The sequence below is a fragment of the Denticeps clupeoides genome, chromosome 10 (genome assembly GCF_900700375.1).
Source record: "Denticeps clupeoides chromosome 10, fDenClu1.1, whole genome shotgun sequence".
NCBI lineage: Eukaryota > Metazoa > Chordata > Actinopteri > Clupeiformes > Denticipitidae > Denticeps > Denticeps clupeoides.
The window spans coordinates 10,444,880-10,514,882 of NC_041716.1; the positions used below are offsets into that span (position 1 = coordinate 10,444,880).

A 70,003-nucleotide genomic window follows, 5' to 3' on the forward strand; every position below is an offset into this window, starting at 1 on the left:
AGAGTCTAGGTCTTGATTGATATTTAATGACATCTCATTTCTCATTTGAAACAGCGGGATCAGCTGTTACCCGCCAGGACAAAAAGGGGGAAAAGCGCAGCCATTCGGAGATGGGGAGGAAATGAGCACACTGTGTCTTTGTGTATCCAGAATGACACCGGGCTCAGATCACCTCCGGCAAACAAATCAATCCATTTAACTGACATCCTAAGGTACACTATCTTCCAGCCGCGAGGCATATCCTCTACTTAATCTCGAACCCAATTTCCACCCGCAAAACAAGACAAATCGCTGTGTGCGCGCGCAAACCGTAAAGCCGGGCTTTGGGGATCGGGTGCAGGCAGTGATCTGTTCTGTCACAATTAGGGTCGCGTAGAGCCCGACAGAACGTGGCCGCCGTTCGCAGTGCATTTCTCAGCTCTGGCCATTATGCGCCATTGTGACAGACACGCACGGGACTGCCTGTGCTCTAATGTTTCATTCCATTTGAGTTAAAAAAAAAAAAAAAAAAAAAAATATGTATCAAACCCGCATCTAAAGCTGCTTTGAAAATCCCGGTTTTAAAGGGGGTTGACATGCTTGTGTGTCTTTTGATGAGTGCGCCACTGATTACAGGGAGGATGACTGATGCCTTTGTGTTTTTTTTTTTATGTTAAGAAGAGGAAAAAAAATGAAATAAAAACAGCTAATGGTTTGTCCTTTATCACATGGGGGAGTTGCATTTCTTTCTGCACTGTTTGAAGCCCACTGTATCGACAGACTCTCTGCGGTTTTGATACCGCATCTCTAAGCCAGTTGACCTTCCAAGGCACTAAAGATTTTTTCCAATCATTAACAGAGGATTAACAGAAATGATTATATGCAGAATGTTTTTTTTTTGTGTGTGTGGGGGGGGGTGGACAGTTGCTGTCATCTTTTTGTGTGCCAAACCAGTCAGCCTGGATTGGGTAAGATAAGGCGGTTGCTTTGGCCATAACAGAGGTGTTTTGGTCTTTGCTACAAAGAAGGCGATGAAAAAGGATGCGTCAGTAACCAGCCTGAAGGGCAGGAGAATTACAGCTGCGTGGACGCAGGGTGGATCAGGCTAACTGATGATCAATCCGGCCGGACAGGGCCCGTCACACCTCCATTCCCAGATGGCATTTTCACCAGGAGAATCTTAAAGAGCTTTTCTCTGTCTAGTCTTTGAGGCCGACGCAGGTGTTTGGACTTGGCTCGATAAGACGATTCGAGGGAAGTGCTTTATTAGGACCCACCTGACATCAATTCTCAGGAAAGCAGGGGAGGATGAAAGCTCTGTTATGAGCCTCACAATGCTCCGAAGATGTTTGAATACATCCCAAATTAATTTGCATTAAGTCATAATGGTGATAAGAAATGCCTAACTGCAGCGGTCGAGATGCAATTTATGAAAGAAAAGAGAATGCAGAGTCCTCGTCTCCTCCAGCTCCATGGGTGGCCAAGCACTCGCTGCATGGCCACCCTCTCCATCCCCCAACACCCCCTCTCCACCCACGCCTTCCGCCTGCCAAAAATAGAGCGAGTGACCGCCTGAAATGGAGCAGACGAGCAGCTGAATGTAACGTCTGCACATTAGTACGCCAGCCACTAGCTGCAGGCTACGGGGCAGATACGACGCGGCGAGAGGTGGGAAGAGAGGAAGTGTGTGCCAGTGTGTGCCAGATCTGAAGAATCTGGCCTAAAAGGCTGCACGTATCAGCCAAAAAAAAAAAAAAAAAAAAACGTTTTCACAAAACACACACAAACTGAGATTAAACAGGGATGGTTGGAGCCAGTCTACTTCATTAATTAAAACTACAAGTCAGACGATGGCTGGAATTCTTTGTATCATGTTGAAGAAGAAGAAGAAAAAAAAAGGTCGAAGAATGTGTAAGAAGTCTACAGGCCTGCTCAACGGAACGAAACCAGGATATTTTAGGCATTAGCTAGATATTCACCAACCTTGGCCGGGTAAGAGACGTGCTATTGAATTTAACGAACCTTTAATTAAGCACATTTCCCACCGAGACTTACTGAGCCATAGCCAGAACATACATTTCACACAGAGACAGTCGTTTAAAAAGATAGAAGCTGACAGACCTCGCAGACGGGTCTTAAATTCACTCAAAAGTGACAGGCTCCTCGACTCCTTCATTTATGAGCTGACTTCTTTCCAGACAGCAGGATGATAGAAAAGAGAGAAACTCCCAGACTTCCCCCTTCTCTGGGCTCTGTGTGGGCTTGTGAAATAGTAAGGGAACCATAATCAAGTGAGTGTAGACAGTAATTATTTTTACTTTGATGAATAAGTTAAACAGTTTGGCAGGGACTTCCATCAATAAGGCATTATTGCTAGAATTAATAAGCTAATCTACATAAGTCCAGGATAGGCCAACAGGCTTCTTCAGGCAAGATGCGGTGTTGAGTTATATCTTTTGACAAAAAAATGTAACGACTACGGCAATAGCTATGTTCATGCATGATTTAAAAGAGAATGAAAGATGGCGGAAATTGGGTTTTAACGATTGCTATTTTAAATTGGTTTTAAAAAACCCAAATTAATTACCCCGAAACTGAGTCTAGTTTAAAACCCTATGAAAGAGTGAAAGAGCATTGACAATTTACATATGGTAAATGTGTGTGTATTAATGTTTTTACCTCATATCATCAATCATTTATCTGAAATGTGTGCGCAACTACAAATTAAGACATTGCAAAAGACAACAAAATTCCAATTTGCTCAAAATTAAGTTCTAGTCAATCTCTTCATCACTGTGCATGAATTTTATGTATTGATATCTGCTGCAAAACTGTCTTCGAAATACTTTCTGTACCATGAAAGAGCAGGTTAAAACCACCCAGAATGAAACATCCAGGTGGATTTTGTAAAATCCCTCCATTCAATTCCATGGTTGAGAAAACAGCTGATATATAACAGGAACCTTTTAAGTTATGGATAATTTGCGGAAAGTGCTTATATGTTAAAAACAACAACAACAACAACAAAAAAGCTTAGCTAGGCAGCACTACTGCAACCGTTATTAGCACTATAATTACAATTAATATAATAACAAATTACGTTAAACAAATTGCCCACTGGCATGTTAACATTGTTACCATTCATGTGTTGGGAAACACAGGAATGATTTAAAAAAAAAAAAAACTAACCACTGTAACCATACCATAGTTTGTGCAAGCAATTTGCAATAATGATCTTCTTGGAAGATCAACTCCATGAACAATTCCACTGATACAATTGATCAGATTGTTGCCTTCTCAAAATGTTATCATTTGTGTATGTGTGATTATAAAACTAACACAGCACCACCACAAAATGAACAAAAAAATTGCAGTGTTTGGGAATTATAATGATTGTGGTGCCACAACAGTCACATAGGTTCCACATTTTCTAGAGTCATCCCTGCTCAAAAGCAACGCACTCAAATGAAAGCCTGGTGAGGCAGAGGCAAGGAGAGGCAGAGGAACTGTGTTGAAGGTGGATGTTCAGTTTGGCGAGATGCAATGTAAAAACGACCATCAGCGGCAGCGATAGTGGCAGCGAGGACACTGCCATATTTGTTGGCAGAAGGCCTTCACTTTAATCATTTTAATCTGCGAACCCAAGCAGCCCCGGGAAAAGAATAAGCACAGGTGCGCGCTCAAGGAGCACAAATCATTGTGACAATTTAGTTGCCAAGTGCGGGTACAAGAGTGCTAGAGCACCCGACAGTCGTTCTTACGGTCCCCGGCAACAGTTCCTGAAAGGAAAGAGGCGAGTGGGCGCAACCTTGTAAGGAGGACCGAAGGTGGTTCGCTGGCCATAGCAACGTTTAATTTGTCGGAAATCAGCTTTGAAAGTGATTCAGGAAGTGGAACCGCCGTCCCCTCCTCCTCGCCCCCTTCTCTGAAACGCTATGAGACTGATTAAACTTCAACAACAGAATAAAAAAAAAAAAGTGTAAGTGAAAAAGTAAGGAATAAAAAAAAAAAAGAACAGGATTCTAGCGGATTAGTTTCCACGAGGGAGAAGGATTTACCAAATAGAATGTGACTGTGTTTCTTAGATTGATGTAGGAGGATTTTTAAAGCGGAGCGAGCACAAAACTGCACCTGAGCCACTGGACCTCGGCCCACAGCCACCCTCAATTTCACAAATAATATTCTTAACGCATCTCAAATGCGAGGCATCATTATAAATCATTTAAGGCCGTTCAACCCTCTGGTCTTTTCAGACATGTGCCTGTAACTGAATTTCATTAAGCAGGGGTATGAGTGCGTGTCTGTGTGTGGTAGCTACGTTTGATGGTTATTAAGGCTTTTGGCAATAACAGCCTATGCCACATTTTATTATGCTGTGTTTACGCTGCCGTCCTGTGATTTGATGGAGCTTAATAAGATCTTAATAAGATTGGGACGACTCAAGAGAGGAAAAAAAAGACTGCATTTGCATGAAATCTATCCTTTGGAGGACGACCCCCTCCCGGCGCTTACAACGGTGACAAGCGTCTGACACACAACACGTATCAAGTCAGACAAGGCCTGTTTCAGATGAAACGGGAAGATGCAGTAATTAGAAGACTTGAGCTGCACTCCCCTTTTTATTCTTTCTCTTTCTCAGCCCCCTCCTTCTCTCCCTCTCTGTCATGCAGTAGGGTAGTGGTGCATGTCTCAGGGAGACCCAGTGAATAGTAATGAACTGAGCTGGTGTGTCTATTTGCAGGACAGAGGGAGGGAGGGAGGGAGGGACGGATGGCTGGAGGGTGGGGGTGGCGGGTTTCTTTAAGTGCCGTTGATGCGGTGAAGGGCTGTGTGAACCGGAGACACGCAGAGAGGAGCGCAGAGGGATGCAGAGAGAAAGGATTCAGTAAAAAAAAAAAAATCTCCACCCTCTTCACATTCTTATTTTCTTCCGCCTTTTTTCATCGACCTTGTCCCCCCACCATCCCTCTCCTTCTCTGCCTTTCTCTGTTTCTCACCACGCATGGGGGGGAATCTGGGCTGTGGTATCTTCACTCCTTTAATTTTCATGTCCCAGTTGTATCCCTTGCTTGGGTTTTTTTCTCTAGTTCTGCCGGATTTCTGAGGTACGTTTGTGACTCTGTGTGTGTAAATTAATGTGTGTGTGTGTGCACATGCATTTCAGAGAGGCTGAATAGATGGCTAAAAGCTGCAGAAGGAAAAGAAACTAATCTGAATGTATCCCAGAGAAAGGAAGAGCACCTGCTGTCTTCATCCTTCAACCCAACATGAGGCTCTCTCTCTCTCTCTCACTCGTGGATTATAATGTAAAACAACAAAGACAAAGGTAACAGAATAATACATTCAATTGATTTTTGTCCATTGATCCTGTTACAATAGAATCCTTAGTGGAGCATTTTGTATACACACACAAAGAAAAAGAGAGCACGGAGTAAAAATCCAAACTGTCAGAAAAATTAGTGGTACATCTAAAGTTCAGATGTACAGACAAGAAAAAAAGTGAAACACAAGAAGTTGTTTAAAAAAAAAAAAAAAAAACTTGCTTGAATACCAAAAAACATCACGTCCAGTAACTGACTAGGAAGATCAGCTGGAGTGCCAGGGTTGAAAGGAAGGGGACTCACACAATAGACCCCCCTACTTTTGGGAGGAAAAAAAAAAAAAATTCTCCTTATCCAAGCAGCAAGGGCTCAATGCCAAGCCTGGAGTACAAGGACTCATTCAAAAAAGTAAGAAAGGGGTTTGGTTAAAACCAAGGGCCGTTCTTGTGCTCCTCGCTCACCTTACAAAAAGAAAAAGCAACTAAAAAAACTTCCTTCAGGTAAAAGTAAAATAAAAAATGAACTTGAAGCTATTTTTGTTCATTTGAGCTGAATGGCATTTTACCTACCTGCTGAACTCTTTTACCTCTTCCTCCCTCCCTCCGTCCCTCCCTCCCTATCCTCTCCCCCCTCCCGCCTCTCCCCTCATCCCTCCCTCTGCCTGGCGTACTCGTTAACTCACTCCCCTCTACCTATTGTCTCACCATACAGCGCCAGAGCGCAGGGATGCGGAGCTCTCCGGCACGCGGGCGGACGGAAGGGATGAGACTGCGGAGGTAAGTGCGAGATTTGGCCGGTACGCCGGTTCTCGGCCGCCGGAGTATGCCGCGCCACCACGCCGAATTGAAATTCAGAATTTGACAGTGTGGGCTGTGGGAGCGGGGCTCCAACTGTTTGCCGTAGTCTGCTGCCGGGGGGGCGGCTGCACAAAAGAGGACACACAGGGCGAGATGTACTCCAAGGCTGCCTGGTTTTACTGTCTTCGTAAGAAATTACACATTCAGCATCTTTTTGAAGCATAAAAAAAAAAAGAAAAAAAGTGAAATTAGCATAAAATATACTTTAGACAATTATGAACAAAGGAAAGTCAGAGAGCCCTGATATCAGCAGGGTACAGTAACTTATAGATTATTGGAAAATAATACCTGGTAATTGATCATCCCTTTTCTCTCTCTCTCTCGCTTTCTCCTGCTCATACATACACATGCACATGAACATCTGGTATGTGACAATTACTCAAATTGGCTCCCAGTGGAGCTGAGACACAGAGGAAGTTGGGGATTAAACCTAATCTTCCCCGCGCCCGAGATTCACCCCATTGTACGGACAAAGTGCAAAATTCCCGCCCTCATAATTTATGCCTGGACATGCATGAGCAGGATCCCAGGGGCTGAGGGATCAGCAACGGGAGTGCTTGTCTTCCTGGCTGAGTTTGCAATGTGGACGGAGGACTTAATGAGGCGGGGAGGGGGCTGCTTGCCTCTTTCAGCTACAGAGTAATCCTCACTCTTGGGGAAAGAAAAAAAAAAAAAAAGTGGCCATTCCACAGCCAAAATCTGTCTTCATGTTCCTAGAACTGGAAAGGTCCCGAGATGGGAGTCTGAACCAAAGAAGGATGGGAGGAACCTTGAAGGGTACCAGTCCCTTCTAGTGTTTTTCTGATAAACCCTTTATAGTACTTCAGGTGCTATTTGGCTGTTTAACAATGAACAGTCCATTTCCTGCTCAGGATACAGAATACAGAAGTTATAAGATCATTCTGGCTATGGCCCATGGCAGTGATTATCGTAAACCCCTACTAATTGTAACGGCATCTTTTCTTATTACATGCACTTCGGTTCAAGGCTAGAACATCTCTAGACATAAGGTCACATGGTGAAATCCTCCAGGTATTGCTGTTGAAGCCCTCAGTAAATGTTGCTGCACGCTCTCCCACATCCTCTCTCCCAGTAAATCAAATACAGCCGAGCAAACACGCAATAACAGCAGGCGAAAATGTCAGCTTATCCAGAGATACATTCTCTCTGGGCTCACCCTTCCCCACATGTTATTGTGTCTGTTAGATAAATCAATACTCTGCGCTCTCCGAGTCCAGTGCTGTCTAAGACGATGGGTGCGGTTGTGTACCACCGTAAAGCTGTTGTGATGCTTTTTGACAGCTGGTCGATGGACAAACACCTGCTTTCTTTTTTTTTGCTTTTTACCTGCGTTGAAAGTCTTTTTTTGCCAAGACAGAACCAGCAGGTGAATCCTGGATTTGAGAAAAATGCTGTTTAAAATATACAAAAAGAAAAAAAAAAGGTGAATATCAATCAAAATCATGCATAATGGGGTCAGCCCTCAAGCAATTTCACCTTGTGCTGAGCTTTTTCAGCATCCATCGGGCCAAAGTGAATATTAATATTCATGCATATTTAATTAACAGATAAATATGGATGTCTGGTGGCAAGTACAAATTTGTTTTTTTTTTATAAGACGTCCACTTCTGATAAAAAGATGGATGAGCAGCCACATGCTTGACCATACGTATTTCCAGGTAGACTCCTGTGGACCCAAGAGTATTACATGGCTCGGGTTTTAGACATAGACTGCATTTCAATAGCCAAAAAAAAAAAAAAAAAAAAGAGATTGCACGGCTCTAAAAAGCCTTCATATCCTGTTATCTCGCTTGACAAGGGCAATACTACAGTAAGGTGTGAACACCAGAATGGCTTTCACCTCGATTTTACAAACGTCCAATACCTTGACACTGAAGTTTAACAATGGTGGCAGCTGGAAATCACTCTCAGGGACTCATCGCTGTGCTCTGCCGCAGCCTTTGTGCTTCTTCTCTGAATTGAAAAGAAAAGAAAAGAAAAAAAAAGAGAAAGAAAGAAAGGAATCTCATTTCAATGGGTTTTTTCTTCCAAAGCCTGGGTTGTGGAAAGCACCAGAGTGCTGACAAACACCTGCCCCTTTCCCCCCTCTCCCACCCTCACCTCTCAGCTATGTGCGGGATACAGTCAACAAATGAAGCCTCTGTCCTTCTCACTTGGAATCTCGTCGCTCTAGGTAGGCGAGGGAGCCGAGCTGCTTCACCTGCGGACATGGGAAACCATGATGCTATTAAGGCCACTCACGAAACAAGCCCCCAGGGCAGACAATGGATATAAAAATTGCACATATACCCTGTAAAAATGCCAGGTTTTGAGATGTCAAAGAATGAGGGCAGAATAAATCATTTGAAAAATGGTCCCACCTTTAATAATAATAAAAAAAGAGCAATTAGCTGCTTGCATATGTGTGCACACCCTTAATTGGTTTAAGTGTTGAAGCATCTTTTGATTTAATTATAGGGTTCTGTTCTCTGCAAGGCACATTTTGACTTGGCAATTTTTGCCCACTCTTCCCTGCAAAAGTGTTCCAAATCTGTCAAATTGTGACAGCATCTCCTGTGCAGAGCCCTCATCAGGTCACCAACAGATTTCCCATTTCATTTAGGTCTGGGCTTTTGCTGGGCCATTTCCCAACTTTTCTCATGGTGAAGCCATTCTTTTGTTGATTTGGATCTATGCCAGGGGTTATTGTCATACTGAACGGTGACATTTCTTCTTCATCTTCAGCATTATAGCAAAAATAGAGTGGTATTTATAATCCCACCATGCTTCTTTTAGTGTTCTTTTGGTAAGGTAATGTTGCTTCTGTCGCGTAGCCCTACCCCACAGCCCAGGCTCATTAGATAGAAGCATATTTCTGTATACCTTCATCTTGGTAAACATTGGTTGACATAGTTTATCCACATGACAAAATTATCTATCTATATATATATATATATATACACACACACACACATATATATATAAAATAGTTTCATGCTGGATATGGTCAAATAATTCATTTTTTGATCTCTTTTCTTTTATTCATGGACCCGGGGCAGGATTTTCCTGCTTGGATTTTTAATCCGCTGGACAGACAAAGGTCTACGCATTTGAGTCCCTGTGATCCTGTTTTCTGGAGGTCAGCCTTGAAACGCTCGCCTTTATCTGGTTTGAGCAGAGATTCGGCTAATTGCCTAAATCTGCCCAGTTTCCTGGCCACTCGTAAAGATTACTCAGGTCACTCTCGAATCAGAAAGTCAGAAGGAGGCGCGGCCGTGAATAGGGACGAATGTGTACGTAATCCCTCAAGCATTCGCCAGCCATGGCAACTCCGAGCTCCTTTTGATTAGTGTGGTACCTTGTTCTGTGGCATAGCTACCCATGTTTCATCAAAGACTACTTTCCCCTGCCCTCTGGGACTGAATGGCTCACAGACACATCTTGTGAGTGAAGAACTGAATAGAGCTCAGAGTTGGTTCAGGGTGTGTGAGAAAAGAAATTCTCGTCCTCCGAGGAGTTACTTAAAAAAGAATAATGAGATCCAAACGCTTTTATTCCTCCCAGGCTTGAAAAAGCTGAATAATACTCATTCTTTTTGTTTAATTATTCATTCCGAAGTGAGTTTTTATCTTCTGCGCCGCCTGCAACTTTGCCCAAATGCTTCTAATTCTTCGTGACTTTGGTAAAGATAGCAGACGATCAGGAAACCCAAATAGGGATGCCATTTGGATGGGTTGTTGTGTTTTGGCATCTCTCCTGTGTTCTATGGCTTTCTATTCCTATGTGACGTTTTCCAGTATCTCATGTAGGGTTTAAAGCCATTGGATACTGAGTGAATAATCAGCTGGGGATGGTGACGGGTGGCAGATAGAAAAGACGTGCACAGAGAAAATTGAATGCTCTTCACTGCAGTGCCCTGCTGTAGATAAATGGGTACAACATACCTGGTTAAAAGGCAGAAAGGAGGCTGTCAGAAATGCCAGATTGGTACAATTATCTATGGGATTGTTAAATACAATTATTAGAGAATCCAGGAGGAGGATGGAACTGTGAAAAGTGGCCGACTGTCAACCCACAGGGCTCCCACTGATTTCCGTGATGAGAGTCTCTTTCATTCCAATCCAATAATCCACATAGGAGACTAAACATAAAAACTATTTAAAAAAAAAGTCAAGCTGTGAGGATGTTTCATTTTTTCAGTGCTTGTTCCTAATCGTAATTGTGTAGCATTGTGACAAATTAGGAGTAACGGCCAATTATGTGACTCATTATGTACAAACACTGTGAAAAGCGAGGCATCTGTTTTTAGAAAGACGGAGAAAAAAAAAAAAAAAAAAAAAAGATCTATCAACCGTGTTTGTACCCACCCCCCATATGGACCGAATATAGCCCCAGTTTCACGTTATCCACTCAGACCACTTGTGCCTCAAGGGCAGAGTGTTAATTAGGTTGGTAACATTGTAATCTGTTGACACAATGCTGAAGAAGCCTCGATATTGTCTTGCACGATAAGCGCTGTCAGAAGAATGGACAAGTGTCTTGTTCTTAATGAGCTGTCTCACCCCACACCCCACCCCCCCACATTAGCCTCCTTGTGTCAAGAGGGCACAATCGGGTCCGGCTGATAGTCTATATGCGGCAGTGGGAACAGAAACGTTCCCTTAAAATAGGGAACGCCATCACGAATAGACTGCTCCAGACTACAGGAGGCCTGTGTACACACGGTCCTTAATGACAGCTTTACAAATGCATCCCCCAGCACCCCCCATCCAATCAATTATTTTCTCTTTATTGAGGTTCTGAAAATTCTGTGTGTACAAAGCAGCAAAATGGCCAATAAAAATACCATTCGGACGTGTGCCGGTGTCGTGTCAGTGCCGGATGGTACTCCGCCTCATCCTTTTTCAACTGGTCTCCATTTGATGTTCAGCTTCCTCCTCTGAGGGAAGAAAAAAAAAAAAAAAAAAAAAGTTTACCCTTGTTTTGCATCTCACTTTCCACAGTTTTAGTCAACATGAAAAGAAGAAAAGGGGTGGAAAAAAAAAGAAGATTAAGATGAAGAGAAGACTGCCTGGGTTCGTGTTCGGTATATGCATATTGATGAGCGAACAAGAGGCACGCTAATCTGGGCAGCTAGTGAAGCATTTCAAGAACGGTGCTTGGAACAAATCAGTTTGCATTCACTTGGGATGCGCACTAGAGAAGAAAAGCCTTTACAAAGCAGAATAAACAAGCAGAACATGTGGAGCGTTTGTGCCGGCAGTGAGACTATGCCGCTGCTGGAGAACATCAAGGAGATAGTGCTGTGTTATGTGCGGCACGTTTCTACTGGGCAATTCCTTCTGGACTGGAAAACCTTATTAGAGCCACTGGATAATCCTTTCACCCAAGCACCAGACTCCATCAACAAGCGCTACTGGTTCATCACAGTCGCTGTGAAAATGTGTGATTGGGGAGAAAAAAAAAAAAATTCTAAATCAAATGTGGCAGAATACAAGTCTACGCCTGCAGAATGAAGAATCATTGTTATTGTTCCATTTTAATGAAATGAATGGAAATAAAGCAAATAGATAGAACTTTGAAAGGGCATATCTGGAGCGTTCAGTGAAAGCAAGGTTGTTCTAGTAAGATAAGAGAAGGGGTTTAAGAGACATTTAAAAAGGAATTAAAGAGAAGGAAAAAGCCTTTTGAATCACTGTATGTAATGTAATCATTGTCTTACTGAACTTTTATTTTGTCGAATTTAAAAACAACTATTATATATTCTAGTATAGTAACCAGCATATATTGCCCACCATGGCTCTGGTTGTGGTTGGCCTAGCGGGTAAGGAAACTGACCAGTTTGAATTCTCAGCAGCCAAGGTGCCACTGAGCAACATCCCCACACACTATGCGGACGCCTGTCACTAAGGTGATGGTTAAATGCAGAGGACACATTCCGTTGTGTGAACCATGTGCTGTGCTGCAGTGTTTCGCAATGACTAAAATTGAGGTCTGATACACGCCCCCATTGATTGACATGCTTTATTTACATAAATCATGCTCAGACCAGCTTCATGCAAATCATGAAATTCTTCCCTCAAAATAAATGAACCACATTTCAGGATTTCTAAATGCTCAATTTCCCCATTACTCTTAGTCAGATAAGATTAAGAGGTATAATTACTGGTGTTTCTGCTTACAAGTGGGCAGGGTGGTACATGTGACTTGGCTGTTGACAGATTCCAGGGTGTGGAGGAATCGGGGATAGCTAGCCACATTACAAATGATCCCGACAAAATTAGCATGGCCCAAAAACAGGTCAGTGATAAAGTCAGTGCTTGTGCTTTACACTTGCATTAAGTAGACCTCTGCTCCCCTCATCACCACAGTATCATTTCGGATGTTCATCTTGTACCCATGGTCCTCTGAAAAAAACACAATAATGCAACAGCATAAATAAGACTTATATTAAATAATAATAATAATAAAAGTACACAACACAGCACATAATGTTCCACAGACAATGCTAGTTTTGTCCACTACTTATGTCTGTCAACAATGTTTTGGTAGGGAGGGGGGTGCTGGGCTCAAAACCATTATCTGTTATCTGAGGACCTCGACAAATGGAAAAAAAAGTGTGATGATTTTTTCACTGTGGTATATTTACCGGAATGCACCTGGTATACATTACACCTCAAGTGCTGGACATTACAATTGTTAATGTCAAGGCGCCTGAAGGGGGAACTGAAATGCAAAGTGACCAGGCTACTCTCAGAGACTATCAGTCGTCAACTGAGACAGACAAACAGCGTTTTGTCGGAGCGTTCAAGAAGGTGATCAGAATGCGTTAATGCCAGAATGGTTGTTATTAAAAAGACACATAGAGCTGCTTTCCTGCGTGCTTTGTGTTCTAAGCAAGCAGGCTTCAATTTTAGTTCTGGACTCTTCATTGCCTGTGTGTGCATCTTAATGGAAATTGTCAAAATTGTTATAAACCAGTTCCAGCCATTGAAAGCACACATCTTCCACTTAGAAAAAAAAAAAAAAAAAAACGCTTTAGAGCCCTCAAGGAATGGAGAAAACGTTACATTTTGTGACTTTAAATGAAGAGTTCCTGTTGAAGGGGGCTTCACTTGGAAGAAATTTGATGCATCCTAATGGAAATGGTCAAAATTGTTATAAACCAGTTCCAGCCATTGAAAGAATACATCTTTCAGTTCGATAAGCCCTTTAGAACCACCAAGGAATGAAAAGAAACAAGTTTAAAATAGGAGGGCTTCACTTAGAGGAAATTTTATGAAACGACCACAAATATGAAGAGCATAACAAAATCCTGAATGGGCTTAGGCATCCTGTAAAGAATCTGTTAAAAAACAAAACAAGAATCTGAACTTACATTGAGCTCTTTGTTTATCAGACTAGGAGTAGGATAATGTTACGAGAATGTTCTTGTGTTTTGGGTTGGGGATTGCTGTAAGAAATAGGTAAAACAATGAGGAATGAGCAGAGACACAACACATAAAACACTACGTTTTAATACTTAATATTAATGAATAAAGATTTTTTCGTAATCGAATCCTTACAGGGCATCTATGAATCACAGTGCCTTGGCTTTAGAAAGGAATAAAGAAATCATGAAGAAAGACCTGCTGGAATTTATGGGAAACCTAAGATTAATGTTCCAGTCTAGCCCCCAAAACAGCAGTCATTGGAGTGGCAAAAAATCTGTCATTTACCTATTCTGGTTTGACAGAGGCTGAGCCATTTGTCAATGAGGAATGGGGAAAAAATTGCACAGTCCAGATGAATTATTAAGCCAGCAAAAGGTTATAAAAAAATTTCCATCAGAAGAGTCAGTCCGTTTATATTTCAGATTTCCCTCAGTGGCTTCCCAATAGGAACCATCTTTTTTTATAAAATAAAAAATTGGTATCTAATGCAAAATGACGCAGAATTTTGCACCTTGCATTTGGGACATTTTTAGGCAACACTTTTTTTTTTTTTAAATATAGTCTTTGAAAAACATTTAGTCAATATTACTGAAGATGAAATTTGACAGGTGTCATCCAAAAAAAAAAAAAGCCACACCTTCAAATTCAAAGCCCGTTACATCTATAAACGTATGCAGGAAGGGTGAGTGTAATTTGTGAATAGACCACAAAATAAAATGGGTTAGAAGACAGCGCTTGATCATCTTTTAGCAAGAGATGAAAAAAACAACTTACTGACGGCTGAGGTCAGAAGTGATGAACGGCAGCCGTAAAATCTTGCCGTTTCAGACTCAAACAGTTTCAGGCAGAGTGATGCAGGTTTAAAGAGCAGATCTGACACCGGTGTGTCTTGACCTTCAGTACGAGTGAGAACGGCAGTCCTCTCTCGAATCCCGACACTAAGGTTTTCAATCATAATTTTTGTATTAAATGTACAAATGTGTTCAAGGAGGAATTGCAGTTTTGCATTACATCAAACGGCATCAAAATGTTATACTGTATCATTTGCAGCTCGTTGGGAAAAATCCTCAAGGTTCTTACATATATTTAGAAAAGAATTTCCATGGTTTTTCAATTACTCTAAGCTAATTTTCATGAACATAATTCTCATATGTTCTCTGAAATTCCTGTGCAAATGTGAAATAGAGTCATATTTACCAGAAAATGGTTAAACTAAACTTATGAAACCCTGAAGAGCTTAACTTAAACGACAGTGTGTATTCCTCCAAGCTCATGCGAGGCTGAGCCAGAGTAAAATTGTCACCGATCAGGTTCGGCTACAGAGGTGCTGGAATGTGGAATCAACACATACCTTACCATGTGATGTGGTTCACTACGCAAAGATACTAAAGACCCGCACTAGTTTTAAACTTTGCAGTCTTACGGGAACTATGTACTTGATGTTATACATTCATGGGTCAAACAGATTTCAATGACTTTTCCATAACTTTATACATCATATTCCAAAACTTTTCAAGACCTAGAAAAATCCCTTCTGAAATTCTATGACTTTTCCAGGTTTCTAATGACCACAGGAACCCGGAATCCTGCAAAGTTTAGGATGGTGCCACCATGGATCAGACTTGATTGGATTAAGATTTGGGGAATTCAGATGACTCCTTGTTCTGTTCCTCAAACTGCATGCATATCAGGATGGCCTTATCTACAATGTCAGTACAGGCTTCTTATGTGCACTGAAATACTCAAAATAGGCAACGTGTAGAGGATGAGATTAGATTCTAATCTTTTCTTTATATTCATACACATAAAAGAAAGATCCAGCCTAAATGTTTCAGCAGTTATGACCAGTTTATATCTCTGAGGGGATGGTATGTCCATGGCCTACTTTCCTGAATGAGAGCTTGTGGAGGTGGGGGGGGAGTTCAAAGGGTTTCAGTCCTATGACCTCATGATATATTTAATTGAGTCTAATAAATTAGTTATTACATTTCATGACCATAGACTATTTGGCTACATACACTGAAAAACCTTAACCTGGCGGTAACAAGATCATGCAGACTTGTTGCTGGAGGGGCACAGAATCACCTGCATAAAATATTGTGTATGTCCCACTTATCAGTTAGTTAGCAAAAGCAAGTCCGGTCCTGCATGGACAGTCCACAGACTCTCAATCGTTCTGAGCTCTGTAAAGACGGAATTCTGCGACATCCGGTGCCTGGACATGATTACAGGCCACACCCAACACCAATTTCCTGCATTTAAGAAGGTACCTGCACCATGTTCCAGGTCCGGCCTTGATGTTGTCCATGGCTGTCGTCATGGTGTCGTGAGACGTTGGTGTAAAACTGTAATACTGCCCGATCACTAGGTCCTGCCTGTGTCTCATGGTCAGTATGACCCCCCACATGTCTATGTTAACCACTGCAGGTTGGTCGTCTCTCGCAGTCATGCGGCTGCCTTTCCTACATCCCCAATCCTGAAGTACGGCCCCTGCATGTTTACATTTACAGCATTTATCAGACGCCCTTATCCAGAGTGACTTATAACCAGTAGTTACAGGGACAGTCCCCCCCTGGAGCAACTTAGGGTTAAGTGTCTTGCTCAGGGACACAATGGTAGTAAGTGGGATTCGAACCCGGGTCTTCTGGTTCATAGCCGAGTGTGTTACCCACTAGGCTACTACCACCCTTGTATGTTGTACGTCTGATCATGGTTCCTGTGTTTTCCAGTTCCCCTGATCAAACGTAGGTCACTACACTGTGTATGTCCAACTTCAACAATAAACCAACCTATGATCCCACCTACGCTTGGATCCTATCTGTCCCGCATCCACCCTCATGTCGTAACAAGCTCTGAAGGCCGAGTCAACACAATAAGTTGTTTATCATCAAACTATTCCTGAAATATTCCTCTTACATGGGCTTGGGCCAGCCACTCAAGCACCACACTGAGCCACATAATTCTTAGCGGTATTGTAAAGAGACAGGATATCAATAGATAGGGAACTGCTGCAACTAATATTAGAAATGGTGAAATTATAGGCCAGCAGGTGGCATCATGCTTCAGCCAGAAGCTGACAGGAACTGCAGTCTACTGGCTGTTCTAATTGCCAAATTAATCTAACGAATAAGCATAATGCCATATATTTCCAACCGGTTTTAATCAGATTAACGTTGTTTACAGATTATAATGCGTAAATCGCACATACTTCCATCGTCAATTTGAATTCATTTTTGAAGACAACTTGCATATAAAATAATATGCATTCATATTTTTTTCATGAGCAGAATGTTCGATAGATAGAACACAATTTGCTTTCAAACTACTAAAAAAATAATAACCAGTGTTATTTCGAAGGCATTCGACTAAGAGCGTCGGGGCGTTTTTATACACCTGTGTAGATTACAGCACGCAGCTGTCCGCCGTCAGTAGCCCCCCAGACCGCCATGCCCGAGCTCCTGGAGGACCCCGCTCACCTCTCGAAGGCGCGGCTGGAGTCCGAGCTGGCCGCGCACAGCGTGCCGCGGAGCAAGAAGCAGGTCTACGTCGCCCGGGGGCCCGCGGCGGACTTCTCCAGCGACGAGGAGGCCTGGGAGCCGCGGGCGGGAGGAGGCGGCGGCGGCGGCGGAGTGAGTCCGGCCGAAGGCCAGCAGACGAGCGACACGGGCAGACCGCGCGTCATTACACGCACGTCCGTTCGCGAAAAGTTTCAATGCAAATGACAAAGTTAAACTGATATTAACGAAAGCCGGTGATGACTCTCACGCTTCGAGGGGGGGGGGGGACGAGTCATTTAGAGTCACTCTTAAGAGTCACTTGCGGAGCTGCAGCTGTTGCAACTGATACTCTGCGGCCCGACTCAGAGCTGCGAGGGCCGGGCAGGCCGGGCTTTAATAACCGGGGGGAGGGAGGCCTGACAAATGTGGGTCGGACGCCGGATCACAGCGGGAACTCGTTCGCATGTACTTATTCATTCAAAGTGAACGTGGTTATTCTTTTTTTTCCCCCCTTCCTGGACTATTTCCAGCGCCGGGCACGGTGCGAGTTATGCACCAATATCCGCCCATATTTAATACCCAGGAGACGTGGGGGGGACAGGCCAATATATCCCTGACCGCATGGGAGGTGCTAGGCTAATGTTAGAAGATGGCCACAAACAGGACGAAAACATTTTTTTTAATAACAATAGTCTGATCGAGTTATTATGTTAGAGCTTGTTAAATATAAGTCTGCGTCTCAGATGTAAATGAAAGTTGCATTAATGCCAGCGGGAAGGGCCAAGTTTTACCTCAGCACGGAAGGTTCCAAAAACTAAAGCCACGACACCGAAATGGGCGTAAAATACTGCAGCGAAATGTCGGCGTCTCCGTTCGGTTTTGTTCATTTAAAAAGTACCGCCGAAAACGCCATCGCCACTGACTAATTCTGAAATATGTCATTAACGAGACTGAACGCAGGTGAAGTTTGACGCTTCGCCGTCAAAATGGCGAATTAATGACGTCACCGACCCCCAAATAGACCGATTGCTGTCTTGCAAATAATTCCTGTTATTCCGAAAATGGGACTGAGAACTTTTTTTTGACGTATATGGGAGACTTTCTGTTCCGTTTTTCTTCCATCAAGCATGCTGTTTTCTCACAGATTCAATTTGTGTTCGGAGGGACGGGGCTGCAGTCTATGCGAAAATGACATTTTGGAGACTTGTTGCGGCGAGGAGGGCGCCAGGGGAAATCTGCCAGAGGGATGCGTGTGGGGACTTCATGTCCAGTCCGTGGGGTGTCAAAATGAACGTGCAGTTATTGTAAAATATAATTACTGCTCTGTCAGGAAAGAAACAAAGGTGTGAATGGGCATCCGACTTCTGGTGGGCAGTAGATGGATGTCGAGTGGTGAGGAAGTGAAGTGGACTGGCACCCTTACTTTAATGAATGAATTATGCATTAATACGATGTTGTATCTATATCGGGACATCAAATATCAGTATAATTGGATACAAATTTAGTTCATTTTCAGTGAACTGTAAAATATCACAATATGTACAGGATCACAATATAATTGTTGTGTCAAAACACACCCCTAATATACATATATAAATAAATGAACACACATGCAATGTTTTAACATACTACGCACACACATTGGTTGCTACCTTATGGGGCCATTAAGAGACACCCAAGCTAATTCAGGTCAGACTGGAGTGAAAACTTTCAGGAAGGAGGAGCAGGGCCGAGAAGCATTCAGATACCTAACAGAAGATGGCGAGTTGAGGTGTGCGTAGCGTCGGAGGTTTTGGGTGCTCTGCTTATTTCAAAGCCGGAGCCGTTTGCATGGACCTTTTTTTTTTTTTTTTTTTTGGCTGTGAGGGACACCCCATCTCGCTTTCGTCTCAGCGGTGGAGGGTTTCTCGTGCTCCTCAAGCCACACCCCGTTTTAGAAGCGAGAGCAGGGGTTTCATTAGATGATTAGATCATTGCCAGCTGCAGGTCATTTTTAAAGGAGAGCCATGTGGCTGGTGAAGACCTAACCAGTAACTTGGCCACAAACGAGTGTCCAAGTTTGGGCGGAAAAAAAAAAAAAAAAAAATCTTAATCTGCTCATTATTTATTTATTTAGGGGGATTTTTTTTTTGCACCTTTTTGATTCAACAATCCGATTACTTTTATCTTTCCCCCCTAGGAGGAGGAAAAGAGTGACTATTCAGACATGAGGAACCCAAGCCTCCTGACAGATGAGCAACTCAAGACTAAACTGTTGCAGTTTGGAGTCAAGGCAGGACCAATTGTTGGTAAGTCAACAACAGAAATTCTAAACTACCTTTTAGTATTTGAACACAGTCGTGACATTGGTTTTGGTAAATTAATGTGTGTGTATTTAATATGTAATTTGTTTTGTGTAGCGTCAACCAGATCTCTGTATGAGCGGAAGTTGCAGAAGCTGATGAAGCACGGCTCTCAGCCCAAACAGAATGGCACCAGGGATGCTGGTAGATATTCAGACAGTGAGGAAGAAGTTGATGATGAGGAGGAGGAAGACATTAGTACGTAAGATTTTATTTTTTGCATCTATAGTCCATGTCTGAATCCATCTGAAATTCGTGTCTGTATTTTGGTGTATAGAAGCCGATGAAGAGACTGATTCATTAAACAAAGTAGACCATGAGGTGAGTTTGTTAACCTGTATTTACATAATTTTTCTCAAAGATGGCGGTCTGGCGTCAGTTTAAAGGTTCTAGTGCCACATTGTGGCGTCGCTTTGGAGCTGCACGCACTTTGCCTGATTTATTGTGGAATTACTTGTGCTTTATTTCCTCGTGCTGAACAGATGGGGTCCTGCCTTGATGAGATTGCCTGTTATCCAGCATGTTTTTTCCCCCATGCAGTACCGGTAAATACACGTTAAAAGTAATTGTCCATGCATTGTTTCATGACTTTTTTTTTTTTTTTTTTTCTTCCCCTGATTCCAACACTTTGAAATGCAGTGTATATGAATGCAAATTTCTGATAGAAGGGGGGGAAGAGGTGCAGTGTTGGCTCGGTCCAAAAAAATGACACTTTGATATATTTTTCGGCAGATTCCTCTGACAAGGCTTGGCACAGAATGGATTTTTTTTTATTATTATTCATTGCTTTGAAACATTGGACTTCGGTCCTTTTAAAATTCAGCCCTGCTGGTTGTCTGTGTTGAATTTGAATAAGTCATTGTTTACTCTGTTTTTCAAGCTGTTCCCCCTCGTCTCTTGGCCTTGAGTGACTCCCTTTAGTGGAGTCTGCTGGAAACGCTCATTGTTGCATTAACTCTGCTTTTTGCAGGTGAAACCATTGCGTACTTTGGTCGAGAAAAAACATGCTCATGGCAGCTCTTCGACCTTCTCAGTGACTAAAATGGTCGAGGAGGAAAGTTTTTATTTATTTTATTAATTTGCATGTTTGTTAAGGCACTTTTTAAAATTTATTATAGCTGTTTGCACAGTGGTGAACAGGAGGTCATACAGTACTGTGAATACACTGCATTTTCAGTGGGCAGATAAGAACCTGTACACATACTATTTTAAAAATCAGTCTTGGTTAATTTGATTTACAAAGGGACTGTGCTAAATAAATTTGCAAATGATTGATCTGGTCAGACCACACACTGAGGCCATCTATCATGCCTCTTTTGTATAGTAGATGCAAATATTTTTAAATACATCTCCAATAAGGATATGATAATTATTAGCATATACACTACTGTAAAATGAAGCACTTTTGATATATTGGGCACTTACAAAATACAGTGTATTGCCTGTTTACAAATTCATGCAATTGCCCAAGACTCATTTGAAACCTCCCAGAATAATGAGGACTGTTGTGGCGTGCCCAACAGATTGAGAGGAGGAGTCCATTTTCAGTGAAAGCTGCACCTGAGCATAATTGCACTGAATTCAGTCTGGAGGACAAGCCCCACATGGTCAGTAATGAAATCTTCAGGACTGCACTCTCACGAGTGTCATTCACTGCTGTTGAAGAATGATGAACAAATAGTGTTTTAATCACAAGTCAGGTTAAATAAAAAAGATGTTTGTTGTAATCACATGTATAATATTGTCATGGCAAAAACCAATTTATCACTTTGAAAGGTTTTCCCAAGATGTTATTTCATGCATTTATTTCTCTGAACTATAGATTATAATTCACAAATAGTTGCTTTTGTTCCAGGAATATAGCACAAAGTTTGCAGAGAAGTGTACCATGACCAACACATCCCTGTACCTCACACCTCCGACATCCAGATTACGTCGACAAACCAAAGTATTAATTCCACTAATCATTCTCTGATTTATTTTTTTTTTTTTTAGGGTGCATTTGAGGTCAAGGGTATGGAGTAATATGGATTATCTAAAATGAAATTACACTGTTAATCTTAATCATGTGTGTGTTAAGATCGTATGTGTGTCGGTCATGGAGGGGGGGGGGGTCCTAAAAGAGTTTTTGTGCATTGAAATGTTGTTGCTCATAAACACGTTTAAAGATGTATATGTGCCATGGTGTATGTCTTCACTAACTTTATCAACACACTGTACTGCCCCCCTTTCACCATTTATTCACTCTCCTCAACATCTTCCAGGGTGTGCGGGTCTTTTGCACCAAGGTCTCCTCATACATGTGAAACAGATGCTTGAATTTATTATTATTATTATTATTTTTTTTTAATAAATTATGTTCCTCTTTTTGCTCTCAGGATCCTGCTTCTGATTTACTTACTGAAATGTTCCCTGGGACTGAAATGTCACCTACTGGAATTGTGTAAGTTCAACACTGGAAAGAGTGTGTGCTGCATCTTCATGCATGAATTTACAAGCATTTCGGAGGGAATTTAATTGCACAGAATGTTTCATACAGATGACATATATAGTCCTCCTGGACCACAGCTGCAACATATCAGATAAATGTAAGTTAACAAATAATTCACACGAGAAGACAGTGCAAATGTAACAGTTCAAGTACTGCTGTGTGAGTGCAGAGATCAGGTACATTTTACAAATTAAGTGTGAAAAATTTATTTATTTATTTATTTATTTTCCTCCCCCCCTCCTTTAGTGCCACATGTCGCAAGCCCATTAAAGGGGCAGCAGGAAGACCCATCCAGTACAAGTACCCAACTACCCCCCTCACCCCGGCCAGCGCGGAGAGGCAGGAGATCCAACGTTGCATGGTCCCCATGCCCATGCAGATTGGGATCTTCCTGCTGGTCATTTGCCTCCTCTACCTCATCTACGCTATTGTAGAAGACAATTTGGAGAATCCCTTCTCCGCACTGCTGGACAACCTTAGCAAGGTCCTAGAGGCCACAGACGAAGCCTTAACGCACAGTAATTAAAATGACTTCTTTTTGGTGGTCTCTTGTTGCTCTCCAGATGTGCCTGTTATTTTGTCTTTAGTCATGCTTGGCAAAAGAATCTTGAAATCTAACAGAAGAACAAAGACCATATTGTCATTTTAAAAATAAATGTTTTCTGTGATCTTAAATAAAGTGTTTTGAGGAAATTCTGTTTACCGTACTGGACCGCTGAATGCTACACTTATTTTTATACATGTAATTGGACAAACTTTGTTTGAGACCTAGAACTTCATAATTCATTATATTTAATTGCTCACATCTAGCATCGTTGTAGCCTAGCTTACATAGATTGACAAACAGATGAACTTTGACAGGTCTTGACTAATTTTTTTTCAGTCAGTTCATTATACAGCTGCTTTTAATCAAGTTAACATTTAAATAGAAAACCATGATGACTGAAGGGCTGATTGACATGGCATGGAGTATGTTGCTATACACATTGGCTGAATTGGTTCAAAAGTGCATTGGCCTACCAGGCAAATCTTTGGTACTCTTGAATATCAGTCCAGCTCTGAACCTAGTGCAAGTGGTGGCTGAACATAATCTCTGATCTGAGGCAAATTGGCAGATGATCAACAATTGCAGGTCACCGATGGTTTGCACAGTAGGCGGATTAAAGAAAGTGGTGGAGACCTCCAAATCTCTGTGTTTTGTTCAGAACTAATCATTCCTCAGTCCAATAGGACTTGAACTGTAGAGAGATGCAACAACTTTTAAAGTTGGTTCAGAACCAGAACCACCAAGGTTCCACTGAGCAAAGTACTGTCCCTACGCACTCCTGTCATGGCTGCCCATTGCTCACCAATGTGATGGATGCAGCATGTGCTGCGCTGCAGTGTTTCACAATGACAATCACTTCACTTTCACTTCGCTAAACATCGCTCTACAGTTCAAGTGCCAAATATCTGAGCAGTTAATTGAAAGTGATTGTTTTTTATCATTGTGATTCACATCACATCACACAGTGCTCACAATAAAATATGTTCTCTGCATTTAGTAACCCTTAGTGAGCAGCGGGCAGCCATGAAATTTGCAAGGGGAGCAGCGTGTGGGTATAAATGCTGTAAATGTAAGAGCTGCAAACACAATAGCACAGACAATATGTCAACTGTATAATATAAAAGTTCATTAAGCAAATAAATAGTTGTAAAAATAAAGACTATTTCCGCATATACATAAAAGATATATTTGTGATATTGTACAAATGCACAGAGTGGGTATATATACACGTATTGTGCATAAGAATATTAGAAATGGTGTACTGTATGCGTGGTCAACTGACTGTAGGCCACCACTGCCAGGTTAGTAACTCTGACCATGAAAATGATCCTGGGAGCTAATATGTGACCTATTTGTCCCTGACCCACTTCTCCGGCGCCACGCTGTATTCCAGGCCGGCAGGGGGCGCGCATGCGCCCTGCGCCCGACTCGCCGGGCGAACAGCCGCGCAGCAAAATGACAGGAGGACGCGGCGCCAAGGTGCGGGCGGTCAGGCTGGCGAAGGCGGCCTCGCTGGCCTCGCTCTTCGCGCTGGCCGTGCTGCTGGTCGTGGCCGCGGTCCGGACGGTGGCGGTGGACGCGGGCGCGGGGCTGGAGCTGGCGCGGTGGGAGAAAATCGACTACGTATCCGCGGACCTGAGCGGCGAGCAGCGAGCGCAGCTGATCAGCAACTTCCGAGGTCTCGTCCACGGGCATAGGCTGCTCAATTTGGAATGATTTTCTTTTATTTATCCGCGAATTTATCCTTTTTAGTTTCTGCTGGCACAGAGTCGCGTGACCCTTTGACCTTTTCCTTCATCTTTTCTTAATTTTGTCCCCTGCAGAGGCCATTCAGATTCCCACGGTGTCGTACTCAGAAACCAGCCTCAACACCACTGCGCTGCGTGACTTCTCCAAGCTCTTGAGAAAAGGTATCGGAGGCATCTGAGCTAAAAATGAGGTCGATTGCAACACGCAAGCGACGAGCTTACTTATGTCACTTCTTCCCCAGCCTTCCCTGCTGTGTTTTCTTCCCATCTGGTCACGCACGAAATCGTGGGGGAATACAGCCACCTGTTCTGGGTGGCGGGATCGGACCTGTCCCTGGTACCCTACATGCTGCTCGCGCACATCGACGTCGTCCCTGCCAACGAGAGCGACGGCTGGGACGCGCCGCCGTTCTCGGCCAAAGAGATCGATGGGTTCATTTATGGACGCGGGACCATTGATGACAAGCAGTCTGTCATGGTAGGTCATGTCAAGAAGGCTCTCTGAGCGCACTGGGCGCTGTCGGAGGAACTGATTTTGCTTCCTGTGTAGGGGATTATGCAAGCCCTGGAGTACCTGCTGCAGAGGGGCTACAGTCCACAAAGAGGCTTCTACATCGGCCTGGGTCATGATGAAGAGGTGCAACGTGCCGCCCAGTTCTGAATACATACCAAAGAAATGACTGTTAAAGACTGATGATGGTGTTTATTTGAATGCTTGTCCCAGGTCGGGGGCGTGGCTGGAGCTGTCAGTATAGTGAACGCTCTGAAGGAGCGAAGCGTTCTGCTCGAGTTTGTTCTCGACGAGGGCCTCGCTGTGCTGGATGGGATCATCAGTGGCTTGAATGGTCCTGCTGCTCTGTGAGTATCTTTATAGAGGGGAAAAAACATGTTTTAATGACTCTGGCCTGTAATGATTGATTGATGATAATGACAATTCTTTCTCACACTCATACATACACACACAAACACATAATATAGATTAATCAATTTTCAATTCAATATTATCTGCCTAATGTTGAGTTGGCCCCTATTTTGCCCTGACCTGTCAAGGACAGTTTGGGCTACTAGCTTCAATCTGTCAGTAAAAGATCCTTTGAATTGCACCCCGAGTTGCAAGGTGCTACCTCCATGGTGCAGTGTTTATCCAGTACATGCTGCAGATTGTGATCTGGAGAATCAGGAGACCAAGTCAACTCTCAGTGGTTTGAGGAACAGAACATTCTTACTCTATTTTGGAGTGTGGCCTTTGTGACCCCCAGATGCCACGCTGCAGCAAGTCAATCAATTTGAATCACTCCACCTTTCAGTGGTCACATGGTGTTTAGGTGATGTGTATGTGAAATATGTGAACAAATATTTTAATTGGCTGCAGGATTGGGATCAGTGAAAAAGGTCAAGCCACTGTGAAACTGAGCGTCAGCACCCCTCCAGGCCACTCCTCCATGCCCCCAGCCGAGGGCAGCATCGGCATCCTGGCGGCTGCTGTCAAACGGTGAGGGACGACTTTCAAATGAGTTCAATAATTCTACATTTGATGTTTGCCACGTGGGGATTCTGTGTTAACATAACACATTGCTGTATTGATGAGCCCTTTTTTATAAAGGGTTAAAGTCTTTTTGTTGACTCGTCACTCAGGCTGGAAGATAACCCTTTGCCAAGGCTGTTTGGTTATGGTCCTGAACGTGGCACATTTGAACACTTGGCTCACAAAGTGAGTCTCAATCTTTCAATCTCCTAATGTCCATAAACGTTAAAAACTGTTTATGCATTAGAGGGGCATCTCTATTGAATGCCTGGAGTTGTCTGCAGTCTACAACATATGCATGCTTTTCTGTATTTCTATTGTTATTATTGTTAATTGTTTTTGTGTGTTTCCCCTTCCCCAGTTTGGCCTTCCACTCAGATTCATCATGTCGAACCTATGGCTGTTCGGCCCACTCCTCAGCAGGTGTGTATAGTGTGCTTTTTCCCCCAAAAGACAAAGCTCTCTACAACACACTCACACCAACAGGGGCAGTAGTTGGCCTAGCGGGTAAGGAAACCCACAATCGGAAGGTTGCTGGTTCGAGGAAAGTACCGTCCCCACTGCTTTTTCAGGATGGGTGAAATGCAGAGACCACATTTCACTGTGTGCACTGGTTGCTGAGCTGTGGTTTGACACATGTGACAACTAATCACATTCAATTCATTTGGCAGACACATTAATCAAAAGCAAGTGACAAAACTTGGTCAGAGAAGGATCAATACATGTTCCTTTATCCATGCTGATTTTTCTGAGAGAGAGAGAGGGATTTGTGCAAAGAAAGGGTCTGAGTACAGAACCCTGTGGTACCCCAGTGGAAAGGGTAGACACAGATGACAGATGAGACATTTGAAAGTTGTCTAGGGTTCAAATTCTGAATGTTCATTACATTTTTATCAGACGCCCTTATCCAGAGCGGCTTACAATCAGTTACAGGACAGTCCCCCCCTGGAGCAACTTAGGGTTAAGTGTCTTGCTCAGGGATTTGAAGTGGGATTTGAACCTGGGTCTTCTGGTTCATAGGCGAGTGTGTTACCCACTAGGCTACTACTACCCCTATGTGTTTACCACCCCTATGTGAATGTGTTTAATTGGTCCAGATGGACTAATTAATCAAGAATGAGCTGTTCCTCGAGCCTATGCTATATTTTGTATTTGTATCCTTCTTATTCAAAATAATATTTACAGGTATGTAAATCTACAGGGTGATGGAGCTAAGACCTGAAACCAATGCTTTTGTGAGGACTACTACAGCGATCACCATGTTTAACTCCGGTGTGAAGGTACAATCCTGCATTTTTGCACAAAACAGACATTACATTTAAATTTCTGGCATTTATCAGGCACCCTTATCCAGAGTGATTTACAATCTGTAGTCACAGGGACAGTCCCCCTGGAGACACTCAGGGTTAAGTGTCTTGCTCAGGGTCACAATGGCAGTAAGTTGGGTTTGAACCTGTGGCTTTGTGGTCATTCTGGTTGATCATGTTACTGGCTAGGCTGCTATCATCCTAAACTAAAATGTGCAAGCACAACAAGAGCCTTCATCCCACTTGTTGCTTGTCTGCTTTCCTCTCATTCGCAGGTTAATGTTTTGCCATCCAATGCTGAGGCGGTGGTGAACTTGCGCATCCACTCTGCACAGACACTGAAAGAGGTGACAGCCTAAAGGCCAATTTGATGTTTAAACAAAGCTTTGTATTGAGTTCATTGATTTTTAAATTTGCAAAATGTATAAAGTTTTATGCAGGAAACTAAATTCTTGTTATGCTGAATAAATGGCAATTCTGTGAAGCATGAAATAACTGAGTGTGAATGTGAATTTAGCTTTTATTTCAAGGATTCTTCTATTGCCAGCTAGCAATAAAAATGTAAATTTCTCATCTGTTCTATCTGTTCACATGGCTGTTTTCCAGCTGCTATTTCAGTAAATTAAATATCCTCTTGTTCATATAATTTTCTTTTCTAAGGTGCTGGACCTAATCGAGGCCACAGTGGCAGATGAGAGGGTGAAGATTGAAGTGCTGGGTGGATTTGACCCTTTGCCAGTCAGCGACTACAGCAACAAAGCTTTCGGATATCAGATCCTCAAGAAAACGGCGCTGGAGCAGTTCCCACAAGTTACTGTAGCACCAGGTGAAGTGAATCTGAAGTGTGAGTCTGTTGGAGCGCAGCTGATAAATGACCACTCGCACGCTTCATAGACTTGTGCAGAGGCCTCCTTCACTTCCTTTTCCTTATTCTTCTGCAGGAATTTGTGTTGGGAACACAGACAGCCGTCACTACACTGAACTGACCAAAGATATTTATCGGTTTGCTCCGACTTGGTTCAAGCCAGGTGATCCACAGAGGTAATATCAAGTCGTTTGTGAAGTTGTTTGTGAAAAGCTGTAAAAAAAAATTTATTCATATATTAGAAATATGATCTAACTGTATGTAATAACAAAAGATCAAAATCTATTTTCTTCGTAGAATTACAAATTTAATTTGAATTAAGTAGTTTTCAGTTGTTTTAATTGTCCTCTAACAGGATGTCTTTTACCATTTCAGATTTCATGGTGTGAATGAGAGAATCTCCAAAAAGAACTATGAGGAGATGGTGATGTTCTATTTCAGACTAATTCAAAACTGTGATGTTAAGGATCTGCCCTCTCCTCATACGGCTAATCATGACCTCTGACCCTGCAAAGTCTTCATTAAACATGTTCCCCATTGGCCTGTACATCTGAACATTTTAAAGTGTCTTTGAACTGCAGTGTGTAGTTACCAGACATTTCTGGTAAATCTGCCCTTCATGCATGATTTTCAGTGCCATGCCTGTATTTAGCTGCAGTAAATCCGAGTATTACTGTATTAATATCAATGAAATCATGTAGATTTACAGTACAGGAATATTTAAGCTCTTTTGATTTTTACTGTGTAAAATGATATTTCTAATGACTTATGTTATGAAATATATGGACTCAGGTACCCAGCCGATCAACAGAAAATTGTCACAAATACGTCTCCAAAGCATGCAGGCGTGGTCAGGAGGGGATGGTGTTGCTGTTTAACATTAGAATGAGGAAAGTCACTTTGACCGTGATGTTCGGCATTTTCTATTTCTGAAGGCCACAGTATGTTAAAAATGGTTGTATTTCAAACGTCATGTCATGTACAAATGTGAAGCAGATATTTATTTTGCCACTGAAATTAGGTACTTAAAAATCTATTTAATTGTAGCACCGTTTGCTTTTTTGTTTATTTGAACAAGAATATGCAGATTGTTTCAGTACTGAAACTGTTTTCTCAGGGCATACTGAGTTTGATTTCCATGTGTTTGGTTAAATTGGATTTTATTGTTTACATGAGTGATTGACAACTGTGACCATTTTAATTCCTAGAAGTACTGTACAGTATTTTTTGTTTTTGCTGATTATGCAAGTTCATGTAATTTATTATTATTTTTGGGGCATTGGCACATACATTGATTGATTGAGTGAAATGTGAAGAGCAATTTGAAATGTACTTGATTTTTTTTCATAAAGCAAAATAAAAAAAGTTACTATTACATTTCATTAAATGCATTGTAGCAATGTGCCAAATAGTGAATCACACTGGTAGCAAGAGTAGAAATTTGAGAGTAACATGTTTTATGGAGACGGCCAGTCACAGCACATGCAGCCTTCACTGAACTCCAGATTACTAGGACAGGGCTGGATGTAGGTTATGCCAACAAAGCATTGGTAGAAGGACCTTTTGTCACTGGGGTTTGCGTAAAGCCCATCAGGTTTGCCTGTACAGAACCCAGCTGCAGACGTGGTGGTTTTGCTGGAAACTTTGGGGGCAGAGGTCTGGGTTTTTGTTGGCACTTGTGGCTTGGTGGTGGTGGTGCTTGCAGGGAGAGCTGGTAAAGCTGTAGAGAAGATAATCATTAGTCAGATTTAAAACACTCACATATATGCACTGGTCTTCAAATGTTTAGGGCCATGCTGATTTCCATGGAAATTGTTTTACCCGATTTATTATTTCATCAGTGCAAATGTTTTAAGTTATATAAGAAAATTGCAAAAGGATTTTGCAATTTGTGCAAGACTTAGACTTGCATTAGTGAACACAGCATTTCATTGGAACTCAGGACTAATTGTTGATGTTAATGTTCACTCTGCATTCCATTGATCAATCTAAGGACATTTCTAAGTTACATAATGGTAGCCTAAGGTGGTAGTCACCTAATGGGGAAACCCCACTTACTGCCATTGTGTCCCTAAATATCTGCTAAATATCTTAAATGTAAATGCTGTATAATGAACCTACTGGTATTCAGCAGGTTGTGTAGGTGGTAGATCAGTGGGTAGCTTCCTTGTCCACAAAACTGTCCAGTAAAATCATCGAGGTCCAATGACCAGACAAAGGCACCACCAAAATTGTTGTCTTTAAGGTACTGTACCTGAAAGAGAAAACAGAAAAAAATGATTGACCCCTCAAACCCATGCCCAGGCATTTTGATGACAAAAGCAGCACCTTTGCTTCATAGCTCATCTTGGAATCAAATCCAACCCATTCACCGTCTTTAGTGGCGTAGGGAACCTTTTGATCACTAATCCACTGGACAGTGGCTCCTTGAAGGAAGGTACAGACCTAGAAGAAAGTTGAGAGTTGACATTTCACATATTGTACATATTCTATAGTAGTCATTTACTTGTACAATGCTGATTTAATTTATTTTCATCTCAACTGAAGGTCTGCTGGGGACATGATTAGTGTTTCAACACCCAAAACAAAGACGCCAAAATTATTGGTCCCACAAAATTATTGGTCCCATATAAGATCACACAGTGTACAGTTGTCTCAAGCACAATTCTGGGGAAGGTTACAGAAACATTTCTGATGCTTTGAAGGTCCCAATGAGGCCTCTGTAAGTGGAAGAAATTCAAAACCACCAGGACACTTCCTAGAGCTGGGCGGCCACATAAACTGAGCAATTAAAGTGAAGTGATTGTCACATGTGATACACAGCAGCACAGCACACGGTGCACACAGTGAAATTTGTCCTCTGCATTTAACCCATCACCCAGAGTGAGCAGTGGGCAGCCATGACGGGCGCCGGGGAGCAGTGTGTGGGGACGGTGCTTTGCTCAGTGGCACCTTGGCGGATCTGTCTGGCCAGAGCAACCTTCTTATTACGGGGCCGCTTCCTTAACCACTAGGCCACCGCTGCCCCACCACTGCCTCTGGGGAGAAAGGTCTTAGTCAGGGAGGTGAACAGAGGAGAACCTTCTAGAAGGGCAACCATCTCTGCAACATTCCACTGATCAGGCCTGTATGGTAGAGTGGCCAGACTGAAGCCTACAGAGTAGCCCGGAGTACTCTGAGAGGCACCTGAAGGACTTTCAGACCACGAGAAACAAAATTCTCTTGTCTGACGAAACTATGGTAAAACACTTTGGTGTTGAAACTGGCAAGGGATATGTGTGCCAAGCTTGCATGGTAGGTAGTAGGTAGTAGCCTAGTGGGTAACACACTTGCCTATGAACCAGAAGACTCAAATCAAGGTTCAAGTCCCACTTACTACCATTGTGTCCCTGAGCAAGACACTTAAACCCAAGTTGCTCCAGGGGGGACTGTCCCTGTAACTACTGATTGTGAGTCGCTCTGGATAAGGGCGTCTGATAAATGCTGTAAATGTAAATGACTTGAGGCTGTAATTGCTGCCAAATGTGCATGTACATGTGATTTCTAAATTTTAATTTTTTTTTTTTAATAAATTTGCCAAAGCACTGTCTAGCCATATTTTACCTGTGCTTTATAAGACTTGGCACACTGGGCAAGGTTGGCTTGGTGGCAGCCATGGCCCTAAGACGGGTGTATGGTATTGATGTTAACATATCCATAGAGTGCTGATCTCACCTCATAATAGGACCAGAATCCTGCTTCCCTGGTGTAAGTTCCAGCTGAGGCAGCTCCACTGGCAGGGGCACCGACTCCTGTATTTGCAGAACTCAGACGGAATGTCCGCCCATATGTGGCGAAACCCATCCTGAGCTTCTCCACAGGGGCACCCTGGTCTCTCCAGTAGCTCATAGAAAAGTTCTGCAAAACTTACATGGCTTAGTTTCTGAGCTGGAGAATATGTCTGCTGAGAACAATTTAAGGTGACCTTGCACATAATAAGTGGTAAAATATGACAATTTAATCAATAATCAGAAACAAATTAAAATCAAAGTGAGTTCAACATTAAATATATTTCAGGCTACTGAGAAGACCATCTTTTAGAGGTTATAGTTTTTGTCAGATTCAGTCTAATAAAATTAATGGAACACTACACACAAGAAAATGGCCTCAACTAAAGAATGATCAGGAGTTTAAAGTGAAAGTGATTGTCATTGTGATACACTGCAGCACAGCACACAATGAAACGTGTCCTCTGATTTGAACCCATCACCCTTGGTGAGCAGTGGGAAACCATCCTTGATGGATCGGGATTCGAACCAGCAACCTTCTGATTACGGGGCCGCTTCCTTACCCACTAGGCCACCACTGCCCCCAAAAGCAGTTTACGATCAAAAAGCGATCAGTTTCTTACTCACCTCAATTTAATATTATTGTTTTTTTATTTATGTCAATGAAAATGCAATTGCATATAATCTGTCAGGCAATTCTATAGAAATAAGCATTTTTTGCTCACAGTGTTGAAGTAGATGTTGTCCCCTGTATCCTTGGAACCCTGATAAAGGGGACTGTTATGACCAGTGATGCTCTCCCACGATCCATGATAGTCATAAGTCATTATATTAATAAAGTCCAAGTACCTGTGACACAAATACATGCATTACATTTACAGCATATTAGCTGACACCGTTATCCCGAGTGATTTGCAATAAATATTTACAGGGGCAGTTGTCCTGAAAACACTCAGGGTTAAGTGCCTTGCTCAGGGACACAATGGTAGTAAGTGTGGTTTGAATCTGTGACTTTGTGGTCTTCTGATACATAGGAAACGTACTTAGAAATCTCTGGGATTTCATATCCTGTGTCAATGGTATTTTTTCCTGCTGCCACAGCTGCTGAGAGCATCAGCCTGGGAAACCCACTTCCTCTTTTTTCAGCTTCAAAGGCTTCAAGAAGCTCCTATATAAAAAAAATTAAAGCATCAGTCCAGCCTCCACCTCTCATTAAAAAATTGAATTTAGGTCTAGCTTCCAGAAACTGAGGTCCTATCCACCTTGCACAGCAGCGTGAACCTCTGCTTATCTTCAGGTGGGCTGCCTCTTGAGCCAGGATATTCCCAGTCAAGATCCAGTCCGTCAAATCCATACTTCCTGAGAGCTGTGATGGCTGACTGGATAAATGTCTGTCTGTTGGCTGCGGAGGACACCATGATGGAGAACCTGAATCAATGTAATTTTATGGAGTTATTATTAGGAAAGGAAACAAAAAACATAAAAAAGTTGTTTTCTGTGATCTTACTGTGTCGTTCCAAAGTTCCACCCACCAACAGCAAGAAGAGTTTTCAGATCAGGGTTTCTGATTTTTGGAACAAAAAAGCCAGGATAGTTCTTGGGTTATGTTTTATCCCCTTACACACAGGTCTTTAGAAACATGATTACTTCATCAGAAGTAATATTTACTTATCATTCCACATGATTCTTCATTCCACACGATTCTTCATCAAACAGCAATTTTACACAAATTCTACACACAATTTGGTTTCCTAGTACATGTTTGTGGATATATTGTTATTAGCAGTATGCATTTTTTATATCGCATGTGTGTTTTTCATGTAGTATTAAGGAATACTACACATATGCAATTTCCCATTTGTGGGACTAATAAAGGTTTATCTTATCTTATCTTATCTTAAATGAAGACAAGGTATGAAGACATAAAACACCTCAGAATGTACCTTGTTTTAAGGTCATTGAAAGATTTGTATAGGGTCTCATCATTCCATTCATATTTGTCCAACTGGTTAGCAGAATTAACGATAGCAAATGCATAGATGAGATGTGTGCACAGCTGCGGATCAACATTCTCAGGAAGGAATTTTCCAGAATTTGGTCGGTACTGTGACCAGTTGGTGAAATAACAAATCAGCTGTGTGGCCAAACCTAAAAAAAAAAGGTTACTTCTGCTGCATATATAACTTTAATCATATAAAATTCTAAGAAACTTAAACTTACCAAAATGTGACAGCAGGCCAAGACCTTTGAAAGTTTCAATTAAAAACAGATCATTAGTAATACAGTTTTACAGTATTTTTATGATATCCAATTATCCCAGATCACATTATGTTTACAGTATATATTTATATGTTTACCTGCTAATATTGAGAATGTCTTCATGTTACTACTTCTGGATCAGTCTGAATACACTTTATGTCGCTGTTATTTATAAAGGGTCTGGAATGAGCAGATGTCACATGGACAGTGACATGGCAGGTACTGTGTAATGATTAACTAAGATTTAAAAAAAAAGAGGGAAACAAATACTTCCCTATAGAGGACGCCCCCTCCCTTATTGGAAACTTTTGTTTAAACACATAGAATTGTCCTAAAGTTCAAAACATCAGTTATCGGTTACTTTGCTGATCCTGGAAATGTAATCAGGAGTTCTGGGTGATGCAGTGAAAGATGAAAAGTGTTCAATAGCATAAATAATGTAATTTTGTGTTGAGCCAGTGTATAAAATAAATGGCCATGTAGTTTATCAAATCACCTGACTCAATGCATCGCTCTACTTTTCTATTTACATGCATTTTCATTTCAACAGTTTTCACACAAAGGCTGCTTTCCATTGACAATAAAAGGCAATTGTTGTGCTCTGTGTTGAATTAAAATGACAAAACGTGGCTCTATATTCATTACAACAGTTTTAATGAAACCATCTTGAATCACATGACTATTACACTATTTGTTGCATCATTTAAAAAAATAATTAAACTGTTGTGACTTTCATTATATTCCATTGAATTTCATTATTTACGGATGATGGGATCATGTTTTACTAGAATGTGTATTGCACTCTTTTGAACGTATCGTGGAACTTAATGTGTTGGTTGATAGCAAACAATAACGTCCTTCATTCTGTACACACACAATCCTGCACAGTAAACCAGAGAGCCAGTGAGTCAGTGTAAAATGTCTCATGCCAAAACTCATGCTTTTGCAATGGTCTTCCCTGTATAATTCCAAATTCAAATCTGAGAAAAAGAATGTCTCGCAATTGAAAACCCAAGAATCTCCGAGCAGGAAAAGTCCTGAATAGAAGAGCATTCTTGTTAAAAACTACAGAAAACCGGGGTTGACTGCACACATCACAGCTTTTCATTCTTCCTTTGTACAAATGTATGGAGAACATGGAGCCTGATAATATGAGAACCATGCCACTGATAATTACGTTAACTATTTACCATAGATACATTTTAATAAAGAAAAACTTTTTTTGTGCAAGATTGATGATAAAGAGCTGGTTTGATGTATACAGGCAAGCACAGAAAGTGTCTGTGTGTATTCTGATTTCTAAATTTTAGGTTTTGATGGAATAAATGTCCAATGTGGACATGAATCAAGATTATTTTTAGTACAATGTGCATGGCCATTATTTGCAAACAGTGAACAATTCTCTCACATAAAAGTCTAATCTAGCATGCTGAACTGCAAGTTTGTCTGCTTTTGTAACTCTACTTTGTTCCTCAAATCGCTGTTGAGGATGAAGAAATAACGATCCCATGAGCATTTCTGAATCTTGTGTCCATCACATGGTGCTGCTTTCTGTCGAGGTCAGAAAGTCAGTGTATTGCAAAGATGGTTAAAGATTAGATTGGTGAGTGTTACACTCACCACCACCTGCGCCACCACCTGCGCATGATATCCAGGTAAGAGGTAATTAAAAAAATAATAAACACAATTTTGGCGCATTCATACATATGAAACAAGTTCACACATGTGGACCATGTGGAGCTGGTTCTTATGCAGCAAACATGACATGCATCTGTGAAAAAGTCTCATAGTTTTAGTGAAGCTTTTCACGGATGTATGTGAGTGACATGGATACTGTGTTACAATGTATTTCATATACTTGATATATATATATACACTACCAGCTGGATTAATAATGTGTCTTTTTTCACCAGCTACCTTCAGATGCCTACCGATGACAAGGAGAAATGGTCAAACTGTTGTTCTCATTTTGATTGTTTGCAATAAACAGGGCCTGCAATAAATTGTAATAAGGAACTTTAAAATGCTGCAATATAAAGCACGACATTTCCTGTATTGCCTTGAATATATAACTTGTATTCAACTTGAAAGACCATGCAGATGTAAACATGAAGATTCTGAGAGGCCAAAAATGTATCTTGTTCATTTCACACTGAAACTGACCATCCAGATAGGAGTGAACGGTGAAGGAGGTTTTACAATCGCAATTACAATCCAAGCAGGTCGATTCAAAAACCCTATCTGACACATACTGTCACAACCACAGGCTGACAGGGGAAGGAAGCGCAGAGATGGGACATACTCAAGAATGGGATTTATTAAATAATCCGAAAGAAAACGGCATGACGGCCAAAACAAAAAAACACTTGCAGGCGTGAGGCACAAGTCCACTGATCCAGTAAGCTGTAGCATGATTTTTTTTCAACCTTCCCAAATTCCCACACACCACTTCATTGATACATTCCCTCTCCTGTCTTGCTGTATCAAAAACATGTCAAGAAAGGGTATTGCTCACTGGAAAGGCTGCATAAAATACTAGAATGAATAAAATATAATGAAATAAACAGATCCTTGTGTAATAATGATTCTATTGCTACACCTGAATGTTCAAAAGTCATTAGACATAACATGCAGATGTGCTATTATGTGCAATACACAACATATATTGATGTTCTTATCTGATGGGAGTCATGTTTATGTTTTTATCCGTGTGCTATGCTTTTGGCAAGCAAAGATGAAATAGACATTTATTACAGCATATGAACTAATATCTAAGCAGATCAAAGAGAATGCATTACTGGCATCCTCTCACCTCTGTGTCAGAAAGTTCAAAGAGAATCTGTAGTTACGAACAAGTCTGTCTGCATGAACCAGGAAACATACTAGTTCAGGGAGCAATGTGTAGACAACTAGTCAGGACTAGTCCAAATAGTGACATTCTCCAATTATTACTACTACTACTAATAATATGGGGGTGGTAGTAGCGTAGTGGGTAACACACTCGCCTATGAACCAGAAGACCCAGGTTCAAATCCCACTTACTACCATTGTGTCCCTGAGCAAGACACTTAACCCTAAGTTGCTCCAGGGAGACTGTCCCTGTAACTGCTGATTGTAAGTCGCTCTGGATAAGGGCGTCTGATAAATGCCATAAATGTAAATGTAAATGTAATAATAATAATTATTGTTTAGTTAACATGGTGTAATATTTATTACATTTATATTAAAAAGGGAGAATTGGTTACAATGGCATCTAAAATGATTAAATGTTATTAGCAGATAGACCAAAAAGTTAGCTTTGGACCGTGGTCTTTTTTTACTTTTCTAACCACCCTTTAGCGATTTACAATCTGTAGTTACATGGATAGTCCCAGTGGAGTGGCCAAGTGTTTTGCTCAGGGGCACAATGGGAGTAAGTGGGGTTTGAACCTGTGACTGGAGTCTTCTGGTTCATAGGTGAGTGTAATACACAATATTACCAACCAATACCATACACACTTGTACTTAAATTTACATCAAAATACTCAAAATAATTTATCTAGTCACCAAGAAAGCACAAGTTTGAAAAAATGTGGAAAGTTTACCACTCACCCATGTAAGTAGAAAGTAATCCTACACCTCTCAACCTGAAGAAAACACCATGTGGTGCAATTTTTTTAATGATTACCCAGATTAGCAGTTGTTATGCTTAATATTCTACTAATAATTAAAACACTTTGTTTGCATACTTTTGGAACAATGACAATCACTTCAGCTTCAGGTGGAAGAAGGGTTCAGCAACATCCATTCATGGTCTCAAGAAAGGGCGTTCAGAAAGCAACATCAAAAAACAGGCAATGGGCGATGCTGAGAAGGCGAGCAGTGATGTGGGGCAGTGGTAGCCTAGCAGGTAAGAAAGCAGACCCATAATCGGAAGGTTGCAGGTTCTAATCCTGAACCGCCAAAGTGCCACTGAGCACCTCAGGCGCCTATCATGGCTGCCCACTGCTGATCAAGGATGATGGGTTAAAAGCATCTTGTTGCATCTCCTTCCAGTTCCGGGTTTCCACTTTGTTGGCCTGGCGGTGGATTAAATTTACCTCAACATGTACACTAGCATATGTTGTTACACACCCTGCAAGTTCCTGTAGTTTCCCCTTTTGATGGCATTTGTTTTCTGATTCTCTGTATACTGTACAAATGAAAAAGTGAATGCATGAAAAGCAGTGAGTGTATTCACTTTTTATTAGAAATCTATGCATTGTGTGTGTGCTAGATGCTCCTGTTTTCTGTTGTTCTGCTTATAGGGTTTTTTAAGCAATTAGTTTGTTTTGGGATTGAGAACAGTTCTTTGGAATCTCCAAAAAAAAATATGTACTGTATTGCACAGTGAATTATGCTGCAGTTGAATTAACATTTTCTGCTTCTGTCTATTTAGTCAGACAAGTCCAGCTTTACCTTTTTGTTGTACATCTAAATAAGAAAATTGACAAATTGATAAATTGGCTGCATTGGGATGGAGAACACAGTTGCAACTGCACAATAGGACGTTTATTTACAATAAAGTGAAAAAAGGAACACACATCCAGAAAGGAAGAATGACAGCACAAAGACACAAAAAGCCTATCCAATGGCGGCCTCTAGTGGCAGAAGCCAGGATATCGTTTATAAAGCTTACAGTTTAAGATGAAGAAGAAGAAAGTGAAGTGATTGTCCTATGTGATACACAGCAGCACAGCACACGGTGCACACAGTGAAATTTGTCCACTGTATTTAACAAATGACCCTGAGTGAGCAGTGGGCAGCCATGACAGGCACCCAGGGAGCAGTGTGTGGGGACGGTGCTTTGCTCAATGGCACCTCAGTGGCACCTTGGCAGATCGGGATTCAAACCAGCAACCTTCTGATTACAGGGCCTCTTCCTTAACCAATAGGCCACCGTGCAAGAGCCATGCAAGTTTAACCCATGCAAGTCATTATTAGTTTAACCCATGCAAGTCATTATTAGTGTCCAAAATTCCATATGCTTCAGGCTTGATGTCAGTGGGGCTGTGGAGAAGATGAATATTATTTAGGTTAAACATAAATTGGCACCTTCTATACCGTGTAGCTGTGAGAGGGAACTATCTGTATTCAGCAGGTTGTGTAGGTGATAGATTTACATTTACTAATTACACAATGGTAGCAAGTGTGGTTTGAACCTGGGTCTTCTGGGTCATAGGCAAGTGTGTTACCCACTAGGCTACTACCACTAGTTCAGAATTTTGAGTAGGCGCAGAGATCATCGCCAGATACAGATTTAAATCAGATTTATTTCTGAAATAGATTTCCTGGCTGTAAGCTTCACTGAACTACGGGCGCAATACAACTTTTGCAGCCTGCTGAGCAGGATTTATGGTGGAACAGACAATTCAAATAAGGAGCTTAAATCATGATTTTAATCATGATGCTCATTAGATGCCGCTCCAGCCAGTCAGAGGATCTCCCTCTGCTGCCCTTACTCCCCGCAAATGGGGAATAGAAAACGATCGGTGCCCATGGAATAATGATGTCAGGGCAGCATTGGTGCAAGCACAAAAAAATATTGCAGATGGCCGTGACGTCCACCCTCCACGATGCTACCCGATGCTACCCCGTGTCAACTATATCAAATGTTGAAACTTTTCTAGAACAGTGACAATTTATGAAATACCTTGATCTAAAGTAAGATTATGTGGACAAACATTTTATTGCACAACATTTAATTCAATTAAATATACAGGACAATTTAAAATAAACATCATACAGTTTATTAAATGACTAATTTTTGTGAGATGGCCATTCACAGCACTTGCACATGTCAACATAAACCAAATTTTCAGGGCACATCTGGGTCGAGGTAACTCCACCGGAACACTGGAAGAAGGCATGTATGTCACTGGGATGAGGATAAAGCCCATCAGCCTTTCCATCACAGAACCCATCGCCAAGCCCTGGAGATGAGGTGGGTGTGGCGGCCACAGCTTCATCAGAAGTAGTGTCTGGTTGGAGAAGGTGTAAAGCAGTGGAGACTTCAATATTCATTCAAGTTAAATATAAAAATCCAAATGATGTGCCTTGTTCTTTTGGTGACAGCATGTTCCAACCAGACATACCAATTTTCAGAAGGTGAGATGGCCAGTCACAGCACTTGCACTTGTCAACATAAACCAACTTTTCAGGGCACGTCTGGGTCCAGGTTACTCCACCGGAACACTGGAAGAAGGCATGTATGTCACTGGGATGAGGATAAAGCCCATCAGTCTTTCCCTCACAGAACCCATCACCCAACCCTGGAGATGAAGTGCTGGTGGTGGCCACAGCTTCATCAGAAGTAGTGTCTGGTTGGAGAGGGTGTAAAACAGTGGAGACTTCAATATTCATTCAAGTTAAATATAAAAATCCAAATGATGTGCCTTGTTCTTTTGGTGACAGCATGTTCCAACCAGACATACCAATTTTCAGAAGGTGAGATGGCCAGTCGCAGCACTTGCACCTGTCAACATAAACCAACTTTTCAGGGCACGTCTGGGTCCAGGTAACTCCACCGGAACACTGGAAGAAGGCATGTATGTCACTGGGATGAGGATAAAGCCCATCAGCCTTTCCATCACAGAACCCATCGCCCCGCCCTGGAGATGAGGTGGTGGTTGTGGCCACAGCTTCATCAGAAGTAGTGTCTGGTTGGAGAGGGTGTAAAACAGTGGAGACTTCAATATTCATTCAAGTTAAATATAAAAATCCAAATGATGTGCCTTGTTCTTTTGGTGACAGCATGTTCCAACCAGACATACCAATTTTCAGAAGGTGAGATGGCCAGTCGCAGCACTTGCACCTGTCAATATAAACCAAATTTTCAGGGCACGTCTGGGTCCAGGTAACTCCACCGGAACACTGGAAGAAGGCATGTATGTCACTGGGATGAGGATAAAGCCCATCAGCCTTTCCATCACAGAACCCATCGCCAAGCCCTGGAGATGAGGTGGGTGTGGCGGCCACAGTTTCATCAGAAGTAGTGTCTGGTTGGAGAAGGTGTAAAACAGTGGAGACTTCAATATTCATTCAAGTTAAATATAAAAATCCAAATGATGTGCCTTGTTCTTTTGGTGACAGCATGTTCCAATCAGACATACCAATTTTCAGAAGGTGAGATGGCCAGTCACAGCACTTGCACCTGTCAACATAAACCAACTTTTCAGGGCACGTCTGGGTCCAGGTAACTCCACCGGAACACTGGAAGAAGGAATGTATGTCACTGGGATGAGGATAAAGCCCATCAGCCTTTCTGTCGCAGAACCCATCGCCCCGCCCTGGAGATGAGGTGAGGGTGGCGGCCACGGCTTCATCAGAAGTAGTGTCTGGTTGGAGAGGGTGTAAAGCAGTGGAGACTTCAATATTCATTCAAGTTAAATATAAAAATCCAAATGATGTGCCTTGTTCTTTTGGTGACAGCATGTTCCAACCAGACATACCAATTTTCAGAAGGTGAGATGGCCAGTCGCAGCACTTGCACCTGTCAACATAAACCAACTTTTCAGGGCACGTCTGGGTCCAGGTAACTCCACCGGAACACTGGAAGAAGGCATGTATGTCACTGGGATGAGGATAAAGCCCATCAGCCTTTCCATCACAGAACCCATCGCCCCGCCCTGGAGATGAGGTGGTGGTTGTGGCCACAGCTTCATCAGAAGTAGTGTCTGGTTGGAGAGGGTGTAAAACAGTGGAGACTTCAATATTCATTCAAGTTAAATATATAAATCCAAATGATGTGCCTTGTTCTTTTGATGTCAGCACATTCCAACCAGACATACCAATGCTCAGAAGGTCATGCAGTTGACTAATCAGTGGGAATTTTCCCTGTCCACAGAAATAACCAGGAAATCATCCAGATCCAACGCCCAAACAAATGCTCCTCCAAAATGATTGTCTTTAAGGTACTGCACCTAAAAAGAAACCCATGGTTTTAAACCTTTCATTCCTATGTACATGTGTGGTTGGTTAAGAAATAGTTATTGTACCTTTATTTCATAACTTTCTTTGCTGTCAAACCCAACCCACTGGCTGTTTTTGGTGGCGTAAGGAACCTTTTGATCCGTAATCCACTGCACAGTGGTTCCTTGTAAGAAGTGGCAGACCTAGAAGAGATTTGTGTTATGTTTTTCAGTTGGACAGTAGGTGCTGAAGATGTGGCCAAAGGGTTTTCTTTAGTTTAGTCCTCACATACCTCATAATAGGACCAGAACCCTGCCTCCCTGGTGTAAGTTCCAGCAGGGGCAGGCCCCATCGCAGGGGCACCAACCCCCGTGTCAGTGGATTTCAGGTAGTATGTGCGCCCATAAGTTGCGAAACCCATCCTGAGCTTCTCCGCAGGGGTTCCCTGGGCCCTCCAGTAGGACATAGTAAAGTTCTACCAGACAGTGTCACAAAGTGCCCAGAGATTCATAAGCTGCTGCCTGGTACAAAGGTGATCAATAAACAGCTATTACAATATTAAAAAAATATGTAAAAAATGTTCTTACTGTGTTTAAATAGACATTGTCTCCTGTATCCTCATGTCTCCCATAAAGAGGACTGTGATGTTCAGTGAAGGCCAAAGAATGATCATGGTAGTCATAGGTCATAACGTTAATGAAGTCCAGGTACCTGTGATAGGTTTTTACTGGTTATGCTCACAGCAGTGAGTAGAAATGACAATAATAACTAAAAAAAATATATTATTTTTATTTTTCAGTTTTTCACCATTGTCACACCAGTTGCTGCTGGTCTGTATGCAAACAACAGTGTTCCCAAGGTGAAAACATACTTTGAAATTTCTGCTATTTCATATCCTGCATCAATTGTGTCTTTCTTTGCTGGCACAGCCGCTGAGAGCATCAGCCTGAGATGTCTGCTTGATGTTCCTTCAGCTTCAAAGGCTTCAAGAAGCTCCTATATAAAAAAAACAACCTCAGTTCAGTCTTTATCTCCCATCAGCAATCAAAGCTTTTAACACTGAGGGACTGAGATCTTGTCTACCTTGCAGAGCAGTGTGAACCTCTGCTTGTCTTCTGGTGGGCTGCCTCGTGATCCAGGATATTCCCAGTCAAGATCCAGGCCATCAAAGCCGTGTCTTCTGAGAAAATGTACGGCTGACTGGATAAATATCTGTCTGTTGGCTGCGGAGGACACCATGGTGGAAAACCTTGGAAGGGAGAGGAAGGACAAGTTGACCAGCAGTAAATATAATAATTGAGCTCTCTCCTTCTTTCTTAGAATATGGAAATTCATTTATTAACATATATAATATGTAGTAAAATATGCAATATGTGGTCAGTATATTTTTTAGGAATATATTTAGTTTAAAGAAGCATATCTTACTGTTCTACACCAAAATTCCATCCACCAACCGCAAGGAGAGTTTTTAGGTCAGGATTTCTGTTTTGAGGAAGAAAAAAGGGTTTTTATAAAATGTGATGCACACCTACAGATTTAATCACACATCCTGGTCTTGTAGTAACATAACAAGCAGATATTAAATAAAATTATGTTTGTTCTTAGCTGCTCTGCATGTGTATATTAATGAAATATACACATGTGCACAAATGAAAGACATAATAACATTTTTACTGTATATACATACCTTGCTTTTAGATCGTTGAAAGATTTGTACAATGTCTCATCATTCCATTCAACGGTAGTCAACTCATTATCTGAATTAATAATTGAAAATGCGTAGATGAGGTGTGTGCACAGGTGTGGGTCAACATTCTCGGGCAGGAATTTTCCAGACTCCGGTCTGTACTGGGACCAGTTTGTGAAATAGCAAATTAGCTGCGAGGCCAAACCTATAAAATAAAGACTGGCTTTATTATCATGTATAAAGATCAACAGGCAATGACATCTAATAATGAGGCTTAAACTTACCTAATTGGCACAGCACAAGGCAAAGACCTGTGGGGTGACAGCAATGATTAATGAGAAAATGAAAACAAATAAATAATGCATGCTGTATCGCAAAAATATATTGTATTATTACCTGCTAAGATTGTGAGCTTCTTCATGTTGTCACTTCTGCGTTAGACACAACACACATCCTTTTTATAAGGGCTCGGAATTATATGGACTATGACATGTGGGTTATTGTGTCAGGAACAATGATTGTGATCAAGGAACTTGCCGATCCCTATTCCTGGCTTAACATTCCCACACGTTAAATGAATGCCCCATAAACTAGATTGCTTTGATTAATGATTGTCCTGTCACTACCTAAATAAATGCTCATAAATCAGGCTTTGAGGAACACAGACCAACTGGAGCTATTCCGGAGCAAAATGTAATCAGTACTATAAACCTGCCATGTTCATGAAGTCACTGGTCATTTTGGAGACACCAAAACTGTTTGACCTGAATTTTTCTGGCAGAAGACACGAAACAACTGATAGCTTATCAGCCAATCATCAACATCCAGGTCCCTGAACCGAATGAGGAAAAACCATAAGACATTGTTAGATTAAAACTGCCCCCTTGAACCTCATAAATGATGCACTGAACACAATTTTGAAACCATACTTCCTTAGTGCTTGGATGAAAGGCGGGTTGCCACATCAAAGTGAAGACATGGTGTCATTACAAAATGCACAAACATTAAATGAACAATTATAAATCTGATGAAATTAAGACAATGATCCTTGAACTACCTGATAAAAAGATTCATGAGAAAAAAACATACAACTGTTAATTATTTTCCTAGGCTGTCTAATAAGCTTAATTGTTATTGTGTTTACATTAATATATTTCATGAAGTCAGCATGATTTTGTCCTTCATACATAAATTAAAAAGTATGCTTTACTTTTATTTATTATACTAAACTATGATTTACTTTGTCCTTTGACACTTTTGTATCAGAAACAGAATGAATTTTGTCAGTAATTTGAACTACAGTAGTAGTGGTAGTGGGTGGAGGGTGGTAGTAGCCTAGTGGGTAACACACTCGCCTATGAACCAGAAGACCCACTTAACCCTAAGTTGCTCCAGGGAGACTGTCCCTTGTAACTACTGATTGTAAGTCGCTCTGGATAAGGGCGTCTGATAAATGCCGTAAATGTAAATGGAAATACAGTAGCTCTTCTGTAGGATCAGACTAAACGCAGTCATTTCACAGGTTCTAAGTTTAATAAGCTGTTTTTCCAAATAAGGAACATGTGGAAGAAGACACAACACACCATTTGATTTTCTTGACCTTGAGTCTGAAACTGGAGCTGGAGTCACCATTGTCACCAACAGGAAGGTGCTTGATGCTTGGTTTATTTGATCAAAACATTACAGCCATTTAATTATGAACTAGAAACGGCTTTAAAATTCACTTTTAAGTTTTATCGGTTTATTTATGGATATGTACATTACACAAAGACAATAAAGCTTGTTAGTTTCCAATCTCATTTGCACGCAGTAAACACCAAACTATATATCTCAAGCACAAAGAGTGGATAAGCACATCATGCTTAACTGTTAAACTATAAGCTAAATGTTTTTGTAATACGAGAAACACAAATAACAAAGAAAACAGAAGCAGAGAACTGCTTTCAACTTTCAGCCACTGTCCAACAGGAGAAAAAAAGTCTGATGCCAGAATTGTCTTATTTGAATTGTTATAATAAGAAATGTTACAAAAAAAAAGAACACTTTGTACCAAAATCATGTCGGGGTGGTAATATTATCACGCAGTGAAACACAAGGTGGTGGCTGAGTGTTGCACTATTGAGGCTGGTTCACCTCATTAAATCACCTCATTATACGAGACAGAGCCCAGTCTGTTTAAATGTTCCTTTTAAAGGTTAATGAGAGATTGTTAGACTACAGATACTGTTACTGAAGATTTCATGTGAAAACTTCTACCAGCATTCCCTCAGCATTCTCAGTCTTGTCCTGCTTTACATTTAAGAGACAAAGGAAGGGTGAAATTTGTTCCAGTCATGTCCCATGACCCCTCATGAGTACGATGTGACCAGTCCTGGATCAGAATGATGCTTCTTTAGTGTCTCTGTGGCCTCCCAGCTCAGGCGAGCGTGTAGATGGTGTTTCCTGGTGAGGTGGTCTCAGAGCTGTCGTGATACACTTGCTCTGCTTTGCCTTGCCTCTTGCTGGTGCCGGTGTACTCCCCGATAAAAGAGCCATCCTCGTCGAATTCACCTTCCCCACCCTCACCGTAGTCCACCAGGCTGTCATCGCTTTCCATCCTTCTGACGATGCCTTCCACGGACCCACGCCTCCTCTGCAGCTGTCGAATATCCTCCTCACTGCAGACCAACAGCAGAACAGCAGAGAACAGTCATACCCTCCATTCAACCACAGTGATGCTTTGTGAGTCCCTTAGAATTTTTTACATTTGTGCATAAACATAAAAATTTGACATCATCAGATCTTCACACAAGTCCTAAAAGTAGATAAAGACAACCAATTTAACAAAAAAATTGTTAAATGTAATTATTTAATTACTGAGGAAAATATCATTTGTTTAATTTATCTGCCTTTAGTCTTTAATCTGATGAAGTAATATTAATGACCTTTATGGCCGTATTATTAATTCACTTTTAAACACCAGAGTATTTATGCTAGAAAAATTTAAATTAAAATGCCAGTAAAGAGTGCTGAACATACCGTCTGGTATATGGAAGTGTGGGGACGCGAGATATCCTAGAATAAATAAAATATGGGTAAATACTCTCCAACGCTGCAATCAAAGTATCAAAGACAGAAGTCAGCCCAATGCAATCAGAGCAAGAAGACAAACCGGAAGCATGTGGGAAACAGTGAGCAGCTTCACTCACACAAATAAACACATGAACATAGCACTGGTTAGGACGCTCAGTTCTCACTCAGTTAATCCTGACAACAAAGGGATCTGACATTCACTACAAAACAATGACGGTTACTTCAGCAGAAGTCGGCACAAGTAACGCTATTCATACCTTTTAAGTGACCTTCAGTGGGAAAGAAAGACAACAATTACAAAAATAAAAAAAATGTGAAATTACACGTTTACACAAATTTAATATAATGGCTCAGTAATTCTGTTAGAAAATGAGAAAGTATTTATCTAGTTTAGTTTGTTATGGTTGGGCAAAAAATCATTAAATAGTTTTATGTGGAGTGAATTCAGTTTAATGATCAAAGAATTATACAACATTGTGCCTTATCCAGAGCTACTTACAAAGTGCTTTCATGATATCATCAATGAAGCTATTTTGGTTCACTTGAACCCCAACTATGAATACAATCATTTTATTCACTCTGCTGTAGTTTTTCTTGCATAAGTCAGACTATAAGAAAGTTACAAGTTACTCTCAGTATTAGACTGAAAGCTTAAGACCTAAGGAAGGTCTTAAGATGCCATTTGAAAAAACAGCACAGTGACTCTGCTGTTCAATGAATATTTTCAAATGGCAGTTTAAGACCGTCCTCCTGCACAAGTTAAGAATCCAATAGTATGTCACAGACATTAAACCCACCTCTGGTTTCTGTATTATATATTAAACATCAAGGATTAATGAATAATTTCCCCATGAGTAGGCCTCCATGTTACTATAAGACGTACCTATAGTCAAATGATCCCTCTTGGTCTTTATCATCAATTGGTTCCATGGTAAAGTCTTTTTTATCCCGAACTTCAACAATTAATTGGAAAAAAAGAGTGATTACTTATAATTAGTTTATACTATCTATAATAGGGGTGGGAATCTTTAGACACCTAACAAGTGGATTCGATTACGATTCAGAAGGCTGCGATGCAATTATAAAAGGATTATTGAAACATCTTGATGCACCTTGAAGCATCTTTCTCCCCATCACATTGGTAGATTCAAGGCAAAGCATTTCTAATGAACCAAAATTAATTTAAATCATCAAATGAATTTTAAATTGTACTGAAATCACAGCTTTGACACATAAATAATCCTTATTTTGGAAAACATAAAGCACTGCTCTTATTCAAAACTAAATATTGAAGAGTCCAAGACCTGTCATTTCAGCATAGGTCTGATGATGGAAAAAATAACTTTAAATAAATACAGAAAATTCTGTACCAACAGCTCAAGGGATGCTTGTGGACTTAACTAAGTGGAATAACTAAGAAAATAATTACAGCTGGCCATATTCACAAATACTTTTATCCAAGACTTAACATTTCAAACAATATCTTGTGCGCTTCGGTTGCCTTGTGCGCGCACCGTGGTCAAAGTTGAAAATTTTCTGATAAACGTGATGCATTTCCATAAGAACAATAGAATCAACGCATCTATGTGGGCTAGTGTTCGTTTGGCATGCGTGGCGCACTGAGCGGTGCTCAGTGCTTTTTTTGCAAAATTGCATTGGTTATTAGCAATAATTGGTTATTAACATTTTTAATCTATCCAGAATATTTCATTTCCACATTGCATAAAAATAAAGATTTTATTTTTCCACCCCTAATCTATACACTATTAGTAAAATCATATCACCAAGATGTGCATACAATTATACATACAGCTTGAGTTGTTGGACTGAGTTGTCTTACCTGGGTACTTGCCCCCACGGGTTCTCTTGATGAAGAAGACAACAAGCATGATGAGAACAAGCAGAGCGATTGCACACATGAGTCCGATGAACCAGCCTTGAGTGACTATGTCCACCTGATCCGTGGAGTATGCTTTATGCACAGAGATGCAAACATAAATAAATATGTGATGATTTGACATGTACATTGCAGAATTTGTAAAACACATAGGGGTGCATCTTCTTATTGTCTGCCATACATCTATCAGCTAGGGATGCACTGGCATGCTGGCCATGCAGCTGATATACCTATATACCTTCAGCTGATATTGGCCTTGGTGCCTGCCATCTGCTAGCTTCCGAACAAGATGGCAGTCACAGATGGCTCTGTGCAGCGTTTATGTATAGTGTTTCATCAGTTTTGCACAGACTTAGTGTTATGTTACTTATTTACAGCCTGGCACAGACAACATCATTGTACCCTTCAGAAGTTTAAAGAATTTTGCTTCCTTTAGCTCAAAAAGGCTCTAAGAAATAAAACAACAACTCAGACCAAAAACTACAAATCCAGTCCAGTCTTTCGATTCAACCAAGCAGTCGAGACCAGGAATTGTTTAAAATGTCACAATTTTTTGCATCCCAAACGCTTCAACACATTATTCATAAAGTTCATATAAATATGCTGTGAACAGGTATATGCTATGAACAACAATCAAAGAAGCAATTATCTATTGAAAATACCAACATTTGTAGTACTTTACTTGCATTATGATTATGGGTATAATAGTTTTATATGAACCTCTGAGGTCCTAGAACCTCATAGTTCTTATTTTTGCACTTACTATCAGATGTGAAGTGTGGAGACTCCTCAGTGTACATTTCTCCCATTCCAACTTGTGTCATCGCCGCCACAGAGAATTTGTAGCGTGTGTAGCGATCGTACCGCGGCACGGTGAAATACGTTCTGTTGGGTGGGAACTGCTCCTCACGAACACGTTCCTCCCGGGTTGCGTTCACTGTAATAAATTTGTGTTCGCGTATAAATGATGCTGGCATGTACGTTTGTAAGTGTAGATCCTGGTCTACTCACACAACTGATATCTCAGTATGTATCCAGTTAGGATACCATTGGGTTCCGCTGGCCTTTCCCATTCCACATAGATAGAGTCCAAATGTCTATGCTGGATCTTGAAGGACCTTGGAGCAGAAGGAACTACAAATGCAAAAGTCATAAGGCATAACCAAAAGCATTACAATTCTTGCTATGTTTTTTTGGAGGTAATAAAAGAATATTTATCAGCATACCTCCCTCAGGTGTTTGGAATGCAATAGTGCTGCTAGTTGGGCCTTCATAACGGTTGTTCGCCACAACTATGTACATCTTATAATTGCTATATGGAATCAGTCCCGTAAGTTCACCAGAGAGACGTGGACCCGTGGCCGCAAAGCCTTTGGACTTTGACCTCCTGCTAACACTTAGCCACGGTAGCTGACTGCTTTCTCGCCAATAGTACACCTGTAGGGGGGGACAGCAAATTTATCGTCCAACTGAAACTATTTCCAAGGTGAAATGTAATTATTCATGGACTATTGTCAATGTTGTTGTTTCATTTCTCTCTGTGGTTGTGCATGGCTAAGACAATAGGCAATACATTTCACTTCGACATTAAGCAAGAAAATGATTAGTTTTCCCTTCAAATCAAATAAACTGCATACGTTTTTTGATTGATCGTAGGCCTTACCTTGTACTCCTTTAGTTCTCCCATTATGCTGTTGCGACTCACTGGCTCCCAGTGCACAGTTAGCTTGGTACTTTCAATGTCTGACACTCCCAGGTTTAAAGGAGCTTCAAGTGGATCTGTTAAAACCACAACAAAGAGTCTGAGACCAAACGTCAAAATCCTTTAAGTAGATGTTTTTGGGAGAGACAGTTTCAAACACTGAAACAATGAACTGGTTGAAAAAGCGAAATTTCATTAAACTCACAATCCTCTCCAGAGTAACCAATTACAACAGGGGATTCTGGTCCATAGCCAAAGGCATTCATAGCCTGGAGCTTGATCTCATAGGCAGTGAATGTGTCCGTGTCATAGATGGTGTGCCACCACCACATTGTGGTGATGTTCTTCCACTCCTCTCGTGAGTCTCGCCGCCGCCACCACACCACGTAGCGCAGTTTGGGTCCGTTCCAGTCCCTTTCATCTAAAGGCTATGCATCACATCATAATGACTTATTATAGTCATAACCTGTTTTAATAAACAAGCTGCACTATAGAAAGTCAAACTTGGTACTTTGTTACCTCCCAGGTTATCTCCAAATTGTTTCTCCACAGTCCACTTCCAACTCCTCTTATGTTTTTTGGGATGGCATCTGGCACTTAAAATCATCATAAATGACATCGATCATAATAAATGATTGTATGGTAATATCAATTCTGGTGGCCATCCTCTTGAACATTACGTGTTTAACTAATATGCATTATTGGGTTAGGTTATTTACCAGCTCCACCAGTTTGGAAGTACTCTGTTGAATGGCTTGGTGGACTCTGACCGAGAGCGTTGACGGCAATGACGCGGAACTGGTAGCTCAGGTAAGGGGAAAGTTGCAGCACAACAGAGTTCAGATTGCCAGGATAGGTAGTGAGGTTCTTCCAGCCCGATGGAAACCACCACTCTTCTTTCACCTGAATCAAATACTCTGTGCGAAAAGACATTGGGACAATAGGGCCTTGCTGGCAGCTGCAGTTAAGATGTCACATGGTCAGACATGGTCAGAAGTATATGGTCACCTTTGATAGGACTGTGGTTGCTGTCACCAGGTCTCCAGGTGAGACGCACACTCCGCTCTGATGGTTCTGATAACACCAGTTCTGTTGGGGGCTCAGGATGATCTGCCGAGGGACAGACTGGTTTGAAGTGATGTCCATTTCTTTGGTTACAAGCACACTCTCCATTCGGGTGTGTGGTCATGCCTACCCATCACTCTGAGCCGAGCGGTGGCTGTGTGCTCTTCCAGTTCTGTCCTCACAGTGCAGCTGTAGTACCCTTCATCTTTTTTGTTCACATTAATGATGGTGAGGGATTCGCCATCTTTTAGTATTCTAGGAAAGATGTAATGTCAGACAGTATTCCATAATCAAACAAATCATTAAAAACAAATCCAAGCAATTCACCTCCTTCCTGTGGAAATGGTTCTGTTATCCTTCTGCCAGAAAGTGAGTGCAGACATGGTGAGGTCGAACGTGACTTGGCAATCAAACTTGGCTTCACCTCCTCGGAGGACAGCCACATTGTATGGGGCACGAACAATTTGTGCAGGCTCTTAAAAAAAAAAGGAACCTTTAGATTAAAATAGTTTGGACACACCTTCTCATTCAATGTGTTTTCTTTATTTTCATGACCATTTACATTAGTAGATTCTCACTGAAGGCATCAAAACCATGAATGAACACGTGGAGTTATGTACTTAACAAAACGTGGAGACCTGGCCTCCACAGTCACCGGACCTGAACTCCTTCAAGACTGTTGGAGAACCATTTCAGGTGACGACCTCTTGAAGCTCATCGAGAGAATGCCAAGAGTGTGCAAATCAGTAATCAGAGCAAAGGGCGGCTATTTTGAAGAAACTAGAATATAAAACATGTTTTCAGTTATTTCACCTTTTTTTGTTCAGTACATAACTCCACATTGAATAAGAAGGTGTGTCCAAACTTTTGGCCTGTACTGTATTTTGTATGAACTATTGTATTTTATTGTTTATAAGAATATGAAATTCTATATATTGGGTAGCCTAGTGGGTTCGCGTATGAATCAGAAGATCCAGGTTCACACCCACTTACTGCCATTGTGTTCCTGAGCAAGACACTTAACCCCGAGTGTCTTCAGGGGGGGGACTCTCCCTGTAACTACTGATTGTAAGTCGCTCTGGATAAGGGCGTCTGATAAATGCCGTAAATGTAAATATAATATGTTCTGATAACTCAGCAATTAGCTTTATACAAGGAATTATTTAATACTGACCTTTGACATCCAGTACAATCTGTTTCTCTTCTCTTCCCAAGACATTGCTCACTACACAGAAATATGTGCCCTCGTCATCGAGCTTTGTCCTTCGGATCTCCAACGTTCCATTTTTGAAAACTTTAAAGCGACCACCCTCTAGTGAGCCTACAGCGCCCTTTGACCTACATATAAATGCAGAGATCCACATAGTTTAAGACACTCACAGCAGTGACACACACGGTCCGGGACACCAGTAAAGCAAATGGTAAAATGCTTCCTCACCATTTAAGATCAGGTGTGGGTGATCCAAAATATGGGCAGTGCAGATAGGTCATTGTCCCCTCTATGACCTTGAACTCTTGACTTTGCGGACCCAATATACGGGCACGCATGTCTAAAGCAGATTGATTTTAAAACCATGGCAATTATTGTGTATTAAGTGATTAAAGCACTCCAGAATTAAGGTAAATAAATTAAACAGCCGCTAAAGTGAGTGACTGTGAGGAACATTTGTTTACTTTGGTGTCTTTTAATAGTTGTGGTAAGCAGGCAATCCATGATGGGGTGTATGTAGGAAGAATTCAACAATTGAAAAAATCAATTTCTTACCCATAACGCTGACAAAAGCATTGGCCAGCAGATAGCCATACTGGTTGGAAGCATTGCACTGGTACACAGCTGTACTGTCAACATTGACAGCGTTGAAGATCAGAGTGTCCCCAGACACCTGCCTGCCAATAACCCTGGCGGCATCTAGAATACGAACAGAGGCACCATGAGTTGTTGGAGAAACAGTGTGTGTTAACATTGCCTTCAACATACCTTCAAAAGGTTCTCCATTTATAAACCATTGAACTTTTGGTCGAGGGATGCCATCGGATCGGCACACCATTCTTCCATTGGTTTCACGAGACATGATCAAGTTACTTGGTTTTTCTAGCCAAAAAGGTGCAGCTGCAAATTCAAAAATTGAATATGAATGACCAGTGCACTTTATTACAGGCTCTATCATTCAGTCTCCAGACTCTCGGTAAAGTACCTTTAACTGTCACTGTTATGGCGTGTTCTGTGTAGCCCATTTTGTTAGAAGCTGTGCAAACGTATTCGCCCGAGTCCCCCAGAGTCACAGCCTTGATCCGAATCCTCTTGTTAAAAGTTCTCCAGCTTCTTCCCCTCCAGGGAAAGCTGATCCCAGTCTTTGGTCCATTTTATCACAGGTGCTGGTCTGTGGAACAAATGGTGCTAGTAGATCATTGAGGAGGCAGCTTGAATTTAATCTAGCTATTTCATCATGATTGTGGTATTTGACTACTTGAAAAAACAGATTCGTAACTGTTTTTTTTCAGATGGATGAAATAATTACAGTAATCATCTTGCAGAGATTGGGCCATTATTCGTAACTTACGCTCCAGCTGCTATACATTCAAGGACCAGTTCTTCTCCTAAGAGGGCAATTTTGGAGCTGGACCTCCCAGTAGGGTACATAAAACTGGGTGCTTTCTCAGCCACCATACGCACTGGAAAAAATACAATAAAAATGAATAATTAATCAGTCGCTTAAATTCTCATTTTAAAAAAGCAGTAGTCTTCAGTGAATTAGTAATGTGGACATTTAGAAAGGTACAGTGCACTAAAAACTCACCATTTTATCAGCAAGGTTTAGGAAAGCCTTAGTGGGGATATTTTGCTGAAGTCAAAAAATCAAAACATTTTTTACTTAAATAGCTAGTGCGGTTAGAAGATATTAGTATTAAAATTGGGTTCCTCTGGGCAAGTTAACATTTCAGATTAGAACAAAAAGTCCCAAATACTCAACCATGGCTAATACAATATAAATGATTGTTACTTACTTGTGAGGACCTGGATGATGACAGGACTGCTGCGTTGAATGATGTTTGCATTCGGGAAACGTGCAGTGCAGCAGTAGTTTGTTAGAGCATCATCTGCCAAAACGTATGAGAAGTAGAGATCTCCATTTTCAGCCTTGGACACCCTGCGACTCTGACGGATCGGCACCATAGCTGTCATAGGACAGGTTGAGATGGAGGATCATCATCACTCAGACATGATTACTGAATGCAACAACACAGGCCATGACTAAAACTGAAAGTTCTTACAGCTGTTCATCCAGAAAGTGTCTGGTTTGGGTGGCCCAACGGGTGGATGGCAGGGGAGGATCAGTGGTTCTCCAACAAACACAGTCACTGGCTCCAGCACTTCTTTGGGCCAGGATCGAGACTCTGCACATGGCAAAAAAAAAAACAGCAGCAGATCAAGATCATCCTTTGTAAAGAAGGTTTTTTGTATGAAAAAATTTGCCAAATCTGGATCTATTAACATGTCAGAACTCACTGGAGACACGCAGATTGATTGTGTTGGAAAGGGCGGTGCCGTATTCATTGGTTGCACTGCACTGATATTCTCCTTCATAATCATCTGGACGACCCCAGAAAAATATCTCCAGTGTACCTGAACGCCTCCGCATAGAGACCTGGGGGTCTCTAGGAACGTTAATGTACTTCCCGTTCCGGGTCCAGGTGAAACTGGAAATAGGGGATGAAAAAAATGACTTAAAAGAGGGCTGCTAAGGATATGAATGAAAATCTAGATGTCACTGAAATAGTTGAAGTCCTACGCTGGTTGAGGGTTTCCTGTTGCTTCACACTCCACCACGATGGGGTCCCGGGGTTCCACAATGTGATCCTTTAGTGACTGTTTGATAATGATGGGCGGCTGGAGGACTGAAGGAAATCATTCCTGTGACTCGTAGATTTCCTCATAGTTCATTACATACAACAACATTTTTTTCTTATGTAGCTCAAAATCACATACAGTATGTCTGCTAGTATGCTTGTTTTTCTAATAAAAATATTGCTATAAATAATATATCATGAAAAATAATAATATAAATAAAATCATTATTTTTTATAATATTTGTAAAATGGCACTTTATGTAGCATCTGAGATTTTGAGTTTAAAACTTACCATCGGGTGGTATTTCCATGGCCCATGTTAAATGCCATACAAGTGCATACAGAGCAAATTTGTCCAGTGTCACCATCACTGCTATGGCTGACCTCCAGAAAAGCTGCAACATTCAAAATAAAGCCTAACCTCTATTATACTGTATGTAATAAATATCATCAACATGCACAACCGTCTCTCCCTAATTTACCATGTATGAAACTCAACTATTAGCTATTGCAATAATGTTGCATTAGCACAAACAATAAAGTAAAGAATTCAGGAGCAACGATGAACAGCCACCATCACCCATTTGACGCTAATGTTGCCTTGGCACAAACAATCTCTTTGTCATGGCTGTCCTGAGCTCCCACACAATGAACCTACCAGCTGAAGACTTCACCTCCATCTCAAGCATGTACCATTCAAGCAAAAGGAGCCATCAGAACTAGTGTGGACTTAATCATTGATATAAATGCTATAAGTGCAGCAAGTTCTTATTGTTTTATTCATATCAATAATTATAATGCAGTGGATATGAAATACACTCTAAAAATAAATTCAGAATATTATATTCCCACAGAGCTTCAGACTAAAACAAGGAAAAGTAACCTTATATTTTTCTTAAGACAAATAAGACCAATTTCCAGCATAAATAATCAGCAACAACCATGGCAAATCACAAGTTACACTGTAAATAAAACATATTCTAAAGACAATTATTTCTGTTATTTTCAGATTATGACACATATTTCTGAAATTTCCTAAATGACAAGCTTATAAAACATATTATGACACTTTCATTTATAGTACCTTGACACAAGAGCAGCTCTGTTTAGCATTCCAGTGTTCAAACCCTCAAAAAATGTTAAGTAATTCTCAAGAAGAAAACTGTTGACTCCACAGGTTTCCCATTCGTCAGTTACAGAGCAGCGTTTGTCTCCTTAAGTGGTGAGAATTGAAACTCTTCTCTGTGTCTGCTTTTCCCGTCTCACCCACTGAATCCATGAATCACGAATGATGTGCTGAGAAAAATGCCCCACCCCACCCTTTCTCACCAATTTACAGTGAGTGGACAGTCTTACACAAAAATTACATTTTTCAGTACACATTTACAGTGCACACATGCGTATAATCTTATAATTGTAATTATAACTACCATTCAGATGGTTCTAAACAGGGCCAGAAGAGCAAAAAAAAAACGAAACTCTTTCATTCTATTCATTCTTTTAGTTATGACATCAATGTGTGGGCTTCGTTATCCCGAAAGCTGCATTTTTGTCACTGTGAAAAAGTGACAAGTGAAGTGAAGGAGGAAAAAGTGAAGGAGGAACAGCAGTTTTGCTGGTGAAATATTCATAAAATATTTACATATTCCGCCTCTACAGTGGATAGAATGAAATTGGTTGCAGTACAAGACTGGCTGTCTGCACAGACAGTTAGGCTGTAGGCTCAGACAACTGCTTCCACAGGCCTGGCCATCTTAGCTACAGCTGCGGATTTATGATCTCAGTGGGAGTTGAGGAATGTGTAACTGTCTACAGTGTGATTCAGCAGAATCTACAAGCACGCTTACCCCATGTAAAAAAAAACATGGTGCATCCAATTATATTTTTTGACTATAATAAAAAAAAAAAAAAATCAATTACAACACACAATGCATCTTGAGATACTTTAGAAAGAAAGAAGTAAAAGGCAAGTGTTTATACATCAGTGTACAGGGCCTTTTTCATCCAGCATGTGGAGGAATTGGAGGCTGTACCATGCACAAGATTTCACTGCATGGAGTGCTGAATGAAGGCAGCCTCCAGAGAACAGAACAAGGAGCTCTCTATCTACATGCAAACCCAGCTTGAGGAAAGGCTGATGGGGGTGTGTTGGTGCTGCTGTTGGCTTTTGGGAGCTGTGGGCTATAGTCTCCTCATTCAGCTGTTACGCTGCGCACAGTGACATGGGAATGTGTTCGAACACTTCTGCTTGAGGGTGATTTGACATTGTGCCATGACACACACACACTACAAGTCAAAAAGCATTTGCTGATTTGTGAGTGTTTCTCTAGTTCCTATGTTGAACACTTGACAATTTCACTCATGTTAATAATCTCCATGAAGCTGGAGGTATAAAAGAGAATCAAGTGATTAAATGTCCCTTCCTGGATAGCAACAATAACGTGAGAGATTTTGGAAAACTAATCACATACTGCATTTTTGGACTGAAAATGCAGCTTTCTTCTGACAATGTGTTTTAAAACACATTTCCTCATACAATTCACTTAATCTAATTTCATCTCAAGACTATTCTCGAGTGATTTGTCACAGCATGAGTTCCATATAATTTTTACACATGCTGAGATATCTGTTGCATAGTGGCCACCATGGCATAATTCACACACCAAAAAAAGTGAATGTTAATGTTAGAATTTTTCTATACATAAAATAAACATTATTCTATACACTAATACAACATTTCCTTATGCTCACTCTGTTGCCTCATTTATAGGTTTTACAGGTCTCAAATTAAAAATTTAGTCCATGCACTACTCCAATACCGCACTGTGCTACAAGTGAGATTTTGATAGACTGGAACCTGGAGTTTAAAGGTTTTTAGGAAAAAGCTCTTACCTTCTGTCAAGTTATTCTTTTGAGTCATCTGCATTCATCAGTCCCATTTAAAATGCTGTGAAATCCACAATCTCCCTCCATGGGACAATGGAGCACTGTGCACCAATTTAAAAAAAAAGTTTAAGAAACCAAAAATACGTCTAAAGAAACTGAGGATAAAACAACGTGACAGAAGAAAAACCAACATGGAAAAAGCCTGATCTAAACATTTGAATGAGCACTTGTCACACGACCTGCTTGGCTGATTATAATGTGTCCTTTGTGTTCTTCGCACTCCAACATTATGTCGTCATCCCAACTGCACTACAACAAGACATTTGCAGCATTTTTTTTTCCACAATAGACCAATCAATGTATAGACATTGTGCTCATGCATAATCTATACCAATCAATTAGCATACAAATTCATTATATATGCTTTATAATACCCTACTGGATTGCTAACATGCTGTTTGGGCAGTGCTTGGCATGCAGGCACTCAAGTCCCTCAATACAAAGGTTTTATCATGGACAGTTGTCAATAGAAGGACAGTGATAGGCAGCCACTTCCTACTGAGTTTAGGCATGAAACCTGAACAATGTCTAATGTAGTCATTCTCATTCATTTAATTTTTATCTATCTTAGTAAAATTAAAAATCCAATAATAATTATGTATGTACGTAATTGATGTATTTCAAAGGGGTAATGATAAAAATGTTTATTGAACATAACATCACAGGCAACTTGGTTCATGACATTAATGCTTTAGTCCCCAACATTGTTTCCCACTTTCACTGGATGAAAATATTTTATTCTAAAAATTTTTATATATTAGGCAAAACACACAAGGAAACATTCAGCAAATGTTTAACATTTGAAGTATGTAACAACCTTGTTTCAAGTAATCAGCATAATTTATTTAATGATTTTTTTCTTTTTAAAAAATACGACAAAATAAATACTTTCATTAACATCAAACTCTTTTACAAGAATGTGAGTTCAGTTGCATAACTTGCTTCATGTGCAATTATTGCATCACTCGTTTCTGGTAAAGCCAGAGGCTTCTTGTGGGTCTAAGTGGGATCCTTTCCACAGCATGTCAACATACACAGGCAGGTTTCATCACACAGGCTTCAAAGACCTACGTTATTTGATGCAAATTTAATTGATGCAAAAAATGGCACATTTTCTCAAATAGTTTTACAAAAAGTGAATTTAAGAACTCCAAATATTTATCATCAGAGGTATCTAGTTGTGATGATCCAGTCTCCCCCAATTGTGCTGAAGCTCCCAGGCCCTCTTAGTGACCCAGTCTTTGGCCTTATCCACAGCCGTGCGTTCAGATGAAAGGGCAGTACACAGGTGATCCATCTTCACCTTGTTTCTTTCCAGGTACATCTGAGCATCTGCCTTCAGCTGCTCCAGTGCGCCAGAGCGGCTCTCGTCTAAAGACACATCGGCGCTCATTGTCGGGTTGAAGCGGAAGTAGACGTTTGGAGGCAAGAGATCGTGCAGAAGTGTGTGAACACCTATGGAGGATTACTAGATTATTGAAAGCATAATCTCTGTTCAAGCCATAAACTCTGTGATGACATTAACCCCCCCAGTATGAAACACTGCAGATGGCCCACGCTGTTTAAGTGAAAGGGATTTTTTTGTCATTGTGATACAAAACAAAATGTGTCCTCTGCATGTAACCCATCACCCTTGGTGAGTTCAGGGGGACCATAGTGGATTTGTACCCGCAACTCTTCGGTTACGAGTCTGCTTCCTCACCGCCTCCTGGGGCAGTGGTGGCCTACTGATATGGAAGCGGCCCCGTAATCAGAAGATTGCCGGTTCAAATCCCGAACTGCCAAGGTGTCACTGAGGGGCCACCGAGCAAAGCACCGTCCCCACACACCGAGACAGCCTACCTGGAGGATGTCCCAGAGGAACAATCTCCACGTCAGCAATACAAAGGAGTTGGTAGTTGACTTTAGTACTGAGCAGGAGAGGAACTACCAGACCCCTGTCATCAACAGGAGCCCAGTGGACAGAGTATACAGCTTCTGATACCATGGTGTTTACATCACGCAGGACCTGTCATGGTCTTGTCACATCAACACCGTTGTGAAAACTGCTCGGCAGCATCTCTACCACCTCAGACAATGGAGAGACTTTAGACTGCCCTCCAAGGTGCCTAGGAACTTCTACTCCTGCACCATAGAGAGCATCCAGACGGGAGACATCTCAAGATGTGCTGTGTTGTGATTCACAATGACAATCACTTTCCATTCACTTTCACTTTCTTACCGTCTTGGTCAGGGGTGCCACCCTACCAAAAATACTTGACCCGCCTTAAAACTGATGCTTCCCCATATATTTAATTTAACATAAAGGAATTGTCCAGATTTAAATCCAGTGAGCTTTGCAGAAACACTAAGGATTGATGCATCAGGTGCCAGACCAACCCTGTGTATCTGTGGCACTGGAAATCAGATTGCTGATTTTGGCACGCAGGCTAGTGGAGGTGGCGGTCCCTCTCCGGTCGTTGTCATAGAAACCAGTTCCGAGTGACAACACACATTGGAAGGGCTCATTGGGCCATAGTAGTCGGCATTCATGAATGGCAACAGCAGAGGGGTTATTCAGGATTAAACCCCCATCCTGTTAAAAGGAAAAATTGTAATCAGAAGTACAATGTCCATAGTAATCTGTATTTCTCAGGTCTTACGTACTACAAGGTTCATATAAAAGTTTATTTTTGAGACTTTCCTCACTAAAAATGCAAGTTATCTTAAAAAAAAAATCATAAGCGCCACTCTAAAAAGTTTTACCTGCTGTTGTCTACTGCTTTCTGAGCAATTAAAGGTCTTTTTTTTGTATTATTTCTCATAATGGTGACTATGCAACAGAAAGCACAGTCTGACCTGGTGGATGTCGCTGTGAAGCAGGAACTCTTCAAAGTAGCCAGGAGCAGCAGAGGAAGCTCGCACTGCCTGCCACAGCTGGTAAGCTGAGCCCCCTGCGTAGCGGCTAAGCTGTCCAGGGGCGTGGTTGTAGTTCCTGAAGACGAAGGCTTTGGGGCAAGTTCCCCAGTTCACTACTGCACTGACTGCAGACACCTGGACAAGAAAACATGACATTACACAGAAAGAATCTTGAGTCTTTTGCTCAGCTGGGCATTCAGAAGTAAAAAAAAAAACATGTTAAGATATAGTATGACACGCCTGTTATATTCAGCAATAATTTGTAACGCACAAAGACAAGCTGTGGAGTGTTCATGTTTATTCAGTTTATTTATTCATATTTTTTATTCACCCATTTAATATATCTAACGAGCAGCATCAGGAGACTCTCAACATCTAGTGACTCAATAGTGATGATGCAAGTTTGCTCTGCTTTTTGGAGTTTTATTAAGTATAAATATAAATCCCACTTACATTCCTGGGTGGGTATTCATGGACATGCCTTAGAATGGTGTGAGTCTTACTTAAATAAGAACATTTTAGTGTTCAAATTGATACCAATTTGTCCTCTCCAGCCCCTCTCACGTGTGGAGGTTACTGGCATGCAGAAAGCATGGATGTCACTGAATTTTTTGTCATCTTCATTTGAATGAAAAAATACAGCGGTGGTGATGTTTGGACCAAATGAAAATAATAAGGTCACTGCTGACCTTGATTTCCTGAACTCATACTTAGCAAGCTCTGCAAAGAATTTGGGATTTATATTCAACTCAGATTTGAAATTTAAAGCACAGATCAACTCAAAAACCTAGCTTCTTCCAGTCGAGATGTTAAACAACTCTGCTCTCGTTTACACTTTGAAATTTTAATCCTGGCTTTTATTACGTATGCTTATGCTTTATTTATATGCTGGGGTAAATCAGAGATCTCTAGATCGACTACAACTGGTTCAAAATGCCGTGGCACAACTTTTAACCAAGAAATACGAGCACATTACCCCAGTCTCAGCTTCCTTGCACTGGCTCCCAGTGCGTTACAGGATTGATTTTAAAATTCTCATATTTACCTTTAAATGTCTGAATAGCCTTGCTCCTCAGTATCAATCTGATTTGATCGAGCCCTACACTCCTTCACACGCCCTTATGTCAGCTGATCATTCACTCCTAGTTGTTCCTAAAACAAGGAGAAAGCTTACGGGTGATCACGCTTTTGCCTCTGCAGACCCGAGATTATGGAATGCATTGCTATTGCGCATTAGGCAGGCAGAAAAACGTCCCGCCTTTTAGAGTTCTCTAAAACTAATCTTTTTTCCTTGGCTTTTAACTAGATTTGAGATGTTGGGTTAACTATTATTATTTGTATTTTTTGTTTAGATATTTTATGTCCGTTTTTACCTAGTTTTTTAACCGTAAATGTATCCTATGAGATTTTAACTATGTTTTGAATTGAATTCTGTTCAGAACTTTGGTCGATTGTGTTTTTTTTTTAAAGTGCTTCAGAAATAAAATTGATTGATTGATAATTAAGGAAATAACACATCTCATGAAGAGATCTCTTAAAGTTGTAGTTGCCTAGTCGGTTAGACAATAGTAAACGTACTACCGTCAGTCACTGAGCTAGACAGTTAACCCTGACTGTCCCTGTTACTACTGATTGTAAGTTGCTTTGGAAATGGGTGATTGCTAAATTCCGTAATTGATAAAGAAAAATCTTCTGGAAAAAACATGATCAACTGACCTTTGGACAAAGCTCGCTCCTGGCTGTTTTAATCAGAACCCTGTCCCCGAGTTTGACCCTGTGGATATGCAGTAGTTTAGTCAAGTATAGTTTTAAACACTGCATGATTTATTATTGGAGGCACATTTACGTACTTTAATATATTCTCCCAGGTTTCTGTGTTGTAGTAGGAGTGAGTCCAGCCCATTTTCATAGTTCCAATGAAGGGGTTCTGCTGGAAAACATCTGAGCCAAATCTATGGTACATCTCCTCACACTCGTCCAAGGAGAAATGGGACACAGCCAACATGAAGGCAAGTACAGCTCCTAATGAGTGAATGAATGAATAAATTAATACACAAACAAATGAACAAATGAATAATAAACATGTGGACCTTTTATTGCTCTCTTACCAGTACTTACTCCACATACATAGTCAAAAATCTGGTGAACCCTCTTCCCGATCTTTTCTTCTAGCTGCCTTAGAACTTGTAGTGGTACAACACCTCTAAAACATAAAAACACAATGCTGTTAGATTTATTTATTGTGCATTTTCCAAATTACTAATTTATACTGTCAATGGAACATTTCAATAGTTGATTTATGTTTGGACAAGGAAATAATGACTGCACATTTCAAAATTAGCTGTACCTTGTGCCACCACCATCAATAGAAAGCACTCTTATTCCACGACCTTTCACAGGTTCCATGTATCCAATCAAAGCCATGGTTTCTCTGATGGCTTTCTGTAGCTCTGCATTATCTTTTTCCAACAGGTGTTTCAGCAGATGGGTTAAAACTGCTCGCTAGAAGAAAGAAGACATCACAAAGTTTTTCCTTCAGTTGGATCTGATGCATGTCTTGGTAAGGAACTAGTCTTAATTGGTTTGGTGTGTCTTTAAGGTGTTCTTATTATCCTCAATTGTGCTATGAAAAACATGCAGAGATGCATACCTCCCACACCAAGGTTTTGCACATCGGATGTGAAAGAAGGTGTTTGTTTAGCTCCTCTGTGCAGATAAGGATGGAGGTGGGCGTAGTGGCCTGATGAAACCTTCTCACCAGGACCCTGGTCATCTCCTCCGCCTGCCTCTGACCTACCAGCTATGTACAGGCCAGGTTAAAATGTGAGGATAAATGATTAAAAACTACTACTGAGAGCATTTCAGTGCTAATGACATACCACTTTTTCCAACATGGATTGTGATGTTACAGGAGCAGAGGCTGCCTGATCTTCATGGCTTTTCGACCTTGTTCCCAGATAGTTGCTGAACAGACCTGTCATGGATGTGGCTGGATGAAGCAAGAGATGTTTGAAGGACAGTGGTTTCTCCTGTAGGATGCTTTGCTCACTTGCTGTAGTACAGTCCATATGATCTCTCTCCAGATCATTTTCCAAGGCCTTCTGGCCTTTGAAGTAGTAGTTGATGTGGTTTGCAGTGTGAGCATAGCTGGCACCAAAACCTGTCGTTATATTACTCATGTGGAACAAACCTGTGGATTTGGATTTGAGGTACTGAGTTTCTGCTCCATGGTACGCACCAGCCTGGTCCTGACTTCCAACACTTGCTTTGGAGTCTGTCACCTTAGCCCCAAAGTATTTGTTTATGTGACGTGCAAAGTGCAAGTAACCCTCCTCCCAAGACTCTACCTTCCCATAGCTTGCTTTAAACTCACCATGCAGAAGTTCCTCATTCACATCTCTACTAGATTTGTGTGTTTTTCTACATGGCGTGGCCAGAAAGGCCCTGACTCGTCCAGAGAAAACAGAGTTTATGTGATTAGCGACATAGCTGTAGCTCTCTCCAAACTGTGTGGCAATAGAGCTCATGTGAAACAGCTCCAGCCCTGGATACAGCTTGGGGGATTCAGTAGTAAACTCTACAGCCTCTGCAGCCATTAGAGCTTCTACTTGCACCTTGTTGTCCAATGCTATGCTTGCCATGACTGTGCCCTTAGACTTTCTCTTTTCTCTCCTTCCAAGTTCTTGAAGTCTGCTGTCGATTCCACTGCTACTGATGGGCACAGCAGTCTTAACTTTCTGTGTGAAGTAGAAGTTGATGTGCTTCGAAAGGTGCTGGAAGGACTCCCCAATCTGTCCTAAGCTCGTTCGAAAAGCAGTATTATCTTCCTGGCAGATGCCGATGGGCGCCTTCATTTTGAACGCATCCCTCCTGGACGGGGTGTAAAGTTGAACTGTCTGTGCGCCCTGGCCGGCTTCACGTTTCACTCCTCTGGTTGAGAAGTGAATAGGACCAGTAAACCTCCGGTTCATTTTCACTTTTTGATGCTCAGTTCTCCTCGGGATGCTAATGAGTGAAATAATAAATTGGCCTTGTAAAAAACAATAGGGAAACTGACTGTATTGACTACATGAGAGATGATCCTAGTATTTAAAACGTACCTTGCATTTGAGTTGAATGTTAAATATTCTATCCCTGAAGAAGGCCAGAGCTTGAGTTGAGGTATTGACCTCCCTGTGCAGAGCACTGGGTGGGAAACAGAGGCTGCTTATTTATATTACAAGGACACGATATATTGGACACACATTTATAACACTTCACAGATGAAAACAATCAGGAGCACAACACTGACAATAGAAAAACTCCAGATTAAATCGTGGAACCAGAGTGCCATCCACAGACTCAGATCCTGACAGATATATACACTCACTTCTTCCCATTACATTACATATATCTAATCCAAATTGATGTCAATTCAGGCAGCTGGTCATTCAGAGGTGACACAAAAATGTCTTGAACATTTAATAAATGGAAGAAAAGTTGCTGTTGATGCACTTTAAATTATGCACACACTGTATTCATAACTTGTTCTATTTGTTAAATGTTCTAGAAAATTAATCTATCAACATGGAGATGATATTTAACAACCCTGATCATGACAAAGAAAAGGGCACATTGTTAAATGCAGGGTGGACAAGGGGCTGGTTGCCAATAGAGGGGTTAAAAAGTGTAACAAATTAAATCCTCCCTGCATAGCAAATGCATAATCTACGATTTCTAAGCAACACACAGAGATGTGCTAGTATGAATAAATTGTGCTGTGACCTCAGTAATGAGCCATAAACCACAGCAAATCACAGCAGAGCTATAACAGTACGGTGGAATTCCATAATATCTACATAATGTTTTAATGCAAATAGAAAAATTAGTAAGGCTTTGTGTGTAAAAATAAGATATTTGTAGACAGTCACAGGGAGGTCATTGGGAGGTCAAAAAACACCCTGACACTTCAGTCACATGGCTGACTGGAACAAAGTTTCTTCCTCAGTATAACTACTGCATCTGTTATGGTACATAGCCAGTCAGGTGGTGTGAAAAACAATCACACCCTCACATTCATTCACGCATGCTTCTCGCAGAGAGAGTACGTCCTATCCCCATCCATGAACACACAGAAATAGCTTGTCACTGAGATTCTATAAAAAGAATATACCTATCCAGTTACCAATGGCTGCCCCATTTTCCATACATTGCCTACATAAACGTTTTATTGCAAATAAATGTGTTGCAAGCTCTATAAATGCACGCCATTCTATAAAAATTGTATTATGTAGTCCAGTATTTACACTTTGAAGGCAAGGAAGGCAAGGCCCAAGATTAATGTAAGTAAATGCATACAAAACAATGTAAAAGATGTAAAGGTATGGAATTACCTGTATTAATACCAGTCAAACGTTTCCTTTCAATTAAAATATGCTGCAGCGATACTTTACACCCTTTAACCACCAGCCACACTCTGTTGTGTTGTGATACATTATACCAACTTGTAGTTCCCTCTGATTGGTTTACTTGTGCTGAGCTCCACCCAAACAGTGCCACTCCCACATGTGTGCAATATCCAACTTCCCTGAAGCCTGTCGGGCGCTGTGGGTCACTTCTAAAATTAGACCTCTTCAGAACAGCCACAGTGACTTTGAACATTTCTTGACTGGAAATTGAGAGCCATTTATACATCTTTCAACGACTGCCACCAGAAAATAAATGACTTATAATAAAAAAAGGCAAACTTAAGGCAAACTAGAACCTGCCAATATTATTAACTCAAAAATAAAGGGCTGAGCATAAAAGCAATTGTGGAGGAATGCAATGTGACTGACATCCACCCTGCGGTGTTTCGTGAGAACAGCTCGCAATGAAACATGCAGGGACATCTGGACGTCTGCAACTCAGTGCATGTTGCTCTGAGGTTATTAAAGATACTTGCAGACTAAGTAAAATAAGTTTGTTGCTGTCACAACTTCATCTATTATTAATATGTAAATATGCAACTTGATATAGTGCAATTAACACAGCTGTGTTTCCTGTGTGGGGAGTCTGATCTATGACATGGATATGAAATTCATCAAATCCCTTAATAAAGATGGAAGCAAACAGTGAAGGAGATTTGAGGCAGATTTTGATGATGCATATTTTGTGTTCCCACAAGTACGCAGAACCATATTTCTCATTGTTTTGGATGCATCATCTGAATCAGAATTTTTTTTATTAAAGAACAAAATATGTAGGTTACATGGAGAAAAAGGCAAAAAACTAATCCTCATCATGACAACTTGAGATAACATGAGTTTGCTAGGGGAGAGGCACACAGGTCGCATGGGCGCTCACGTCACCAGTAATGATTTTGGCTGAATTCCCTTTTTAGAAACTTCCAGGGCATTCAGCGCACGTTTGTATTCAGCGAACGTAAGTACACACTTTAATATCTTTTTAAAGTATTTACTCTCATTAATTGTAACTGTACAACATTGTTTTCATGAAGCACGTGTAATACGCATATGACATATTAAACACTGTTTTCTCCTGTAGGGGATCTGCCATGCCCCCCTCAGCAACCTCCAATCTGGGATACACTCCACCAGATGGTGGCTGGGGTTGGGCGGTAGTCTTTGGTTCATTCATATCCATTGGATTTTCCTATGCCTTCCCCAAGTCTCTGACAATCTACTATAAGGAGATTCAGGAGTATTTTTCTGTATCATACAGTGAGATTGCATGGGTCTCATCCATCATGCTCGCCGCCATGTACGCAGGAGGTAGGAGCGTTTTCCCGTCTGTGATATCATCATGTGCATGGGGTCATTAAATCTATTCCTTTCCATTCCATAATCCCACCTAAGGCAAATTAATTGAGTATATATTTAACTATATCCAGACACTTTCCAAGGACAAATATTGAGAACTTCACAAAAATTGTCAGCCATGTCTTTGTGTTTTTAGCGAATATGTGTGTGTACTCTTTTCTAACAGGACCTGTGAGCAGTATACTGGTCAACCGATATGGCAGTAGACCGGTGGTCATGATTGGTGGCCTTATGGTTGGAGCAGGAATGATAATATCTTCTTTCGGTGCCACCATAATCCACTTGTACATGTGTGTCGGAGTGATTGGCGGTATGTTTTCTCAGTGCAACTCGATGAATGACGGTGGATACGCAGATTGCATGGGGTCGATGCACTTGGGTTCCTCCCCCTTGTATTCTGCCAAATCTTTGTGTGATCAGAGAGGAGGTTCAAGGTCACATACAAGGGGCCTTTCTGTGCAGCCACAGCATTCAAAGACATGGCATTTTAAAGACTTATTCATTATTATTTAAAATATGAGCAATGAATACCATTTGTTTTTCCTGAGAACCCTGTTAGCGAATTAGATTACTTTACAGTGGTTTTACTTCAGTGTTGGGCGGGTTACTCAGGAGATACTTTTTACTGTTTTAAAGAGTACAATTCTCACTTTACATTGAATTAAAGGTAATTGTTAATGCTACTAAAAAGCACCAATTACTATGTAATGTGAGTATATTACATGAGATTAGGTTGCTTGGTTTGTGGTTTTTGCCTGAAGTTGGTCCGAAAATTATATTTACCTTGTGTGTGTGTGTGTGTGTGTGTGTGTGTGTGTGTGTGTGTTTTAAAGTTAAAAGTGGCTTCTAAATAACTTTTTACCCAACACTAGTTTACCCGTCTTGGGACCAAGCTAAGAGATATATCTTCTGTTTTTACAGGATTTGGCCTGGCTTTTAACCTTCAGCCTTCCCTAACAATTATTGGGACGTACTTCCAGGTCAAAAGGCCTATGGCTAATGGCCTGGCCATGGCAGGAAGCCCTGTTTTTCTTTTCACCCTGGCTCCCCTCAATCAATTCCTGTTCGATAACTTCGGCTGGAGAGGAAGCTTCCTTATCCTTGGTGGATTTGTGCTGAACTGCTGTGTGGCCGGATCTCTGATGAGGCCCATCAGAGGGAAAGGGCCGGTGAAGGCAGTCACAAGTCCAAATGGCGCCAACAACAAAGATGAAGACTGTCATTCTCAGACCATCACCACTGTGAGCAGAAAGAAGAAGGCGGGTTGCACTGACAGGGTGAACGCATTCATAGATCTGTCCCTGTTCAAGCACAGAGGTTATCTCATCTATCTCGTCGGGAACGTGGTCATGTTCTTCGGCTTCTTTGCTCCTGTCGTTTTCCTGGCCCCATATGCAAAGCATCTCCAAATCGATGAATACTCTGCAGCATTCCTCCTCTCCATTTTTGCTCTGGTGGACATGTTCGCCAGACCATTGACTGGTGTTATTGCCAATACCAAGTGGGTCCGACCAAGAATCCAGTACTTTTTCAGCTTCTCAGTGGCGTACAATGGTGTGTGCCACCTGCTGTGCCCGCTGGCTTCAGGATACATGGGCTTGGTGATGTATGCAGTGTTTTTTGGTGTGGCATTTGGAATGGTGTGTGCCTTGCTATTTGAAGTCCTGATGGATCTTGTTGGAGCACAGCGCTTCTCGAGTGCCGTTGGTCTGGCCACCATTGTAGAATGTGCCCCGGTGCTGTTGGGACCCCCAATCTCAGGTATGTCAGCAATCACTTCACTTTCACATTCAACACTTTCTGAGCAAAGCACCGTCCCTGCTGAGCAAAGTACTGTCCCCACACACTGCTCCTTGTGCCTTTTATGACTGCCAACTGCTCACCAAGATGATGGTTTAAATGCAGAGGACATTTTGTTGTGTGCATTGTGTGCTGTGCTGCAGTGCTTCACAATAACAATCATTTCACTTTATTATTATATATATAAAGCTATCAGAACTTATAGGGCCCGAATGTGGAATTATTTGTAATGTTGAACTCAACACTCAAAAAAATAACATAACAGAATGTTGTCACTTGTGTATAATATTCTGTTGTTACAAATTATTGTGATTTTATAAGGTAAGAACCATCCATGTGAAGTGAAAAGTGAAACTGAAAGTCAAGTGATTGTCATTGTGAAGCACAGCAAGCACAGTACACAAAAATATCTTCATAGGA

General features: G+C 41.2%; 6 protein-coding genes and 1 pseudogene across 7 annotated transcripts in view; 3 read left to right on the forward strand and 4 right to left on the reverse strand.

Annotated features, from left to right (window-relative positions):
* Nucleotides 1–4,933: 4,933 nt before the first annotated feature.
* On the forward strand, nucleotides 4,934–22,613 carry lemd1 (LEM domain containing 1). Its single transcript, XM_028993550.1, has 8 exons — nucleotides 4,934–5,305; nucleotides 6,012–6,076; nucleotides 16,992–17,219; nucleotides 19,267–19,375; nucleotides 19,487–19,627; nucleotides 19,707–19,750; nucleotides 21,808–21,872; nucleotides 22,167–22,613. Exons 3-8 carry the CDS (start codon nucleotides 17,037–17,039, stop codon nucleotides 22,444–22,446), a joined length of 822 nt encoding a protein of 273 aa, XP_028849383.1. The 5' UTR covers nucleotides 4,934–5,305; nucleotides 6,012–6,076; nucleotides 16,992–17,036; the 3' UTR covers nucleotides 22,447–22,613.
* A 1,246-nt stretch (nucleotides 22,614–23,859) lies between these two features.
* Nucleotides 23,860–24,994, forward strand: pm20d1.2 (peptidase M20 domain containing 1, tandem duplicate 2). The gene is made up of 4 exons (XM_028993093.1): nucleotides 23,860–24,145; nucleotides 24,291–24,377; nucleotides 24,458–24,693; nucleotides 24,766–24,994. Exons 1-4 carry the CDS (start codon nucleotides 23,878–23,880, stop codon nucleotides 24,874–24,876), a joined length of 702 nt encoding a protein of 233 aa, XP_028848926.1. The 5' UTR covers nucleotides 23,860–23,877; the 3' UTR covers nucleotides 24,877–24,994.
* LOC114797860 (acidic mammalian chitinase-like) lies at nucleotides 24,904–34,151 on the reverse strand. 2 transcript variants are annotated; one of them, XM_028993091.1, is made up of 12 exons: nucleotides 34,037–34,151; nucleotides 33,900–33,923; nucleotides 33,623–33,827; nucleotides 33,187–33,243; nucleotides 32,942–33,107; nucleotides 32,723–32,847; nucleotides 32,405–32,528; nucleotides 31,627–31,809; nucleotides 30,241–30,357; nucleotides 30,034–30,166; nucleotides 29,473–29,632; nucleotides 24,904–25,081 (listed from the first exon to the last, which is right to left on the reverse strand). In XM_028993091.1, exons 1-12 carry the CDS (start codon nucleotides 34,059–34,061, stop codon nucleotides 24,919–24,921), a joined length of 1,482 nt encoding a protein of 493 aa, XP_028848924.1. In that variant the 5' UTR covers nucleotides 34,062–34,151; the 3' UTR covers nucleotides 24,904–24,918. The 2 variants fall into 2 exon arrangements, with proteins under 2 accessions (XP_028848924.1, XP_028848925.1); XM_028993092.1 differs by lacking the exon at nucleotides 24,904–25,081 and adding an exon at nucleotides 27,621–28,125.
* A 5,565-nt stretch (nucleotides 34,152–39,716) lies between these two features.
* Nucleotides 39,717–43,975, reverse strand: LOC114798033 (acidic mammalian chitinase-like; annotated as a pseudogene).
* A 1,995-nt stretch (nucleotides 43,976–45,970) lies between these two features.
* On the reverse strand, nucleotides 45,971–58,251 carry nfascb (neurofascin homolog (chicken) b). The gene is given in 28 exon segments (XM_028993056.1): nucleotides 45,971–46,211; nucleotides 46,573–46,608; nucleotides 46,884–46,895; nucleotides 47,510–47,579; nucleotides 48,467–48,598; nucleotides 49,287–49,460; nucleotides 49,535–49,657; nucleotides 49,750–49,960; nucleotides 50,187–50,302; nucleotides 50,431–50,653; nucleotides 50,745–50,821; nucleotides 50,945–51,142; nucleotides 51,234–51,335; nucleotides 51,421–51,545; nucleotides 51,618–51,765; nucleotides 52,465–52,628; nucleotides 52,729–52,840; nucleotides 53,056–53,199; nucleotides 53,269–53,400; nucleotides 53,486–53,600; nucleotides 53,602–53,671; nucleotides 53,852–53,963; nucleotides 54,297–54,467; nucleotides 54,564–54,686; nucleotides 54,799–54,989; nucleotides 55,082–55,187; nucleotides 55,432–55,534; nucleotides 58,032–58,251. Coding segments are annotated over 27 exon segments (3,504 nt in total). The 5' UTR covers nucleotides 55,508–55,534; nucleotides 58,032–58,251.
* A 512-nt stretch (nucleotides 58,252–58,763) lies between these two features.
* On the reverse strand, nucleotides 58,764–66,431 carry LOC114798068 (calcium-independent phospholipase A2-gamma-like). The gene is made up of 11 exons (XM_028993450.1): nucleotides 66,356–66,431; nucleotides 65,084–65,168; nucleotides 63,863–64,988; nucleotides 63,634–63,783; nucleotides 63,331–63,485; nucleotides 63,092–63,186; nucleotides 62,834–63,005; nucleotides 62,700–62,757; nucleotides 60,924–61,118; nucleotides 60,465–60,660; nucleotides 58,764–59,540 (listed from the first exon to the last, which is right to left on the reverse strand). Exons 3-11 carry the CDS (start codon nucleotides 64,952–64,954, stop codon nucleotides 59,260–59,262), a joined length of 2,394 nt encoding a protein of 797 aa, XP_028849283.1. The 5' UTR covers nucleotides 64,955–64,988; nucleotides 65,084–65,168; nucleotides 66,356–66,431; the 3' UTR covers nucleotides 58,764–59,259.
* Nucleotides 66,432–67,518: 1,087 nt separating this feature from the next.
* The window catches only part of slc16a7 (solute carrier family 16 member 7), a 2,864-nt gene continuing 379 nt past the window's right edge, over nucleotides 67,519–70,003 (forward strand). The window contains exons 1-3 of the mRNA XM_028993395.1: nucleotides 67,519–67,735; nucleotides 67,950–68,093; nucleotides 68,705–69,544. Of these exons, the coding sequence (XP_028849228.1) occupies nucleotides 67,519–67,735; nucleotides 67,950–68,093; nucleotides 68,705–69,544 (1,201 nt within the window). The remainder of the gene's footprint in view (nucleotides 67,736–67,949; nucleotides 68,094–68,704; nucleotides 69,545–70,003) is intronic.

What these genes read in the sequence shown, in the direction of transcription:
- lemd1 (XM_028993550.1), top strand. Translation starts at nt 17,037, where the DNA reads ATGCCCGAGCTCCTGGAGGACCCCGCTCACCTCTCGAAGGCGCGGCTG. An exon ending in TGAGGAGGAGGAAGACATTA is followed by an intron (nt 19,628 to 19,706) that starts GTACGTAAGATT and finishes TTTGGTGTATAG; the next exon opens with AAGCCGATGAAGAGACTGAT. An exon ending in ATGTCACCTACTGGAATTGT is followed by an intron (nt 21,873 to 22,166) that starts GTAAGTTCAACA and finishes CCCCTCCTTTAG; the next exon opens with TGCCACATGTCGCAAGCCCA.
- pm20d1.2 (XM_028993093.1), top strand. Translation starts at nt 23,878, where the DNA reads ATGCGCCCTGCGCCCGACTCGCCGGGCGAACAGCCGCGCAGCAAAATG. An exon ending in CTCCAAGCTCTTGAGAAAAG is followed by an intron (nt 24,378 to 24,457) that starts GTATCGGAGGCA and finishes CTTCTTCCCCAG; the next exon opens with CCTTCCCTGCTGTGTTTTCT. An exon ending in ATGACAAGCAGTCTGTCATG is followed by an intron (nt 24,694 to 24,765) that starts GTAGGTCATGTC and finishes CTTCCTGTGTAG; the next exon opens with GGGATTATGCAAGCCCTGGA.
- LOC114797860 (XM_028993091.1), bottom strand. Translation starts at nt 34,061, where the DNA reads ATGAAGACATTCTCAATATTAGCAG. An exon ending in ACACAACCTGCTGAATACCA is followed by an intron (nt 29,633 to 30,033) that starts GTAGGTTCATTA and finishes TCTTCTCTACAG; the next exon opens with CTTTACCAGCTCTCCCTGCA. An exon ending in GCAAACCCCAGTGACAAAAG is followed by an intron (nt 25,082 to 29,472) that starts GTCCTTCTACCA and finishes CCCTCTATAAAG; the next exon opens with ATACTCACAGAGCAGCAGGA.
- LOC114798068 (XM_028993450.1), bottom strand. Translation starts at nt 64,954, where the DNA reads ATGAACCGGAGGTTTACTGGTCCTATTCACTTCTCAACCAGAGGAGTG. An exon ending in GGAGCGAGCTTTGTCCAAAG is followed by an intron (nt 61,119 to 62,699) that starts GTCAGTTGATCA and finishes TTTCTTGTCCAG; the next exon opens with GTGTCTGCAGTCAGTGCAGT. An exon ending in CAGTGCCACAGATACACAGG is followed by an intron (nt 59,541 to 60,464) that starts GTTGGTCTGGCA and finishes AATCCTCCATAG; the next exon opens with GTGTTCACACACTTCTGCAC.